General features: G+C 37.6%; 3 protein-coding genes, 1 non-coding gene and 1 pseudogene across 4 annotated transcripts; 3 read left to right on the top strand and 2 right to left on the bottom strand.

Annotated features, from left to right (window-relative positions):
- The window catches only part of LOC127798487 (proline--tRNA ligase, cytoplasmic-like), an 8,749-nt pseudogene extending 4,800 nt beyond the window's left edge, over positions 1-3,949 (bottom strand).
- Positions 3,950-16,557: 12,608 nt separating this feature from the next.
- Positions 16,558-50,808, top strand: LOC127798193 (mitochondrial import inner membrane translocase subunit TIM22-4-like). Its single transcript, XM_052331573.1, has 4 exons — positions 16,558-16,895; positions 33,669-33,859; positions 34,115-34,187; positions 50,173-50,808. Exons 1-4 carry the CDS (start codon positions 16,727-16,729, stop codon positions 50,256-50,258), a joined length of 519 nt encoding a protein of 172 aa, XP_052187533.1. The 5' UTR covers positions 16,558-16,726; the 3' UTR covers positions 50,259-50,808.
- A 727-nt stretch (positions 50,809-51,535) lies between these two features.
- On the top strand, positions 51,536-57,043 carry LOC127797972 (phenylacetaldehyde reductase). The gene is made up of 6 exons (XM_052331220.1): positions 51,536-51,753; positions 51,889-52,061; positions 52,141-52,326; positions 54,643-54,805; positions 55,684-55,870; positions 56,801-57,043. The coding sequence occupies exons 1-6, from the start codon at positions 51,633-51,635 to the stop codon at positions 56,940-56,942; spliced, it is 972 nt and encodes a 323-aa protein (XP_052187180.1). The 5' UTR covers positions 51,536-51,632; the 3' UTR covers positions 56,943-57,043.
- Positions 57,044-57,425: 382 nt separating this feature from the next.
- Positions 57,426-57,507, top strand: TRNAS-CGA (transfer RNA serine (anticodon CGA)). Its single transcript has one exon. It is a non-coding gene; the product is annotated as a tRNA-Ser (tRNA).
- A 4,272-nt stretch (positions 57,508-61,779) lies between these two features.
- On the bottom strand, positions 61,780-63,091 carry LOC127797974 (protein LIGHT-DEPENDENT SHORT HYPOCOTYLS 6). The gene has a single exon (XM_052331221.1). The coding sequence runs from the start codon at positions 62,699-62,701 to the stop codon at positions 62,042-62,044; it is 660 nt and encodes a 219-aa protein (XP_052187181.1). The 5' UTR covers positions 62,702-63,091; the 3' UTR covers positions 61,780-62,041.
- Between the last annotated feature and the right edge of the window lie 6,496 nt (positions 63,092-69,587).

The raw sequence follows: 69,587 nt of genomic DNA, 5'->3' as shown, positions 1-69,587 counted from the left end.
ACGTCATCAAAGCATTGCCAAAGCCATGCACTGGTCACTGGCCCAAAGTTCAAATGTCAACAGCTCATAAACACATATAAAGGATTGCACTGTAAATTGTTCAAATAAAATCCAACTGCAGCATAGGCATACAAATATTGGCATGCCTCTATTGATACTTGATTGCTATCCTCAACTCATCCAGCTCTGTATCTTATTTCACATCATTTTTTTTTTCCACAAGGAAAGAATGACAAAGGTTAGAATCAGTAACTTTTCAGAGTGTTATCCAATACCACATATTTAAATGGCCAGCTCTAAAAAACTGCTTGTAGCAGCCAAAAAGTATGGGACGGAAATATTATAATTAGAGCAACTAAAACCATCAACTGACTATAAATTAGTTATCAGTTATCAGAAATAACACTTATGTCATCGCTGACCTAATGCTGGGAAAATTTTATTCCCCTGTAGATCCTCTGGAATAAGCATACTGCTCAAAAGGGAATAAAAGATTTCTGCTCTGTGGGCTAACATTATCAAATATCCATTCCAAAATTTGCTCTAATTTGATTCTAATAGAAGAAGGCACCATGGCTCGGCATTTCTGTGCTCATAGTTCTTGTTAACGAGCATACTATGCCATGATGTTTAATTAAAGCCAATCCCAGCCCAAAAAGAAATTAATGGTGTAAAAACAAACAAAAATTTCAACAAGCTTCTGGAGAACTATTCGGATAAAGTTCAAATCTGTAGCTTGTTCCTCCAACCCTCAGACAAAGTCAAACTAAACTCAACCCTGCAAAGGCATTCAAGTTTTCATCTCAGGAGCAAAACCCTCGATGTGATCCTTTACCTTTTGTAGAACACCAGGAGAAACAAAAAGCAGAAAGTAGCAGTTTTTAATCTTCATCTTCTTAATTTCAGCATCAAAGAAATCCTGCACATGGACATTCATTAGTCCCCTACACAAACCATAATTTGAAAAAAAGGAACCAGCTAGAGAAAATATACATGCCCCAAAAAAAGAAGTGTAAAAACTCTATACAAGCCCAGAAAAAGATAATCTTAGAACTATCAATAACAAAGTATGAATGAGAAAAAGTAACATTTCACTTTACAACAGTGACACCATGTCAGCTTATCTTGGTAGATATCAATGAGCAATTAATCGTTCCTTTGCTAACAGCAAATAGAAAACACTGCAACATTAAACCGCATGCTTGTGGTAAAAGAAGACTCATTCAAAAGTTCATCACTTACTTGCATGGTCTCCCAAATGGACATTGTCCATGGGCGCAGGATATAGCAACCAACCATATATATCATAATACTCAATCAGTTCACCACTGACAACAACCTGGTAAGAAAATTCAAGAATTGCCCTTAATCATGACATCTTGTCAATAAATTATCTAGAAGATAGACAAGAAACAACTGCATGAATGCGTGCTACTTAGGGCACCAAAACTATGCTGAGGGCAGAATCTTAGAAACCAGAAACCTATCAGCTTTCCAAATTTATTATAAAACAGCAACGAGTGTCTTTGAGCACATCAATTCATTTTTTTTTTTTCATCTACTAATGCTCCCAAAATTATTTCATGAAGAAAACTATCATCATAACCTAGAGCAAGTACTTCATAAAAGTCTTAGGGCTTACTCTATGCCATCTTCAATCACATAATGTGGTCCAAAAACTATAGATATGCAGCATCTTGATATAAATGATGTACAAAAGAAGTTTTTGTTCGAGCACTCAGTGTCATTAGCAATACAAAGCTCAGAAGTAATTCTTCCAAGCACATCAATGATCCAAATGGTATTTAATCTTTAGAGTTTGACATTTTGGCACATAACTTCATCTCCACCCCCATTGATTTTCTTATTTAGGAAGAGGACATCCCATGTTTAAAAACAGAGTCACCTAAATCATTCACATAAGATCTGAATCCATGTCAACATAATGTCCCCAATTCTGAATTTAGTCTATGGGATTAAAAATGGCAAATATACTTCATATTATTGAAGAATCAGCTAAAGGAACCATGCAAACATTGGCAGTCCTAAGTTGTGACCAATCTACTCATAGATGTAATTTCAAGTGAATCTATCAGAGATTTTAGTGATGGAATCCCTAAGAATTTTTATAGCAATGCATGTGGAAATTTTAAAAACTCAATTGATAATTATAAAAACAAACGAACAAATTAAAAGTTGACTTCTGTCATAGTAGAGGCCTTACAGGAAGCCAACACATACAAGGTCTAGCTTGTCAGGACTATGTCTCTCACAAAAACAAAAGAAGTTTTACACTGGGATATGAAGTCATTTGGCAAACAGCTGAGTTATGGATTCAATGCAATTTTTTGTTTAAGAGGTTGTTGTAGCTATGCCAAAAAGCTATTCAAATTATATACGTACATCTATATACTGTGTGTATATCCTTATCTTATGCATTATTTTTATATTAATAAATATTAAGAAAAGTATTTGTGAAACCATGAAAGTGTACACCAAGATGGATAGTTCAAAAGCCTCATAGTAACTATCACACGGCTTTTCTTTCTACAATAGCATATCAAAATTCCAAACAATGTTATCTTGACAAATAAACATGCACACTGCCATAAACCAGAAGGACACAATTATTTCCTTTGAACCACTTCAAAATTACCTATTTAACAAATTAACTCCAAATCAAACTCCTAACATGGGACAAGTAGAACTTTTGATATGTGCTTTATGAATAGTCTGAATCCAGAAAAATCCATTATAAATAGATTGCATCAATTGGAAAACCCATGTCATATAATACAATAATTGGCAAACCCTCAAATATTTTCATTTGAATGTAAAATAATCTAAATAAAAGTTACCAACATAGGCAAACAAAACATGAGACTAGCAATTGACATCATAACATAATCAGGTCCATGCACATCGATTTGGCAGCAAATATGGTCAACAATTAACTAATTATATCAGCACCAAGGCGGCAAGGCCTCAACAGAAAGCCACTGTATTCTAAGCTTTTCCATCACTTTCACTATAGTAAATAGATTTACCTAGATGATTGAACATTGCCCTTCAGTACGGCCATTCAACATTTGCCCCATCCATTCTGGTTTTGGTTAACTTTTACAGACTGACAGCATGTGGACAGAACAAAATTCTGTAGTAAGTCCTGGTTTCCAAGCGTTCAATTTTTAGATAACTTTATTTTCTACTCAATAATCGTCCTTACCTGGACTAAAATAATGTTGCCAACTAAAGCCTGATGTAACTAGCTGCACCTCATATGAACTAAGCAAAAAACAGTCAAATGGGTAACAAGAAGAAAGGAGAAATGCTGACAACAGAATAGTCACACCTGATCAGACATTAATGCATACCTCAGAATACCACTCCCCAAAGTTTTCGTCCTTCTTACCAGAGAGGCCTAGACCGGTCTATTTCTTCTCTTCCTTATTTTTTGCTTTTTCTTCCAACAAATAAAATTTAGTGATACGATAAAGAGAATATAAGCACATAAATAAACGTGCGGGATCGAGAGTGAGAGTGACAAAGAAAGATAGCGGTAAACAAAAAGATTGAAACAAAGCATCAATACTCGCTGCTTCTCGCATTGGAACTAGATTGTGCATTGGAACTAGACGGTACAAATTCAGGCTTCTAGAACTGAAGCTAAAATTCAGCGGAAACACATTCCCAACTACATCCAACAGATGAAACAGACCTAAAACCCGCAACAAAACACGCAGCCACGGTTCCAACAACGAGCCTGTTCACAGCAAAAATCACAAATCTGAAAAGTCTAGAGCAGAGAGGCCACGGCGACGACGGAGATGACAGTGCGAATGAACGACGAGATAGAGGAAGGAGATGAGAAAGGAACAGCGAGACCAGAGCACCGACTGCGGACAGGGTCACCGGAGATGATAGAGCGAACGACGAGACGGAGGACGGAATGAACGACGAGATAGAGGAAGGAAATGAGAAAGGAACAGCGAGGCCGGAGCACCGACTGCGGACAGGGACACCGGAGATGATGGGGCGAACGACAAGACGGAGGACGGAGATGAGAGAAATAAAGAAGTGAGTAGTACGATTGATTTATGGGACAATATGGTCGAATCCATGAAGAAAAATGCAGTCCACGTTGTTCATAGAGTTGGGAACAGCGGCTTCTCTCGCTGATCTTTGCACGAATTGAAAACACTGACCATAGATGATGCCGGTGGCAACCGTTGGGAATAACTCATCCCAGCTCCACTACTGAGCCAGAGCGAGTTATACAAAAGGGGTAAAAAGACAAAATTGCCTGCTAATCTTCCATGGAAACCCCCAACCCCTACTTCTCTCCTCTCCCTCCCATGGCCGCTGCACTAGTCTCGTCGTCGCCCTCGCTTTGCCTCGCTGCTACGCCTCCGTCGTCTCGTCGCCTCGTGTAACGTCCCACATCGAGCGATAGGAAGAATCGGAACAACTTACCTTGATGGGCCTATACGAACTTTCCAGGGGGGTCACTCATCCCTAGATTACCCCAGGTCAAGCACGCTTAACTTGGGAGTTCTTTGCCTACATTCAGCCCAAAAGATATCCAACTAGTATTGTTTTCTTCTTTACTTATCCTCGATATATACTATTCTCCTCTAGGCTTCGGGGTATTACATTTTCCCCCTTTGAGCACATAACGTTCTCGTCATGTGACCTTACAACTGGTCTCAGACCTTCTCCTCTTTGGAGTCTGCCATCCTAGAAGCCTGTCAAGAGCCGCTCCTTGATCAAGCCTCGCGCCCGGCGCCACTCCCGGCCCTCATCGAACCGTCTTCTCTAAGGGTCGGCTCTGATACCACTTGTAACGTCCCGCATCGAGTGATAGAAAGGACCGGAACAACTTACCCTGATGGGCCTACGTGAACTCCTCAAGGGGTCACCCATCCCTTGATTACCCCAGGTCAAGCACGCTTAACTTGGGAGTTCTTTGCCTACATTCAGCCCAAAAGGTATCCAGCTGGTATTGTTTCATTTCTTACTTATTCTCGATATATACTATTCTTCTCTAGGCTCCCGGGGTATTACACCTCGCCTCGTTGATCGTCGCTGCAGCAGATCGACGAGACGAGGCAGCAAGGCACAGCGACGAGGCGAGAGTAGTGAGGCAACGGAGGCATAGCAACGAGGCAAGACGAGGGCGGCAGAAATGCTAGGGCAACGGCCATGGGAGGGAGAGGAGAGAAGCAGGGGCGGGGGGTTTCCATGGGAGAAGAGATGAGACAGCAAGACGGGGGCAAAATCATCTTTTTGCCCCATTTCTGTAAACCCGTCGGGCCTTCTAGCATTTATACATATTGCCTTTTTTATTTTTAAGAAAATGCTATTGGTAAACCTTTGTATATACCTTGGACTACATAAAGGTGTACAAATGACAAAAAGTCCCTCATGGGGCACATGTGAGGTGAAGGGTATTTTGGCCATAATACCCTCTTATGTAGTTCAAGATGTACAAAAGATTGTACATCTAGCATGATTCTTATTTTTATTATGTGTTAATTGTTTAATTTATTTTTTGAACTATTGTTTAATGTTAATTCTTGTTTAATTAATTCATAAAAAGTTAAAACCTATTGCAGTGCTATTTTTAAAATAAAACATTTCAGAATACGACATTTTGGGAAGTTAAAGATTTTTCGATATATCAAAATGAGTGTTCTTTTGAATAATAATAGATATAATGGATTTAGTATATAAATTTTACTTGAGAAATATACACATGTATATAATTTATATAAATATATTTAAGTCAACATGACAAAAACTACTAAAGTGGGAGCCATCTCATCAAAACTTTGGAGACTACATCATCATTTAACAATTCTTGTCAATAGAAGAGTTAAGATGGTATAACATTCAAATTATTATTATTTTTTGTTATTATTATTAAAATAAAATTAAAAATTAATCAAAATTTGAAAACGTGCTGTTTTTTGGTATAATTTACCATTTAACAAAAGTACTGACGCCAAAATAAGGTAATTAATGATTTCATTAAATCACACCAACTGTTCTTCTATTTTCAAAAATATCACTTACCTTTATTGTTATTAAAAAAAATACTTAAAATAATATTTTACCTTTATCTCTATACTCACTGTAAACTCTCTCTTATTTGTTATCTTTTTTCTCTCTTATATCCCATCCTTTTTTCTTTTTCTTTTTCTCTCATTCTTGTGTTAGCAATTATTAAGTGCTATTACTTACTTTGTCTCTCTTATCTCCATTATTTTTTTCTTATTATCTCCTTATTTTCTTCACTCATTTTCTTATTTAATATCCTGTTATTTATTTATTTTATATTTAACGATGAATATCTATTAAACAAATATTACGATATTCCAATAGGATTTATAGTAAATTCATTGGAAATGACTATAAAAACAATTGTTCAACCATAAATATCTATTCAATTATTTATTTAGACAAGTGTATTTATTTATCTTGTCCTCTCAACACACACACATATATGTATTTTTTTATCAATCTCTTGATTTATATTTATAACATCTAATTTGAGTTTCAATTGAAATCAATACCTAATCGGTTCCATCACACAATGATTAGTGATGATGAAGAAACGTTATTTTTCTCTTTCTCTATATATTTTATTTATCTTTATGAGTTTTGACAATATAGTATTTTTTTTTGTCACAAATAAGAGAAATCCCATCTCATTATTTGTTTATATTTATTCTTATCTATATTTGACCATATGAGTTATAGCATATAATTCATCTAATTTAGTTTTGATCAAAATTTTTGAATTTTGAGGGGAACCTAAGGACTTGTTCTCTTTGCTATTTTCAGTCCGTTTTGAGTTTTCAATTTCTCAAAATACTGAAAACGCGTTCATTTTGTTATTTTCAAAAATGCATTTTCGAAAACAAGGAAAATTTTTGTAAAGGAAACCCAAAATGTTATTTTGGGTGTTTTCAGTGAAAACCCACCCAAAACACTAAAATGCGAAAAATGCGTCCCCCCTCCCCACTGTGCAAACCCACTTCAGAGACCACATCTATCTTCTCTTCTCCTCTATTCTTTTATGGTCGTCGACTTCCTCTCCTCTCTTTTCTTCTACCCATCAACCGCCACCGTCATCGCCATCACCGCCGTCGACCGCCACCGCCACCCCTTGCATCGTATCCCCCGTCGACCGCCCATAGTCTCATTTCTCTTATCTTCTGGCCCGCCATCGCCATCACCGCCGTATACGTAGTTTTGATGATGAAAAATAATATTTTATTTAATCCTTAATTTATGAATCAAGGTTGTGGTTTTCAACATAAATCAATTTCAATATTAAGTATTATTTTGTAAGAATGAAAACCAAATGAATTTCAAGTATCGAGAATTCAAAGTCATATTTTTCTAAGTCTGGAAGGTTAAAGCACCTTATAAGGAGACATATATGAAAATGTTTTAGTTTTAGAAAACTAACTCCCGATAATTCAATAGTTAACATTCATTAGTGATAAAATGATTTTTAACGAATTTTTCAAAGAATAAAAAGTGTATATCTTAGAGGTGGTAAAATCGCAAAATCCTAAGTTCCTACTAAAACCCAAATTCTACTTTTTTATTCTTATGGATTTTGACTTTTTAGATATTTTTATTGAATCCAAATGGGGGGTACTTTCTTATTTACATTTATGTATTAAAGTAAATGGAAGGTAAAATATAAATTAAACAAAATGAGGACATTTACTTTATGTATTAAAGTAAATGGAAGGTAAAATATAAATTAAACAAAATGAGGACATTTACTTAAACTAAAGAAATGTAAATATGTGGTGATGTTTTGTATTAATCAAGTGTGCTTTTACATGTTATCTATTAAGTTTCCAGATTTTTCAAGAAGATAGTCAACTATATTGTTTAGTGCTGTCGACTATGCATAAGGATAGTCGACTATGCCTGTTTAATCTGTCGACTATATATGGCCTCTGTCGACTATATTTCATTCTGTCGACTATTGTGTAAGGATAGTCGACTATGCTATTTCATTTGTTGACTATATTTGTTCATGAATTTCAACATTTTCCTTGTATTTTTTATCTATCAACTATGTAAAATGATCTGTCGACTATGAGAAGTTTTGATTGAAAAATAGTCGACTATGCTTTCTTATCTGTCGACTATGCCTAGTTTTATTTGAAGAAATAGTCGACTAACCCATTTGATCTGTCGACTATGTGTTTCACAGAAACTTACAACGGCTAATTTTTCAATCTCCAACGGCTAGTTTCTCATTCTCCAACGGCTAGTTTTGTGCAAGACTCTTGGGATGCTTATATATACATATCAAGGAGATCAAGAGACGGCTAATGGACGAGAATGAAATAATTTGAGCTTACTATTACTTTCGTTTGTACTTACAATGATTGGGCTTCAATCTTTTATCTCTTCAAGGCTTTGATTTTAACTTGTATTAATTCATTCAAGCCTTATTTTTTTTGTGAGAGAACTTGTAACTAAGAGTGCCAACTCTTAGCATCTCGTTTATATTTGTATCACTTTTATTTTTTTAGTTTTGTGCTAGAAGACTTGCTCGTTAAAGTAATGGGCTGTATTTCCTAGCTAGGTGCTAGAGGGCTTGCTTGTATAAGCAAGAGGTTGTAATTCCTAGTCTTGGATTAGAGGACCTACTTGGTTTAAGTAGGGGGTTTTAGTGGATTATTTGTAAAATCCTTAATGATGAGCTAAGGTAGTGGATTAGGCTTAGGTTAAGCCGAACCACTATAAATCCTTGTGTTTCTTATGCTTGTGCTTCTTGATTTATTTATTTTTTCAAGCATTTCATTTTTCCTCACTTGGTTTACATATTTTTCTTTGTAAACTTACATCTGTCATTTTATATGTTTCACGTTATTAAGTCCTTAAACCTCAATTTGTATCAAAAGGTTTTTCAAATTCAAATAAAATTTTAAAATAACCAATTCACCCCGTCTCTTGGTGTGTGTTATAGCACCTCTCGTTCTAACAATTGTTATCAGAGCCTAACTCCTTATTTGAAGGTTTAACAACCTGAGGAGAGATCCATGGCTCTTAAATAAGGTTATCCTATAAATGTGGCACCGTATTTTGATAGCTCTTATTATGATTTTTGGAGAAAAAGAATTTGTGTATTCATGACATCCATTGATTGTTATCTGTGGTATATTGTGGAAAAGGATTTTGTTTTAAAACCAAAGATGGAATGAGATGATCGTGATAAAATTAAATTTTCTTTAAATATTAGAGCTATGCATATTTTACAGCATGCCCTAAGTGATGATATTTATGTTAAAGTTTCTAAATGCTCCAATGCTAAAGATATTCTAAACACTCTTGATTCATTACATCTTTCTAACAAATGTTGTGAGCAAATTGATGAAAATTCACAGGTTGAAAATTCATTGAATCATCAACAAATAGAGGAGAAATGAAGTTCCTGTGCCTCTAATGAATAAAGCTCAAACATGTGTTTCATGGTAAATGAATAAGAGGAGGTAACCTCTACTTCTACTCTTGTTATTGATATTGATCATGAGTCTAGTTCTTCGTATGCTTATAATGATAACAGTGAGAATGATTTTTCAAATGAAGAGTTATTGAATGCTTTGAATGATTTATATGGAAATTTTGAAAAGCTATGTTTGAAAAATAAAACTGTTCAAAAGAAATTAGACTTATTGTCAAAAGAATTAGAAGTTTTAAAATCTAAAAATGAATATTTGATTACTTCTAATAAAGAATTGTTAAAGGAAAATGTTTTGGAAGAATCCGAATTGAAATCTTCAAATAGTGCATTAAATGAGAAATTCAGTTTAAAAGAGGAGATTACAAATTCATGTGATCATGAACTAGGTGTTCAAAATTTTAATAGTCAAAGAGCAAAAGTCAAGAGCTCACATTTACACACCTATCATGAAATTAAATGCTTTTATTGTGGTAAATTAGGTCACATTGCATACAAATGTCCTTTAAAAGGAAATCATATTATGGACCTAAAATGAAATGGATTCCTAAGGAAACCAAGCCTTTAAATGTTTCTCATGTAAATCCTCAAGAATCTAAGCATGTTTTGATACCTAAAAACTCTCATTTTAAGAGGAATGTGCATAAGGATAAGAAGCAAACAATTTTCATAAAGAGGAAACGTAAGTCCTTTGCTTCACATCCTAACTATTGGTATCATGTTTTTAACAAATATTTTATAAGGAACTATCCCAAGGTTCTTAAACAAGTATGGGTTCCAGAGGGAACCTTCTATGCTAACAGTGGTGATCCCAAGGTAGTTTTGGCACCAAATACTTGTAGATAGTTATTTGTGCAAGTTGCTTGATATCCAAATGAACTTTAAAGAGAAATTCTTGTGGATAAGTCAAGCATAAAGGAAAAGGGGATGAAAAGAGATTCAACCCCAAAATATGTATTGTCATCCAAGAGTAAGATTTTATTAAACAAAATCTTGGTGGTATGTTTCTATCCCTAACCTCCCTATGCTTATTAGTTTTTTGTGATAATGAATTATGAGTTTTCACTTTATAATATTGTTGAAAACTTGTACTTATTTCTAAAAATTAAAGGAGAATTGTAATGTTTTGATATATGCTTATGAGTAAAAGAAAAATAAAGTTTATTGATATATGTTAGAAATGCTTTCTTGATAGATGTTCCTAGCTAACATAAGTCAATTATGTGATAAGAGATATAAATATGCTTTAATGCTAATTCATGTGAAGTATCTTGTCTCAAAGCAAATGAAATGAAGATCATAGAAAATAGGATGGAAATTGTGCATAGATTTATTCTCATCTAGTATAAGAGAAATGCCTAGTATCATTCATCTCTCATCTATTTATCTATGGCATAATGAACTAAGTCATGCAAATATGAATATGCTTCTATAATCTATCCAAACATGATCTTGTTGAGAAGGATTGCCTATGCTTAAATATGAAAAAGACCACAGTTGTGGTGTATGAATGAAAGGCAAATAAATAGATATATTATTTAAGCCTAAAAATTAAGTAACAACCCCTAGGTCTCTAACTTCACTTTATTTGGATATTTTTGGTCCTATGAGAACACTAAACTCAGGTGAAAAATAATATGTGCTAGTTATTATGAATGATTACTCTAGGTTCACTTGATAATATTTCTTACATCTAAGAGTGAAACATTTAGCCCATTTGAAATATTTTCAAAAGATAAAAGTATGTGTATTTCAAAAAATTAGAAAGTGAACATGAGGATATTTTGAAATGAACAATTCAAGCACTATTGTAAGGAAAATGACATTGATCATAATTTTTTTTTAGTGCTAGAACAAAATGAGATAGTTGAAAAGAAAGATAGATCTTTACAGTAAATTGTTAGAATTGTACTATGTGACAAAATTCCTTTTTAGTCTAAGCCATTAACACCTCATGCTATATGTTGAATAGGATTTCTATAAATTCTATCTTAAAGAAAACCCCTATGAGTTATAAACCAAATATTCCATATTTTCATGTTTTTGATAGTACATGTTTTATCCTTAATAGTGGTAAAAAATCTTTAGGAAAGATTTGATGTTTAGAGTGATGAAATAATTTTCTTAAAATATCATACTCAAAGTTAAGCATATAGAGTATTTAATAATAGAATTATAATAGTAGAATAATCTATTATACTTATAGTTAATTATGTGAGGGTTGAAGTTCCAAAACCCAATAAAGGTGGTGATAAATAATTAGGATAAAGATTTGAAAATTTCTCATTAGATTAAAAGAATCAAATTTATCAAATGATATTATGAAGAAAATGTAGCTCGTTAAAAGAGAAAATCATCATTTTCAAGAGAGAAAATATGTAGCTTGTCATTTCTCAAATAGAACCTAAAAATATTAAGGAAGCTCTAATGAATGAAAATTGGTTTATGGCTATGCAAGAAGGGCTAAATAAATTTGAAAGAAGTGGCGTATGCACTTGGTTCCAAGACCTAAAGATCACCCAACCATATGAACCAAATGATTGTTTAGAATCAAAATGGATAAAAGAGGAATAGAGCTAGATTAGTAGCTTAAGGGTATAATCAAGAAAAAGGAAAAGATAATGATGAAACCTAGGCTCCCGTAGCAAGTCTAGAATCCATAAGAATGTTGTTGGCATTAGCATGCCACAAATCCTTTAAGCTCATCAAGAGAATGTCAAGAGTGTCTTTAAGTGGTTATAAATAAGGAAGTGTATGTGGAACAAACTCCCAATCTTAAGAATCCTCAATATGAGAATTATGTGCTCAAACTCTCCAAGGCACTATATTGTTGAAAACAAGCCCCTAATTCATGACATGAAAGTACTAACAAGTTTATTCTAGATAAAGAATCTAAAAGAGGTCAAATAGATATAACATTATTCTAAACCTCATAGCAATGACATTTTATGAATCTACAAATAATCTATGTAGATAACATTTTTTTTTTTAAAATCCTCAAATAAATCCCTATGGAATCAAAGTTGCTAATCTAATGCAAAGGGAACTTGAGATAAGTATAGTATAAAGAAGTTTAGATCCTTCGTGTCTCTCAAATCTATTATTGGTAAAATCAAAGGTCTTCGCCGTCAATTTCTTATATCTAAAAAAATTGATGAATAATATATTCTTGATGGCATATAGTATTCATGTCTTGAATCATTTATAATGCTATTTTTCTTGTATGAAATAGCTTGATTATCTTTGTGTGACAAATGAATACTTGAGTATGAAATCATGCTTTATTTGTTAAATGATTATATTGCTTCTTGAAGTTATCTATATGTAATGATCCTATGTGATTACAAGTATGGCTAAGATTATCAAAAGACAAATGCATGTTCTTAAAGCCTATCCTTAATATGTCTTGCATTAAATTTGCCATAACTTGTTTAGATTTATGTTTTTGGATGACCACTTATTCTTTGAACATATATATATATATATATATATATATATGAGTGCATGTGGTTCATTCCTCAAATTTATGATCATTGTCATATTTTACTCTCGCGAAAATCAATTGAATTGAAACAAATTGCTATTCTATTTTTATATGAAAAATGTCTCTATATCTTAAAACCTCCCGTATAAGTTTAAGAATGAGTCTTTTTTTCAAAGAGAGTCTTTCTATTTGCTTGAAATGATTTTTTTTTTTTCACTCCTATATTGATCATTTGATGTATATGCCTATAATATGATGTATGGCTATGCAATTGATCTTGCGCTTTGACTGTTTAAATGTGAGTGATTATATGGAAAGATCTAGATTGGCTCTAATATGATCATGAGTATGCAATATGGTATGAAATTTTATCAATTTTTGGCATCTCATGAATAAGGCTTTTGTATATGGCATGTGCTAAAAAATCTTCTATGATGCTAATTATGCCATCTTAAGGGGGAGTTATCTTTAATGTTTTAAAAGAAACATTGAAAAAGTCTTGTGATTTGTAAAATCGTGTGAAATGTTTTTATTTAAAAATGAAGTTTTTCAAACTATTGTTGGGGGAGAGTTAAGAAGGGGAAGAGATATTATCTTTTGGTTTGAGGAGGATTCTATTATTTTTTTAAGTATTATCTTTTTTATTTATGACAAAAAGGGGGAGAGATTTGTTGAAATTGATTTTAAGTTTTATCATCCTCAAAAAGGGAGAGAATGTTGTTTTACTTTTATATACTTAGTTTTGATGATGAAAAATAATATTTTATTTAATCCCTAAGTTATGAATCAAGGTTGTGGTTTTCAACATAAATCATTTTCAATATCAAGTATTATTTTGTGAGAATGAAAATAAAATGAATTTCAAGTATCGAGAATTCAAAGTCATATTTTTCTAAGTCTGGAAGGTTAGAACACCTTACAAGGAGACATATATGAAAATGTTTTAGTTTTAGAAAACTAACTCCCGGTAATTCAATAGTTAACATTCATTAGTGATAAAATGATTTTTAACGAATTTTTCAAAGAATAGAAAGTGTATATCTTAGAGGTGGTAAAATCGCAAAATCTTAAGTTCCTACTAAAACCCAAATTCTACTTTTTTATTCTTATGGATTTTGATTTTTTAAATATCTTTATTGAATCCAAATGTGGGTACTTTCTTATTTACATTTATGTATTAAAGTAAATGAAAGGTAAAATATAAATTAAACAAAATGAGGACATTTACTCATGTAAATATGTGGTGATGTTTTGTATTAATCAAGTGTGCTTCTACATGTTATCTGTTAAGTTTTCATATTTTCCAATAAGATAGTCGACTATGTTATTTAGTGCTGTCGACTATGCATAAGAATAGTCGACTATGTTTGTTTAATCTGTCGACTATATTTCATTCTGTCAACTATTGTGTAAGGATAGTCGACTATGGTATTTCATCTGTCGACTATGTTTGTTCTTGAATTTCAAAATTTTCCTTGTATTTTTTATCTATCGACAATGTAAAATGATCTATCGACTATGAGAAGTTTTGGTTGAAAAATAGTCGACTATACTTTCTTATCTGTCGACTATGCCTAGTTTTATTTGAAGAAATAGTCGACTAACCCATTTGATCTGTCGACTATGTGTTTCACAAAAACTTACAACGATTAATTTTTCAATCTCCAACGACTAGTTTCTCATTCTCCAAAGGCTAGTTTTGTGCAAGACTCTTGGGATGCTTATATATGCTTATATATACATATCAAGGAGATCAAGAGACGGCTAATGGACGGGAATGAAATAATTTGACCTTACTGTTACTTTCGTTTGTACTTACAGTGATTGGGCTTCAATCTTTTATCACTTCAAGGTTTTGATTTTAACTTGTATTAATTCATTCAAGCCTTGTTTTCTTTGTGAGATAACTTGTAACTAAGAGTGCCAACTCTTAGCATCTCGTTTACATTTGTATCACTTTTATTTTCCTAGCTTTGTGCTAGAGGATTTGCTCATTAAAGCAAGAGGCTGTATTTCCTAGCTAGGTGCTAGAGGGCTTGCTTGTACAAGCAAGATGTTGTAATTTCTAGTCTTGCACTAGAGGACCTACTTGGTTTAAGTAGGGGGTTTTAGTGGATTGTTTGCAAAATCCTTAGTGAGGAGTTAAGGTAGTGGATTAGGCTTGGGTTAAGCCGAACCACTATAAATCCTTGTGTTTCTTGTGCTTGTGCTTCTTTATTTATTTATCTTTCCAAACATTTCATTTTTCCTCACTTGGTTTACATATTTTTCTTTGTAAACTTACATCTGTCATTTTATATGCTTCATGTTATTAAGTCCTTAAACCTCAATTTGTATCAAAAGGTTTTTCAAGTTCAAATAAAATTTTAAAATAACCAATTCACTCTCCTCTTGGGATATATTTGCCATTATTAGGAACCAACACTCATTTCTTATCTCTTATTTTCTGGCCCGCCATCACCGCCGTCGACTGCCTCCCATCGCAAACCCTTGCACGCCGTCAGACTTCACCACCCCCCGCCGTCCGATATCACCGCTCCCCATTGCAAACCCTTATGCGATTTGATTTTATGTATTTTATTTTATTCGAATGTTAAACTAAAAATATAATATGATTTTTTTTGTATTAATTTTTTTAAAGATATTTTTAAGATTTTGGATTATACCTATGATAAATGAATGTTATATTATTTTGTAATTTTAGTGATTTATTAATAAATGTTTAAAATCTGTTATTAGATTTTAATGTTTAAAGTTTGATATTTTTAAAGATTTTTTTTTATTTTGTTATTAGTTATCAATTGTATTATAGTTTAAAGTCTTTTGAATTAAATTTATAATTTATTAATAAATATTTATAATTTATTTTGAATCAAATTTATTAAATAAAATATTATAAAAATAAATTTTCAAAATTATATAATAAACGTGTTTTCTAGTTTTCTATTTTGAGAAACAGTTTTTCAGAATGATAGAAATAACGCGTTTTCAAAAATCTCAAAACACAAAACTGAAAATAAATTCAAAACTCAAAATTAAAATACAAAAGGAACACCACATAACTCTCTCTCATTTTCATTTTGTATAGAGGGGGTGAGTGGCAATAGTATTGATGATCTAGATATTATATTTTTGGGTAATGTTAAGAGTCCTTATTGATGATTTACGTCTTCTTATTTTATTATAAGAGATTAAGAAAATTATGTGTAATTATCTCATCTATTTAATACTTATTCCAATAAAGATATAACATACCGTCATAAGTCATGACTTTTATTATTACTCTATATTTTTTTAATATAATTATAGTAGATTTTTTTTAAATAAGTAATATATAAAATTACAAATAAATCTATGATAAATTTTAAAAAATGAAAGTAGTAAATAATAAATTTTAAAATATGAAAATAGTAAATATAATTTCACCAAATCAGAGGCTGTGCGTAGAATTTATTATCCTTAAAAATAACATGCATTTTACTAAAGTACACAACAGTGAGTAACCGACGGCTAGTAGGACGCGGGTGACGAATCTTGTAAACCAAGTTTCCCTGCCCCCGCCCAATTAGGTATTTCCTTGACAGAGCTGAAAAAAACATGAGTTCACGAAAAGCCACTCCAACGGCGGCGAATCCCCAAATCGCCTCCGGAAGAGTATTCTTCACCACAACCGCCGACGGGGCCTCACAGTCACCGGCGAGACAATACACTCGCATTTACAGCAAGCGATTCGCTTCGGAGTCTCCATGAGCGCCAATCCAGAAAACGAACCGAGCAACGGTTCAATGCCTTCGGCCTTGAACGAAGCACAGAAGCCGCCGATTGAGCCCCTCCGGTTGCCGACGGTCGAGGAGATGCGAGGTCAGGACATCTGGAATAACTGCTTTGTTCGTAGCGTCGTTAGCGGAGTAATGGGTAAGTACGGATTTGCTCTGTTTTATCGATGTTTCTATTGTTCATTGTGAATTTACTACCTGCTTGATGGCCAAAAAATACGTAAGGAAACTCGGCGGGGAGGAAAAAAATTTGTCAAATTCACATGCACGAGCTCAAGTATATTTGTTCGCGTTATTATCCTTTTTTGGCGCGTTTAATGTATATTTCGAGCCTTGCTTTATGCTTTGCAATTCTTTTCGATTATTTTTGTATCCATCTCGATTGATGCGATTGATTCAATTGCAAATTCTCGCTGGGGTAAATGGGTTTTTCTTTCGTGTTATATATATATATATATATATATACTATTTTATTTGTTCTATGGCACTTTCCAGTTTTTATTTGAAGATGGTTGCTGGTTTAATCATAACAGGGTGTTAGTATTTACGCATACCGTGGAAACATTTATTATTTAGCAGTCTATGCTGGCACTGGGCTTACCGCACACAATGTTTCACACGACTGCTTTGAATGGGTGATTGTTCGTTGTTTGGCGTGTATTTGGGGTAGTGAAGCTAAAAAGAAGAGAAGTACCGGTGTGTCACGCGGTGAAATTGGCCTTAGAATTTTTAACTTTCTTTTACTACTGTAACTTTCGTTTACTGCTATTATTTCTATTCTCTTGTAATCCCAGTCTTCCACCTCACACAATCAATCTCTCAATCCGCAAGAACAGTAGGAAACACTCCACACACCAAAGAGAAAACACAGAATATAGAAAAGAATAGAAACAGAACAAACACACACAAGAAATCGGGATTTTATCCTAGTTTAATTCTCTAAATGAAGAATCTACGTCCAAACTGCCTTTGGCCTTTCTTCCACTATCTTGAAAACACAGTAGATGATTACATGCATTGCTCGTAGTTCTCTCACAGCCCTATATACGCAGGTTGTATAGAAATTTAACATTACAAAGCCAGACTACTTTTCTCTCACAGACAGAGTGTTGGGAAAATTGGGCAATTTTTCCCCAAATCAAAAGTACAAAAAATAATATCCGACAAAAACTATTGAATATAAAAATAAACAGAACACCAGAAAATTAACGAGATTCGACCAATATGGCCTATGTTCTCGGACACTACCAAAACTTTCACTAATATCAAAGAGAGAAAATATAAGGGAGAAAGTGCAATAAATGCCAACTTGTGGGATAAAGAATACAAAAGGGGGGCATGTGCATTTATAGCACAAAAGGGAACCCTCCCTCCCACTACTCAGCCGATGTAGGATGGGAGAGAGCCAAAATCCAACAAATCTCCACCTTGACGAATTTCCCAAATCCCAACCAAATTCCTCAACATTCTCTCCAAAGAATCAATCATCAGGGGTGTCTTCAAATGCGCTATGAAGTGCCAACTTCAAATACTAAGCCAACATCTACGGTGTTCAGAATATACCGTAGAATCCAATTCATAGCTTGCCAATGCTCTTTTCTAAGATCATGCATATACTTGCACACAACTCCAATTGCTTGTGAAATATCAGGCCTTGTACACACCATATCATACATCAAGCTACCATCAACTTTTGCATATAGAACTTTTGACATATACTCTTGTTCTGCAGCACTCTTCGGAGATAAAGATGCACTAAATCTGAAATGAGAAACTAACGAGGTACTCACAGGTTTTGACTTTTCATTCGTGCTGAAACGTTATAGTACTTTCTTCAGATATGTTCTCTGAGTCAAAGAAAACCTTCCTCTTTTCCTAACTCTGATTATCTCCATGCCGAGAATCTTCTTGGCTTCACCTAAATCTTGTAACTTGCACAAATACACACAGTGATCATATTTGCCTTTTGTGTACCTCTACCGCAACATAAACTTGTCAAATCGCTTGTACCACTGCCTCGGAGATTGCTTCAATCCGTACAACAATTGTTTAGTTTGCAACCCAACTTTCTTTACCAGCAACTCTGAATGCTTCTGGCTGAGTCATATAGATTTCATCCTCCAAGTTACCGTGTAGAAACGCGATTTTCACATCCATCTGAACCAATTCCAAATTCAATTTCGCTACCAAGGCCAACAAAATGAAAATACAGGAATGCTTCACAACTGAAGAAAAAAATTCATCAATACCTTCCGTCTGATCGTAGCCTTTAGCCACCAACATTGCCTTGTAGCGAACATCATTCTTATCAGGAAATCTATCTTTCTTTACATATACCCATTTGCCTCCAATTGCCTTCTTTCCCTTCGGTAAGCTGGCCAGCCTCCATGTCACATTCTTCTTAAGGGATTGAATTTCTTCGTTCATAGCTTTCCTCCACTTTTCATTTTCTGAACTTTGGACAGCTTCATTGTAAGTGGCAAGAACTTCATCATTTACAATTGGAGATGCATAGGCCACCAAATCGACAAATCGAGCAGGTTTTCGAATCTTTCGTCGTGGCCTTCTTCTCGCTATTGATTCTTGTTGCTGTGGAGGTTCTTGGGTTGGAACCTCTTCTTCATCTGACGACTCCTCTGTCACATGAGTGTCTCCACCTGATTTGATATTCATTGCTGGGTCAATTCTTCTTTCAAACTCCACCTTCTTTGGAGTATTCTCCACCTACTGTGGAGCATCATCAAGCCGCTGCACAACTTCATTTGTTACCTTTTTTAACATGACAAATTCATCAAAAGTAACATCCCTACTAAAGATTATCTTCTTCGATTCCGGATACCAGAGCCGATAGCCCTTTATTCCAGAAGTGATGCCCATGAACAGTGCTTTCTTTGCTCTTGGATCTAACTTGGATTCCTTAACATGATAGTATACAGTGGAACCAAATACGTGTAAGGAATTATAATCATTAGCAGGTTTTCCAGACCATACCTTGAAAGGTGTTTTTCCCCAAATAGCAGTTGATGGCAACCGGTTAATGAGATGACTCGCATATGTCATAGCGTCAGCCGAAAATTTTTGCCCAACCAAACATTGGACAATATACACCGAACTTTCTCCAACAACGTTCGGTTCATGCGCTCTGCCACCCCATTCTGTTGTGGTGTATCTCTAACTGTAAAGTGTCGAACAATACCTTCATCTTGACAGACCTTGTCAAATGGATCATTTCTATACTCACCTCCATTATCTGTTCTGAGTCGTTTGATCCTTCTGCTAGACTGAGTTTCCACCATATTTTTTCATTTAAGGAAACATCCCAACACTTCATCATTTTTCTTTAAAGAATACACTCATACTCTTCGGGAATAATTATCAACAAATGTTACATAATAGTATTTACCTCTCATACTCTTCTCCCACTGCAAATTTGTGTTTGGTACGATGTCGATCAGCCATCTGCTTCATTCGATTTTGGGCTTTAGCTAATTCCGTCTTGACCATCTGTATAATTTCCTGTCGCTGTTGCAAGTAATTATCAACGGCTGCCACGGTAGTGTGGTTGGCTAAGGCCGGTAGTAATCTCGGTTTGTAGCCATAGAGAGCCTCAAATGGAGTCATGCAGATGGAACTGTGGAACGTTGAGTTGTACCACCATTAGGCAATGGCCAACCACTTATGCCAGCCTTTATGTTGTAGGAAACTGAAACATCTCAAATATAGCTCCAGCGATTGGTTTACTTGTTCGGTCTGGCCATTTGTTTCTGGGTGATAGGCGGTTGACATTAAGAGTTCTGTGCCTAGCAATTTCATGAGTTCTTTCCAGAATAGACTAGTGAAGATGCGGTCTCTGTTGGACACAATAGACTGCGGTATACCATGCAGCTTCACTATATTATCCATGAATGTTCGAGCAACGCCTTGAGCCGTGTAGAGATGGGATAACCCAAGAAAGTGGCTGAATTTGGAGAACCTATCCACCACTACCATGATGCAGTCTCTTCCTTCGGAACGAGGGAGTCCTTCTATAAAGTCCATCGTGATATTAGTCCAGGCTTGGTCCGATAAAGGCAGGGGTTGGAGAAGGTCGGGATGGGCTAAAGTCTCATGCTTACACCTTCTGCACACATCACACTGCATCACATAGTTCCAGATATATATTTTTGGCTGAGGCCAAAAGAATACCCGTTGGACTCTTCGGTATGTATTCTGGATACCCGAATGGCCACCGAGAGGGGACTCATGGAGTGCTTGTAGGATGTTCTTCTTCAATACTTCATTGTTTTCGATCACCAGGCGTCCTTTGTAGCACAGTATCCCATTGTTTAGTGAATAGCCAGGTCTGCTGTGCGCAGCCACACTTAATTGCTCCAGTAAGCCTTTGGTCCAGTCATCCTGTGGGTAACTGGCAGTCACTTCTTATAACCAATCGGGAACAACTGCGGAGATAGCGTCACATGTCCCTTCTTCCTAACAGCGAGATAAGGTTCTGCTGCAACATTCTCATTCCCTTTTCTAAATTGGATTACATAATCCAATCCGATAAGCTTGGCCATGCCCTTCTTTTGTAATTGAGTGTGCAGTCGTTGTTGGAGCAAAAATTTAAGACTTTCATGGTCCGTTTTTATCACAAATTTGTTTCCTTCCAAGTAGTGCTGCCATTTTTCTACTGCCATGAGAACTGCCAGCAACTCCTTCTCATATATGCTAAGTCCTTGATGGCGGGAAACCAGAGAGTGGCTTAGGAAAGCCAACGGTCTGCCCTCCTGAGATAGAACGACCCCTATCCCATGGTTGCTAGCATCGGTTTCCAACACAAAAGGTTTGCAGAAGTCTGGTAAGCCAAGAACTAGAACTTCACTCAGTGCTTTTTTAAGCTGCTCAAAAGTTGCTTCGCCCGGAGGACTCCATCTGAAGCTGTCTTTCTTAAGCATCTCTGTTAAGGGCTTACTTATTATTCCATAATTTCTTACAAATTTTCTGTAGTAGCCCGTGAGCCCAAGGAACCCCTTTAAGGCTTTGATGCTTGTAGGTTTCGGCCAAGATACAACATCTGCAATTTTCTTGGGGTCTGTCCCCACTCCTTTCCCTGAAATGATATGTCCAAGATACTCCACTTGATGTTGTGCAAAAGCACACTTTGACCTTTTGATGTACAATTGATTGTATCTCAAGATGTTGAATGTAGCCCTAAGATGGTCTAAATGTTGGTCAAAAGAGGGGCCGTAAACCAGGATATCATCAAAGAAAACTAATACAAATTTTCTAAGATGAGGTTCAAAAATTTGATTCATGAGAGCTTGGAATGTGGCTGGTGCGTTAGTTAGGCCGAACGGCATAATGGTGAATTCAAAATGGCCATGATGTGTTTTGAAGGCTGTTTTGGGGATATCACTAGGATCCATTATGATTTGGTGGTACTCCGACCTTAGGTCCAATTTGGAGAAAACAATGGCGTACTTAAGTTCATCTAAAAGATCTTCAATAATAGGGATGGGAAATTTGTCTTTGATGGTAATGGCGTTAAGTTGTCTGTAGTCAATACAGAACCGCCATGTTCCATCTTTTTTTTGACTAATAGGACGGGAGAGGCGAATGGGCTGTGGCTGGGTCGAATCACAGATTGAATTAGCATCTCTTTGACTAATTTCTCAATTTCAGATTTGAGTTTTGGGAAATACCAGTAGGATCTAATGTTTACTGGTGCAGCATTAGGTAGGAGGGGTATGGTATGATCTAGGGACCTTTGAGGAGGAAGGGTTTTAGGTTCTACAAACAAATCTTGATATTCAATTAAAAGTCCATCAAGAAGAGTCAAATCATGTACCTGCCAAGTGGATGTGGTCGCTGAAACTGTTTCACTTCCCCATTCATGCTGTTCGTTGGCCTTAATTGAGAAGAGTTGGGCTACTTGTGAGATCTTCTTTTTGAATAGCCGCTGAAGTGTTTTTCCTTTAATCATTTTGCAAGTGCCCACCTCGACTTTTCCTTGTAACACCACCCTTCTTCCTTCTTTCTCCAATGTAACCTCCATTTTATTAAAATCAAAGCTGATTGGACTCACCTCCTTCATCCAATCCACCCCAAGGATAATATGACATCCTCCTAGCTTGAGCAGCCTCAAGTCGGCCTGGTAATCTTCTTCTTGCATTTCCCAGCAAAATCCCACACAAGCGGATTTGCTGATTACTCGGTTTCCGTTGGCCACAGTAACCAAGAGTGGCTGGGTGTTGGCTAGCGGCCACTTCATTTGTTTAGCTGTTCCCTCATCTATGAAGCTGTGGGTACTCTCACTATCTATTAAAACCATGAGAGTACTCTCCTGAACCTTCCCCTCTACCATTATAATCTTGCTACTGGCCATTCCTTTTATAGCGTGTAAAGAGATGGCCCCTCCTCCTTCATCTTCGTCTTCTTCCTTGCCAATGATCTCTTCCTCATTCGTTCCTTCTGCCCCATCTAGTAAGAGCAGCTGTTTTTTGCATTGGTGTCCAGGAGAGTACCTATCCCCACACTTGTAGCACAATCCCGCCATCCTTCTTTGTTCAAAAATCTTATCTCTGGAAGGCAAATTCGAATCATAAGGGGAAGAATTATTTAGATACCTTACTCTTGTTCCGCCTTTGAAATTGTCCTTGTTCTGTATTCGTCCTCTTGGTGGTAACATTCCCGAGTTCGTTCCACTTGCTTTGCGCCCTTTGCTTTTTCATTAGGGCCTCCACAGTAAGTTCTTGTAGTAGTGCATCTTCGGTCGCTTCCTGTACCGTTCTAGGTCTCATCATCTTCACCATAGATCTGAGGTCATCGCTCAATCCACTAATGAAACTTGATACAAAATAATCCTCAGTTAAGTAAGGATTTATGTGGAGCATGAGCGACTTCAGCTCTTCGAACTTGAGCTAATAATCCTGGACCGTTCCTAGTTGTTTTAATTTGTTGAATTCTTCTACAATGTCTACCGTTCTTCGTTCGCCAAATCGTTCGCACAATCCTCTAACAAATTTTGCCCACGAGTATCTCTCCCTGCCTCCTGACCATCCTTGGAACCATATATCGCCCACATCATTTAAGTATGTGGCGGCTAGATTAACTCTTTGCTCTTCGGTCACCTGGTGGATATTGAACAATTTTTCACAACGTCGAGTCCACCACCTTGGTTTGGTCTTGTCAAACACCGGTAATTCTAATTTAGGGACTGGAAAATTAGAGTGCCCCGCATGAACCATCGCTCCTTGCCGTCGGTTCATGCCTCTGTCTTCCATTTCTCCCGGTTCACCTTCCAGTTCTGGCGATCCCATCGCTCGATGGCTAGGGCCAATACCTGGAAGTATAGGATCCAATTGTTCACGTGATGGAAAATCTGGAGATATCCTTACCTGCGTCTGACTCAAGAACATCAGCATGAATTGTTGCATCTGATCTCGTACCATATTGCTCTGCTCCCGCATTTCTTCTCGAATCTGAATGCGCATATCTCCCCTCAAACGATCCGCCACTGCTTCCAACTTCTTATCCACGGCTCCGATCGCGTCTTCCATATTACCAACCCGTTGTTGCATCTCAGTCACCGTCGCAGTGACTTGTTGTATCTGCATTTCCATTTGCTTCATGCGAGTTCCGTCAGCCATTGCGTTTGAAGCTCAGAAGCGCCGGTCAGGAAAGCTTCTCTGATACTAATTTGTCAGGTTCCTAGCCTGACAAGTGAAATCGAGAATGGCAAAGGAAGGGAGAGAGGGAATTGGAGAGAAATTTTAGAGGGAAGAGGAGCGAAATTTAGGAGGGAGAAAGATTGAGAAGGAAACTAATTTCCTGATTTCATTCAACATATGGGAAAAGGCATAGATCAGCTTCTTTATACTGATCTTTGGCTCAGTTGGCGTCAAAAACGGTTAAGCCTTCTCCCACTTGCCTTACAACTTGCTCGGCACATGCTGGAACATTCCTCCAGCTGTGATTTAATCGAAGCAATTATTTATATGGGCTCAGCCCAACAGACTTAGGCCTATTGCCGGATACATTGACCTAAGTATCTAACATAGATCAATTAGGGTTAAAATACCAAGTGTAATTACTTAGTATTTCGGGAGGCCTAATTGTAATATCTCAATAGTAGTTAGTTATATTGGGATGTTCACCCTTTCTATAAATAAGAGGACAGGGAAGGCAGTCGATATTTCATTCCATGGAGAGTTTCTATTTCGTCTATGATCGAGTGCTGATTTTCATTCTTGAGAAAAGGAAGGCTGAGTGTTTAGTCTTGTGTATTCTCGGGAGAATGTGTGTATATACTCGAGGATATAGATGAGGGTTAGAAGCTTGATGTACTAATCATTTTCATCCTAATAAAAGGCTGCTTTGTGTGGGTGTTGGACTGCTGGATGTAGGTTTGCCAAAGGCATTCAACCAGGATAACTACCGTCTCTTTGTTGGTTTGTTTTATCTTTTTACAATTCAAGTTTTCATTTTGTTTTATCTATTTTCTTAAATTGGTTTCTAAGTTCTGTGAGTGTGCACGAATTCAAGTGGGAATTCTCTTCAGTTTGGTCATGTTTTGGTAGTCCTAATATCAACAAGCCCAAGATGTGGCTACAGTTTTTTTGGATCGGGTGGTTAAAATACATGGGGTCCCTAAGACCATAATCTTAGATCATGACAAGATCTTCACCAATCTTTTGTGATAGGAGCTTATGAAGGCTTTGGGGACCAAGTTAAACATGTCTAGAGACTATCACTCCCAAACCGATGGCCAGACTGAGAAAGTAAATCAGAGCCTGGAAACTTACTTGAGGTGTGCGAGTTTTTTGCATCCTAAAAGTTGGCATATGTGGCTGTCATTGGTACAGTGGTGGTATAACTCTAACCACCACACTTCCCTTAAAATGTCCCCATTTGAGGCCTTATTTGGGTACAAGCCACCTATCTTGCTAGTTGTGGGGTAGCATACTATAGTAGTCACTGTTGAAGACTACCTGCAGTAGAGGAAAAGGGTTTTACAACAATTGAAGAGAGAGTTGGCTTCAGCTCAAAATAGAATGAAGCAGTTTGTAGACCGCAGGAGAAGTGAGAGAGAATTTACCGTGGGGGAGGAGGTATACTTGAGGCTGAGGTATCCTCATTTGAAATCTATCTCTCCAGGTCTGGTATCCAAGCTTAGTCCCAAGTATTATGGACTGTTGAAACCGAGACTATAATCTCTTAAGAATCACTCAAGAACCTTACTGAATTCAAACAATATTGAAGACTGAAAGTAGATAATGAAAAACAGAATTAAAAGTAGAGAAAACCAAACCAGATTGCTGCACACAAGATATACCCTGGTTCATGCCATTTACATGGCACTACATTCAGCAATCCAAGAAGCAACCAATCCACTAGAAACGAATGAGAAACCAGTACAAGAATACCCCTCTTTCACCCCATCTTGCCTCTCGAATACAATACTCTAACGAAGACAACAAGAACTATAACTGCACAGCTCTTACTCTCGCCTCTCACTGTATCCGAACACAAGGAATGAAAGATATGAATGTTTTGATGATCTTGGCTAACCCTCGCACTCTTCTATTTATAGACTAGAGGGGCAGAACTGCCAAAGGGAAAATAACTAACTCATAAAAGTCAAATCTACCCTTAATAAAACAATTAGTTACATTTATGTCCTATTAACTAACTGCTGCCAAATCATCTTTATTTCTTCCTGATTTCTTCATTAAATACAACATTCAATTACTTTAGGCAAAACAGTAACAAATCTCCACCATTTTGCTTTAAGTAATCCTGGAATTTCAACCTTCTAGCTCTGCTCACTTCTTGAATAACCTAAAAACACATCAATCAAAACACATCAAACTGTAACAACATTAAGCAATGAAGTTACTTAGACAATGGGACAGCCTTAGTGAAAATATCTGCAGCATTTTCACTTCCAGCAACTTTTATAAGCTCTACCTCCTTCTTCTCAAGGACTTCTCTTATAAAATGATATCTAATGTCAATGTGTTTTGTTCTTTCATGATGACTCTGATTTTTGGCCAAATGGATGGCACTTTGACTATCACACTTTAAAATAACCCTCACATCATATCCTAGGAGTTCACTAATCAAACCTTTCAGCCACAAAGATTCTTTAACAGCCTCTGTTACAACTATGTACTCAGATTCTGTAGTTGAAAGTGCTACAACTGATTGAAGGTTAGATTTCCAGCTAATTGTAGACTTCCACAATTGGAAAACAAAACCAGTTGTAGATCTTCTTCTATCTAAATCTGAAGCATAATTTACATCATAATATCCTATAATGTTTGGCTTTTTAAAGTCATCAGCTCAACCATAAATCAGAACCTTGTCAATTGATCCCTTTAGATATCTAAATACCCATTTAACTGCTGTCCAATGTTCTTTTTCTGGATTTGCCATAAATCTACTTGTCACACTCATGGCATGAACTAAATCAGGCTTAGAACACAGCATTGCATACATAATGTTGCCAACAACATTAGATTAGGGAATTCTCTTTATCTCTGATAAATTCTTTTCATCTGTTGGAGATTAAGCATGAGAAAGTTTAAAATGTTGAGCAAATGGTCTATTTACTACTTTTGCATCTAACATATGAAATTTTCTCATAATTTTCTGTAAATAGGCTTTCTGGGATAGCTGAAAAGTTTTATTCTTCCTATCTCTATATATTTCCATTCCTAAAATCTTCTTGGCTTCACCAAGTTCTTTCTTCTCAAAAATTGACTTGAGTTTAAGTTTTAAACTTTGAATTTCAGCTGCTGAGTGACTTGCTATAAGCATGTCATCTACATATAACAAGAGATAAATTGCTATTTTAGTGGAAATATGCCTAAGATAAACACAACAATCAAAATAACTTCTTATAAACCCTAGACTTATCATAAAAGAATCGAATTTCTTGTACCACTGCCTAGGGGACTGTTGTAGTCCATATAAGGACTTTCTCAACAAGCAAACCTTGTCTTCTTTTCCCCTAACTTCAAAACCTCTAGGCTGATCCATTAGAATTTCTTCCTCTAATTCGCCATGAAGGAATGCTGTGATAACATCCATTTGCTCTAGGTAAAGGTCTAGATGGGCTGTCATAGCTAGCAGAATTCTTATAGAAGTGTGCCTTACAACTGGTGAAAACACTTTATTAAAATCAATTCCTGCTACTTGGGTGAAACCCCTAGCTACTAACCTAGCTTTATATCTAGGTTTGAAGCTATCTCCAACTCCTTCTTTTACTTTAAACAACCACCTACAGCTTACAATTCTTTTTCCCAAAGGTCTATCCACTAACACCCATGTTCCATTTTTTCTTAAGGATTCCATCTCAGCTTCCATGGCTTCCTGCCACTTCTGAGCTTCCTTAGAACTTACAACTTCTTCATAGGTTTGTGGTTCTTCTCCTGCTATTTCTTCTGCACTTAAGAGAGCATATGCTACCAGATCTGAGAATCCATATCTCACTGGAGGCCTACTTATTCTTCTCTGTCTATCCCTGCCTACATTATATCTATCTCCAATAGGATCTCCTATTGTACTAGATGAACCAACACTGTCCATGTGTTGATTTTCATCATAACTTGATGAATCCCTAACTTCTATAGATCTATCAAGACTATATTGGCTTGAGGATTCTTCACTAGCACTTGGCTGGTCCTGGAAAGGTTCTAATGGAGAATTTTGAATAGTAACAGCATCCTGTTGCTACTGTTCAAAATTTACAGCTTTGTCTTTCCCTTCCCTATCCTCATTTTTATTTTCTAGATCGATAAATGAATTTTCATTAAAGGTTACATCTCTACTTATCATGGTTCTAGACATGTCTTTTTCTAAATTCCACAACTTATACCCCTTAACTCCTAAAGGATACCAATAAACACACACTTCTTAGCCCTAGGCTCTAATTTTCCTTGTTTTATATGTGCATTAGCTATACACCCAAATACCCTAAGGTGATCTAGGTTTGGCTTATGATTATACCACATTTCATAAGGAGTCTTAAACTCTAAGGCTGATGAAGGTGACATGTTTATTAAATAGGCTGCTGAAACAACAGCCTCTCCCCAAAATGTTTGTGAAAGCCTAGCATGGAATAACATACATCTTACCCTCTCAAGGAGGGTCCTATTCATGCGCTCGGCCAGGCCATTTTGCTTAGGATTTTCGGGGGCAGTAAGATGTCTTAAGATGCCATTTTCATTACACAATTGGATGAATTCCTTATTACAAAATTCTAAACCATTATCAGTCCTAATGACTTTTAATTTCCCACCCTTTTGATTTTCAATAATGATTTTCCAGGTTTTAAAAGTATCAAAAGTGTTATCTTTTGTTTTTAAAACAGAAACCCAAACCATTCTTGAATAGTCATCTATAATAGAAAGAAAATACCTAGCTCCACCATGAGTTGGAGTTTGACTAGGGCCCCATAAGTCCGAATGGACATATTCTAAAGGACCTTTAGTGATATGCAATGCTTTCTTAGGGGATTTTGTTTTCACAGATTTTTCATAGATGCAAGTTTCACATGTATCTAAATCTGTCATTTTTTCAGAACCTAAGATCCCTTGGTTAGCTAATTCTTTAAGTCCTTGGATACTTATATGAGCCATCTTAAAATGCCATAGTTTTGATAGTTCATAGGTCTTTTCTTCCCCTATGGCTGCATTTCCACATACTGTGGAAGCTATCATAACAAACATTCCATTTTTAAGGACTGCCTTCATACATATAAGTAGAGATGGCAAACGGGCCGGGCTGGGCCAACCCGACCCGCCACCAAGTGGCCTGCGGGCCGGGCCAAATCGGCTCGCTTAAAAACGGGCCAGCAAATTGTTGGCCCTAGCTCGGCCTTACACGGGCCCGCCCAATTTTTTTTTTTTTTTTGATACCATTTTTGGCCCAGAGGCAGGCGGCGTGAGCGAGAGAGGGCGAGGGGCGAGACTGAGAGCAAGGGGCGTGGGTGACAGAGGGCGAGCGAGGGCGACTGAGGGGCGAGGGCGGCGAGCGAGGGCGAGAGCGAGGGGCACGGGTGAGGCGAGGGCGAGGGCGAGGGCGAGGGCGAGGGCGACGGCGAGCGAGGGGTGCGGGCGAGGGCGAGACAGAGGGCGAGCGAGGGCGAGAGGGAGGGGCGCGGGCGAGGGCGAGGGTGAGGGCGAGGGCGAGGGCGAGGCCGAGCGAGGGCGAGACGAGGGCGAGGGCGAGGGCGAGGGCGAGGTAGAGGGCGAGGGCGAGGGCGAGGGCGAGGACGAGGGCGAGGGCGAGGGCGAGGGCGAGGGCGAGGTAGAGGGTGAGGGCGAGGGCGAGAGGCGAGGTGAGGCTGAGGGGGGGGGGGGTTTGTGGCCGATTAGCGGGCCAAGCAGGCCGGGCCAAATCGGCCCGGTGTTAAATGGGTCAGCAAAATGCTGGCCCTAGCCCGGTCCCGGGCCGGGCCCCAACGGGCCAGCCCGTCGGGCCGGGCCCATTTTGCCATCTCTACATATAAGTGATCCTTTAGATACTTTAAGAATATCCCCACAGCCACTATAACTGTAGCCATTCTTAGCTAGTTCTCCTAGGGAAATCAGATTTCTTTTAAGTTCTGGGACATACCTTACAAATGTTAAAGTTCTGATTGATCCATCAAACATCTTTAGCTTAATATCCCCAATCCCCTTTATCCCACACTCTTGGTTGTTACCGAGTAAAACCTTCCCCCCACTCATGTCTTTATAATTCAAGAACCATTCTATGTGAGGTGACATATGGAAGGAGCATTCGGAATCTAAAACCCATATCACTTCATCCGAATGTCTTGAAACCACAAGAACATCCGAACTATCATAGTCTAACTCACGAATTGAGTTTGAAAACTCTGATTTACCTTTATCAGAAAAATCTTGCTTCCTTTTAGGACAATTTTTCTTTATATGTCCTTCCTCATGGCAATAAAAACATCTAAATGTTTTCTTGCCATTTCTGGACTTTGATCTAGACTTTTCTTTAGTCTTAGGGTTTTTCTTTTCAGATCTATACCTAGTTGAAAGGGCATCACCAGCAGTTTTCTTTGATTCTACTTTCTGTTGTAAATCTTTAGAATTAAGGGCACCTATAATATCTTCTAAAGATATGGTATCTCTTCCATGCTTTAAAATGTCTACAAAATGCTCATATGACTTAGGCAGTGAATGCAACAGAATTAGAGCCTTATCTTTTTCTTCATATGATATACTTAAGTTTTCCAAATGTCTACAAAATTTGTTAAATTCATCAATATGATTTTGATGCTTCTGCCCTTCTTGCATTTTGAAAGTAAAAAATTTTGCTTTCAGATACAGCCTACTTGAAAGGGATTTAGTCATATATAGGCTTTTTAGTTTGGCCCACAAATCCTCGGCAGTTTCCATTTTAGACACTTCTCTTAGGACTTTATCTCCTAAACTCAAGATTAGGGTGTTGAAAGCTCTTTCACTGATTTCTTATCTACGATTATTGGCTTCTAATCTTTGTTCGGTAGTAGTAGTTTCTGGGAAAGGTTTTTGGGGTGCTAAAGCTTCTTTTAATCCTAAATTTCCCATCAAGGCTTTTATTTTAATCCTCCAAAGTCCAAAATCATTTGTGCCATCAAATTTTTCAATATCATACTGGGCAGCTGGGGTCGCAGAAGCCATAGTAGACAACTCGTCTATAGGTTTCTAAAGATTCTATAGGTTTCTTGATGTTTCTTGATTAAATGACCTAAAGCTCTAATGCAAATTGTTGAAACCGAGACTATAATCTCTCAAGAATCACTCAAGAACCTTACCGAATTCAAACAATATTGAAGACTGAAAGTAGATAATGAAAAATAGAATTAAAAGTAGAGAAAACCAAACCAGATTGCAGCACACAAGATATACCCTGGTTCATGCCATTTACATGGCACTACATCCAGCAATCCAAGAAGCAACCAATCCACTAGAAATGAATGAGAAACCAGTACAAGAATACCCCTCTTTCACCCCACCTTGCCTCTCTAATACAATACTTAACGAAGACAACAAGAACTATAACTGCACAGCTCTTACTCTCGCCTCTCACTGTATCCGAACACAAGGAATGAAAGATATGAATGTTTTGATGATCTTGGCTAACCCTCGCACTCTTCTATTTATAGACTAGAGGGGCGGAACTGCCAAAGGGAAAATAACTAACTCATAAAAGTCAAATCTACCCTTAATAAAACAATTAGTTACATTTATGTCCTGTTAACTGACTGCTGCCAAATCATCTTTATTTCTTCCTGATTTCTTCATTAAATACAACATTCAATTACTTTAGGCAAAACAGTAACATGGACCATTCCCCATAATTGCTAAGATTGGGAAGGTAGCTTACCGACTATAGGTTCCAGAAGAATCCCACATTGCTAGACTGAGAGAGTAAATCAAAGCTTGGAAACTTACTTGAGGTGTGTGAGTTTTTTCCTCCTAAAAGTTGGCATAGGTGGCTGTCGTTGGCACAATGGTGGTACAACTCTAACCACCACACTTCCCTTAAAATGTCCCCATTTGAGGCCTTGATTGGGTACAAGCCACCTATCTTGCTAGCTGTGGGGTAGCATACTATAGTATCCACTGTTGAAGACTATCTGCAGTAGAGGAAAAGGGTTTTACAATAGTTGAAGAGGGAGTTGGCTTCAGCTCAAAATAGAATAAAGCAATTTGCAAACCGCATGAGAAGTGAGAGAGAATTTACTGTGGGGGAGGAGGTATACTTGAGGCTGAGGTATTCTCATTTGAAGTCTATCTCTCAAGGTTTGGTATCCAAGCTTAGTCTTAAGTATTATGGACCATTCCCCATAATTGCTAAGATTGGGAAGGTAGCTTACTGACTATAGGTTCCAGAAGAATCCTACATTCATCCGGTGTTCCACGCTTATCTCTTGAAGAAGTCTGTAGGGACACAACGGGTGAGTTCTACATTACCTATATTGCCTAAGGAGATCAACAAAGTAGTGTAACCTGAAGCCATAATAGATAGACGGGTCATGTACAAGCATGGGGCGCCACTTATCCAGGTTCTGGTCAAATGGCAAATTGTTTAGTGGATAGCAACACTTAGGAGTATCTTCCAGACTTGCTCAAGCAATTTCCCAGGTCTGCCAGCCTCCTTAGTATTTCTTGAAGACAAGAAATTTTAAGAGGGGAGGAAGTGTCACGTGGTAACTTTCTTTTACTATTGTAACTTTCATTTACTACTGTTATTTCTATTCTCTGTTATAGAGTTGGGTAGCCTAGGGGAATCCACATGCAAGTGGTTATAGGAGGCAGCAGGTGGTTATAACCACAGCCCCTGTAAGAATCTGCCCTTAGCAGATTGTATATATTCTCCCCCTAACTCTCTCTCTCTTTCTTTCTGTTCTACGTTCTGTTCATCTGAGAACGCCTTCCAATTCAAATCGGATTAGGAAGGTAAACATTGTCAGGCTTAGGCCGTGACACGGTGCCTAGCAGTGCATGGGGGATGACATGTCAATGAAACAGACCAACTCTACGTTTTTGGTTATATATCCTCTTAACTTAGTCTACCTTAATGATGGGGATTAGTCAAATCAGGGTCAATCGATGGTTTTAGTAGGTGAAAGTGGAATTTCCAAGATGATCACATTTTGGATTTTTGTTTCCCAATGTTTTATAAACAACCAAATGAATTATTTGTGTTTTTTCTGTCTCATTGTATGGTGTCATTGCGTGGCCTGACAGATGGGGAGTGGTTCTGGATTTTGTAACCCTGTTTCACCAAGTTCGATAGACAACTAAATCAAGTGCTCTATCATTTTGGGTTTCCTTTGTGTCATTGTACACAATGTCACTTGGTGACTTGGGGGGGTTTTGTAACTGACAGATTTTCTTATTATGTTATGCTGTGTTAATATTTGCAGGAGGTGGCTTGGGACTCTGCATGGGTCTCTTTATGGGGGCATTGGACAGACCCCTAATGCAAGAGGAAATGACTGGTAGGCAGCAATTTGTTTACACAGCTAAGCAAATGGGACAAAGGAGTTGGAGTTCTTGTAAAACTTTTGCTGTTATGGGCTTGATCTTTTCAGCAGCTGAATGTGTCATTGAGAAGGTATAACAAGGTTTCTAATTTCTAAATGAGAGTATGCAATTTTTTCAGCAGCTGAATAATTTGGATTTAATCTTTGCCTTCAGTTTTTCAGCAGCTGAATAATTTGAATTTAATCTTTGCCTCCTGTTTTTCAGCAGCTGAATAATTTGGATTTAATCTTTGTCTCCAGTTTATGTGATTTCTCCACAATTAATATATGTATCTCTATTTTTCTTTCTTTGCCAAACATGCTAACCATTGAGCCCTTCTTTAAAGGCTCGGGCAAAACACGACGCCACAAATACAGTTGTTGCTGGATGTGTGACTGGAGGTACAATATCAGCTAAAGGTAACTTTCTCTATCTGTTGTCTTAGCTTATTCTAATTGGATAATTGCTTGTAAAGTTTTGGAATGGCCAAACGTGACATTGCATATTTGTTGAAATATTCCACTCTGAAGATTATATTTCAGGTGCTTTCCAAAATATTTTTGTACTAGTATGCATTTTTGGATGGTTAAAGTGAATATGTGGTTGCCACACATGTATTGAACAAGGCAACCAATAAATGTATAAAATATGACAAGTGAATGTAACGGCCTTGGAAGTCTAACAAATTTTTGTGCTTAAGGTTGGGGTAACACAAATGGTAGCCTTGGAGTATTAGTAAATGTTATCTTGTGACTTAGAGTTGCAGTTTTTGACTAGAAAAAGAGACAACACATCTAGCAGCACCACCAAACTTTATCCCACTAGGTGGAGTTGGTCACATGAAGTCTAACTTGCCAAACATTTTTTCCAAATCTATAATTCTATTTCTTTTGTAAGGTTATTATATTTTATATCATGTTGAAGAGTGTCCTACTGAATTTTCTTTGGTTTTCTCTTTTGTCTTTTGTTGCAAACTTTTCTATTCCATTCAGTCTCTTTACAAGTGTGTCTATTGATCTTCTCATATATGCAAAGTAGTTTTAACTAGAAAAGGATATTGGAGAATGTTGTGCACCTCTATTTTGTCCTTGTTCCATATTTTCCGGATTGCCATTTCCGCAAACATTCTTCTTAGGCCAGTAGTTCTATAGTTTGTTGACATGATGCACCAATGCCTATTGTGGCTCCAACCTGGTCAAAACAAACCAATCATCCTCCCGTCCTACTTGCTAATGCCATTAGCAATCACCACACCACTACTCATGTGTCATGTACCTAGGGTTTAGCTTAGGATTGGATTGACAATCAAAAGGATCTGATGGAATAGAATCAAGAACAGAACATTGGAGAGGAAATAATGGACAATAATGGGGAAAAGAATGTAGAGAGAAATGAGGGGGAGAATGGAGAGAATTGTAGAGAGAGAATCAGAGTTTCATTCAAACAATTCAAGCATAACCTCTCATCCTCAGCTGAGGCTTATATATAGCCTACAGCCTCCCACATGCACCCATGTGCAATACAAAAACAGCCTAACTGCCTATTAGCTAAGGATAAAACTTTATAACAGAAAACAAGAAAAGGAAATTACAATTATTGTATAATGCATGTAAACTCCTCCTATTATATTTACTAATCTATCCTTGGGGTCATGACATCATGCTCCCTTGGGTGTACCATTTTCCATCCCTGCCAATCATGTTGGGATGAACCCATCATCACTGCTGCCCCATGTGGCGTGGCATTACAGACCTAATCAAACAGCTCAAATTCCCTCTATTACAATGGTGACGGTATACTTTACTAAATTCAAACACGGAAATGAATGACTGTCCATTGTGCAGCTTTAAATATTAGACTGTTCATTTAATTTCATATAAATTGCATTCAATTGATTTTGATGATTAGGGTAAAGGAGGGGTAGCTGGTGTTCAATTGATGTTGATGACTATTTGTTGCTTTCTTTATAGCTTATAGCTGCAACAATGGGGAATGAAATGGTTGGGAAGGGGACCTCATGGTGGTGGCATTGCCAATGATGGAGATTATGGCAGAGGGGGAAATTGATAGAAGGGGGCTGATTGTCTGTAACTAATATTTCGACAATGCCATGATTGTCTTTATGGGAAATCTGGATGTGGGGTTAGGGGCACTTGCACATCATATTTGCCAATTCTGCCAACTTTAATTTATAGATGGTCAAGGCATTCCCATGATTGTCTTTATGGGAAATCTGGATGTGGGGTTAGGGGCACTTGCACATCATATTTGCCAATTCTGCCAACTTTAATTTATAGATGGTCAAGGCATTCAAAACATTTGATAATTCCCTTGTTGGTATAATTTTTTAAATAAGCATAATTTTCCCCTTTCATTTTCATGAGTTTATATCAAGTCTTGCTTTTAGTGGGATTAAGGCTTGATATGTCGTCGTTGTTCTTTATGCCAAGTCTCTCTTTCTCATAGTTGTTAGGTCTTTTGGACATCTCAATATGATAGAAACTGTCTTTTGGACATCTCAATATGATAGAAACTCACTCTTTGAACAATAGAAAAATAGCTAGAACAATAGAAAAATAGAAAAATTCAGTGTTTACAAGGATTACAGCAATGGCTAGAACGTGTATAAGCAAGAAGAAAAACAAAATCGGCCTATTTGAGAGGGCCTTCTCTCTCCCACAACTATTGTCCAGATTTTTCCTATCCTCTCTCTCTCTCTTTTCTCATCCCCTTTTATACCTCCTCATTCTGTTGCTGCAGCCACGTGAATGAATATTCTTTCTCTAACCAACTTTGAACTATTTTGCCCCTAAGTCAATTTCCTTGGCTGCCCCTGATTGCCCTCCCTCCTTTTACGCCTTTGATAGGTATGAATAACGGGGTCCTAACATTACCCCCACCCAAAAGACACACCTTGTCATCAAGGTGGAATTTAGGGAATTGTTGCTGCATCTGATGGTAGGGCTCCCAAGTTGCTTCCAGGGGTGGCAACCCCTTCCATTGGATAAGAATATCAAGGCTCCTCAAATTCTTCCGTGCCCGGCCTTACTCCTAATAGAAATTTCGACTCCACCTTCATCTCCAGCTCGACAGTGAGCTAGTCTAGAATTTCTATCGTCTCCTGCATTGCTCCTTTCACCTTGCAAAGCTGGGAGACATGGAATATGGGGTGGATAGTGCAGGAAGGTTGTAGGGACAACTTGTATTCCACCTTCCTGAACTTCTTCTCCACAGCAAAGGGCCCATAAAATTTTAGTGACAATTTCTCATTCACCCTAGTAGCCAACGTCTTCTGTTTGTAGGGGCGGATTTTCACATAAACCAATTCGTCGATCTCAAAGTGCACATCTCGTCGCCTTTTATCTGTTATATCTTTCATCCTTGCCTATGCTCGTCGCAATTGGGCCTGCAAATCCTCCAAAACTGAATCCCGCTCCAGCAACTGTTGCTCAATTATTGAAACAACCGTGGTTCCCTTCTCATATTGTAGCAAGGGGGGAGATTCACACCCATATACTATTTGAAACGGAGTTAGTTTCAAGGAGACATGATTAAAGGTATTATACCAATATTTTGCCCAAGGAAGCCAACTGCACCACGCCTTGGGTTTGGAGGAGGAAAAGCATTGGAGGTACGTCTCCAAAGTGCAATTTAGGACCTTCGTTTGGCCATCAAACTGAGGGTGGTAGGAGGTGCTTCTGTTCAATTGAGCGTCTTGCAACTTGACTAGTTTCTCCCAAAAATGGATGACAAAATTTTTATCTTTATTGGAAACGATAGAGTTTGGAACTCCATGTAACTGGACAATCTCCTTCACATAAACAAACCCCTGCTATGTTGGTTGCTGTAAATGGGTGCCTTAGAGCAATAAAATATCTATATTTACTGAGTCAATCCACCACCATCAAGATAAAATCCATCCCCGTTGATTTGGGCAACCCTTTGATGAAATCCATGGATACATCTTTCCAAATTTGACGAGGGATCGGAAGTGGCTGTAGCAAACCTCCCGGTGATAGTGCCACATATTTATTTTGCTGGCACACAGGGCAATGTTTAACATATTGCTGAATATCCAACTTCATCCCCACCCAATACACGTTGGTTGATATTCTCTTATAAGTCTTGAGAAACCCGAAGTGGTCCCCAATCTATCCATCATGTCCTTCCTTTAACATCAAAGGCAGTGTTCGAAAATGCGGCCTAGGCAGTCGCCTAGGCATTCGGCGGCCACTGGTCGCCCTAATTAAGGGCTACTTGGCATCCCTAGGCGCCGGCCCGATTAATCGGGCCACGGCGATGCCTAGCTGCCTGGGTCGCTGCCTAGGTCGCACGCGGCCTTTCTCTTTTTTGTTTCCCCTTTCCCTTCTCTATTTCCCTTTACCCTTTCTCTCTCTGGTTGTTCGTCTTGGGTTGTTTCTCTCTCTCTCTCTCTCTCGTCGTCGCCGATCTCATCTCTTGGCCGTTCTCTCTCGTCGCCGCCGATCTCATCTGTTGGTCGTCCTCTCTTGTCACCGATCTTGTCTTCCTCCGGTATGTATCCATCTTCCTCCACCTCCACCAGTAGCAGCAAGCAGCAACACAAGCTTGCGTGCTTGCTGTTGCATCAAGCATCAAGCGGCAGGTTGCTGCTCCTTGCTGCAGCACTGAGCCTCGTCAGTTTAATATTTGCTCACACCCCAATCATCTCCTTATTGCTGCCTTTGTTATTAAAGCAACAAGTGTTGTTACATCATTTATTTTAATATTTGTTAATGTATTAATAAAAAATAAAAAAAATTCTAGGCGACGCCTACCTGCCTAGGCGCTAGGCGCCAGTCTACCACCCGATTAACGCCTAGCGCCTTTTAGAACATTGATCAAAGGAATTAGAGTGGAGCCCTTAGGAAGATACAATTTCCCTTTGTACAACAACTGTCCATCCATCCATGCAAACTCGGGTCTGCTAGTAGGATCTGCCAGCACTTCCCTAATAATTTCCTGAAGTGTCTCATCTTCCTCAACCTCCTTTTTGAGCTGGTCCAGCTACAATACTCAAGGAATTATGAGGGTCATAAGTGTGACAGGGGAATGGAGGCGAGAGAAGGCATTTGCAGCTCGATTCTCTAATAACCTGGGGCGATATTGAATCTCAAAGTCGTATCCCATCAGTGTCACAACCCATTTTTGGCACTCTGGACTAACCACTCGCGCTACTTCATCAAGAATTTAAGGCTTCGCTGATTTATTTGTATAATGAACCTTCGCGCCAATAAATAATGTCTCCGCTTCCTCATCGCGAAGACTATTGCCATCAACTCCCTCTCATACACCGACTTGTTTCAACCATTGGGATTTAGGGCGTGACTGAAGAAAGCAATAGGCCACTGCTCCTACATTAGGACTGCCCCCAATCCATGCCCCGACGCATTTGTCTCCATGATGAATTCCTTTGAAAAGTCCGGTAAAGACAACACTAGCAATTTTGTCATCTCATTTTTAAGAGATTGAAAAGCCTGCTCTGTTACCTTATCCTTAGAGAAATTATTTGTGAGAAGTTAGAGGTAGAACTCCAACTTGAAAAGCTAGCTTAACAGGTGGAGGGATCCTCCTCCTTATATATAGTCCAGGTCTCCCTTGTGGAGGCGATGTGGGATTCTCAACGCTCCCCCCCCCCCCCCCCCCAATGCCAAAGCTTCTCCAGTAATTAATACATGCCTAGGTGATCAGTCAGGGTACTGGTCCATGACCACGGTAGCCAAATGTTAGCTCTGATACCATATGAGAAGTTAGAGGTAGAACTCCAACCTAAAAAGCTAGTTTAACAGGTGAAGGGATCCTCCTCCTTATATATAGCCCAGGTCTCCCTTGTGAAGGCGATGTGAGATTCTCAACATTATCCTTCCTGATGCAATTTGTCATTGGCCATGCAAGCTTGCTGTAATTCCTTGCAAATCTTCAATAATACCCAGTAAGGCCCAAAAATGCTCGGAGTTCTCGCAATGATTTGGGGCTGGGCCACTCCATAACCGTCTTAACTTTAGCACTATCGGCAACGACACTTTCTTGTGAGATGACGTGCCCTAAATATTCAATCTCTCGCTGCTCGAACTTACATTTCTTTGCATTAGCATACAATTGGTGAGCGGTTAAGACCCCTAATACACACCTCAGATGCTCCTCGTGTTCATCCATATTCTTACTATAAACCAAAATGTCATAAAAAAACATCAAAATGAACCGTCTCAAGTGCTCCTTAAAAATCTCATTCATTAGGGATTGGAATGTGGCGGGTGCACTTGTTAATCCAAATGGCATGACTAAAAATTCATAATGACCCTCATGGGTGCGAAAATCAGTCTTTAGGATGTCATTAGGTGCGATTTGTATCTAATGATATCTCGATTTCAAGTCTAGGTTAGAAAAAAACAGTAGCCCATTTAATTTGTCCAATAACTCTTCAATGACGGGAATGAAAAATCTATCGGGGATTGTTACATTATTTAAAGCCTTGTAGTCCACACAAAATGTCTAGCCACTATCCTTCTTCTTGATTAGCAACACATGGCTGGACAATGGGCTAATACTCGGCCTGATAAGACTTGTTGCCAACATTTCTCGAACCAACTTCTCGATCTCATTTTTCTAGAGATGGGGGTAACAATAAGGTCATGTGCTTACCGGAGGGACTCCCGATTGCAATGTAATCATGTGATCCCTCCTCCGGTGCGGGGGCAACCCACACAGCTCCTCAAAAACCTCCTTGAATTCTGTCAGCAGCTCCTACAAACCTCCAGGAATCGACTCTTCCACCACTTTGTCTTTTGCTGTCAAGCTCCCCAACTCCCACAACACTCCATTTTCTCGGAACGCCTTCATCATCAACTTCAAAGTTACCAATGTTTTGCTGAGGCTAGGGTCCCCTTGTAGTGTTACAATCATAACCCCCGATCTAAACTTCATAACTAATGAGCCCCAATCTACTTGTGTCTCTCCAAGCGTGGCTAACCACTTCATTCCAAAGATTACATCTGAGTTTCCCAGCTCTAATGGTAGGAAATCCTCGACTACCTCAACATTTTGCAGTGTTAAGAGTAACCCCTTTACACACTCCAACCCCTTGTACAACCATGCCTAACCTCATGATCACTCCATAACCTCTCGTTTGAGTCCGAAGCAGCCCCAACTTCTGCACCAATTCCAGAGCTATAAAGTTGTGGGAAGCCCCACTATCAATTAAGACCATCACTTATTGGCCTTCAATTTCTCCCTTGATCTTCATGGTTTGTGGAGGTGTTAACCCCACTACAAAATTTAGGGATAGCTTCACCACTTCCCCCGTTTAGACTGTCTCCTAATTCCCCTGAATTCTCCCCTGCTTCAGCCCTCTCTATTTCTTCTTCTTCCTCTTCCCTTTCCTCCTCATAGATTACCATCACCTGTAGCTTTTTGTTTTTGCACTTGTGCCCCACTGAGTACTTCTCATCACAACGAAAACACAGACCCTTCGCCCTTTTGGTTTGCAACTCACTCTCACTCAACCGTTTAAAAGGAGGGTTGCTCCACTTATCGACGCCGGTGGCCAGTGCAAGGAAGTTGGGCTGGGCATCGTCGACTTCTGTGGTGCTGACAAAGGGGGTCGAGTCATCGCCGGTTGGGGGTTTGTTGTTGAGGTGGAAGGGGCCGGTACTTGAGTTGGGCCTGATTCAAAATAACCTCCACGGATCACCTGATTCCTCTCCTCAATCCGCTGGGCTGGTCCATCATCTGTACTAGTCTTGTTGGCCGCAACACCCTCATCTTCAACCGAATATTCGGCCTCAGCCCATTTATAAAATGGCCCTCCAGAAACGCTTCCAGCAACTCTTCGAGTGATGAGGCTAGGGTCTCGAAACAGAGACGGAAGTCCTTGATAGATCCCCACTGCCTAAGTGTGAGGAACCTCTGATCCACGGTGCCTTCTTGCGTTGATTGGAAGCAACTTACCAGCATCTTCTTGAGCTCTTCCCAACTCCTCACACATCGTCGCTGTTTCTCCCATTGAAACTAGGCAAGAGCAACCCCTTCAAAGCAGAGCGCTGCAGAATCCAACTTCTCTACATCGGTCAATCGATTCACAGCAAAGTAATGCTCTACCCTAAAGACCCAACCATCATGGTTGTCTCTCTCAAATATGGGCATCTCCAAGCGTCAACTTCTCACCTCCAGTCTTCCGAAGCCCTCGATCACACTGCCTTTGCCCCTCACCCTTTCTCCTAGCATTGACGTCTCCTCCACAATATAAGAGGAACCCATGGGTATGTTCTCCTCACCTCGTTTCCCCTTCCTATCCTTCTCTTGCGCCTCCCACTTCTCTATCAGTAAGTTGAATTGGTCCAACATCATAGTCATGTTCTTCTCTATGTTTTGCACCCTCTAGAACTCATTTCTCATGGAATCCAACCCGACCTGCAATCCCTCCATTCGTCCTTCTATCTGCTGTTGATAAGTCTCCAATTTTCCCTCCAACTCTCCACTTTCTCAGAAACAGTTACTCCCATGGATCAATGCTCTGATACCAAAATGATAGAAACTCACTCTTTTGATTGAATTCAGTACTAGAACAGTAGAAAAATTCAGTGTTTACAAGCATTACAGCAATAGCTAGAACATGTAGAAGCAAGAAGAAAAATAAGATCGGCTTATTCGAGAGGGCCTTTTCCCTCCCACAACTGTTGTCCAGATTTTTCTTAACCTCTCTCTCTCTCTTTTCCTCCCCTTTTACGCCTCCTCCTCATTCTGTTGTAGCCACGTGAATGAATATTCTTTCCCTAACCAACTTTGGACTCTTTTGCCCCTGAGTCAATTTCCTTGGTCGCCCCTAATTCCCCCCCTCCTTTTACACCTCTGATAGGTATGAATAACGGGGGTCCTAACACAATACTGCTTAAAATATTTGTTTGAGAAATTCACATTTTTGCTGATGCATATCCTACCGTTCTGCTTAAATACTTGACTTCCAAATGTCTTAGATATAGATTACTTCCTGACCAGCTTACCTGCTTGGCTAAATGCTTTGATGTAAATTTGCTAGTTAGTTACTGTGGTGTACCTAGGGGAACTTACTATAATAAATACATAGTAAAGGAAGCGGGTGTAATTACTAGAATCCTATACAGAATTGAATGTGGTAACAGTGGCCATTCTGTTGGCGCCAATCGCCGGGAACCGAGTATATAAAGCTCGGCCCAATTCATTTGTAACCATCAAACATTTTGAATTGATTCCTATTCAAATTCTCCCCTTAATTCTACAATTCTCTCCCTCTCAATTCTTCTCTATTTCCCTTCCCTTACTCTCTTAATTCCTGCCAAACTCTCTTACTAGAAGAAACCCTGTTGGATCCAAGGGGATACGACAATTGGTATTAGAGCCTTTGTTCTTGGCTCCCAAGGAATTGAAGAAAATAGCAATGGCGGATGGAATTCATATGAAGCAGATGGAACTACAGTTTCAGCAAGTGTCAACTACGGTGATGGATGTCCAGGCTCGAGTCGGATCAATGGAGGAGTCATTAGGCTCGATGATCTATCAGAGATTGGCGGAGGTAACAGATCGGTTGCGTGGGGATATGCGCAACCAAATCAGAGAGGAGATGAGAGAGCAAAGCAATATGCTGCTTGATTAGATGCAGCAATTTATGCTTATGTTCTCGAGTTAGGCTCAAGTGAGACTAGCTCTAGATTTTCCTCCAAGAGAAAGATCGGATCCGATCTTGCCAGAAGTCGGTACAGGCCAGAGAATGGTTGGCTCGTCGGAGGCGGAGGGTGATCCAGCAATATTGGAAGACAGTGAAATGGGAAGGAGATCGGAAACTCATGTGAATTCTAATTTTCCCCTTCCAAAATTAGAATTACTAGCGTTTGATGAGGCGAAGCCTCGCTGGTGGTTATGCTAATGTGAAAAACTATTTGGGATACACTGGGTGGTTGAAGACCAGAAGATTAGCCTGGTAGTGGCATATTTGAATGACATAGGGGATGTGTGGTACCAAGGTTGGTCACGAGTGAGGGAAGATTGTAATTGGGGAGGAGTTTGCCAAGGGAATATGTGAACGGTTCAGGGAGAAGAGAACCATGGACATTGTGGAGGAATTTAACAAGATGAAACAGAATGGATTGGTGCAAGAGTACCAGCCTCGATTCAAGGAGTTGAAGTCCCAGATGTTGAGCCGCAATCCCTATTTGACTGAAGATTACTTTGTGTCAAGTTTTCTGAGTGGTTTGAACGAGGAGTTAAGGTCAACAGTGAAGATGACCGGGCCTTGAACGATACAAGAAGCAATAGAGAATGCTCTGCTTTAGGAAATGAATGTAGAAGCAATAATGAAGGTGCAGAGGACCCAAGCAAGGGGACATGGATTTGTTCCAACACCAACGGTGGGAAGAGGTCTGATAAGAGAAATGTATAGAACAGGGTCGATACCAAAGCTACCTGCATTGCCACCACCAACTAACGCGATGCAGGAAGGGGGAAGAGTGATGGAGCCAAAGAGGCCTCCGGGATTGTGTTACAGATGCGGAGATAAGTACTACCCCGGGCATCGCTGTGGCAGACGATTGCTACTGTTGGAAGGAGGTGAAATGGAGGATGATACAGGGGAGGAAAATTTCGTGGCCGGAGAAGAAGGAGAAGAGGAGGACAATGGCGCCATTTCTCTCCATGCTATAAAAGGGGTGGCTAACAGTAAAATAATCAAGGTGGAAAGGAAGGTACTAGAGGGGTCACTCATGGTGTTGATCGATAGTGGGAGCACACATAGCTTTATTAATGAGGGAACCACAAGGAAGATGAAGTGTGAGTTATTCAACACTCAACCATTAGCGGTGACAGTAGCTAACAGAAGTCGAGTGTTGAGTAAGTCGGCATGTCTGGGGTTTTGTTGGACAATGCAAGGGGAATCCTTCGAAGCTGATCTTAGATTACTAAAATTGGGAGGCTGCCAAGTAGTGTTGGGAGTAGACTGGATGAGAGAGATCAGTCCCATCAGCTTTGACTTTAACAAAATGGAGGTTACATTGGCTAGGGGAGACAGGAGAATTACGTTGCAAGGAAATATGGAGACGGGGGTGTGCAAGTTGATCAGAGGAAGAAGGTTGCACAAGTTACTGAAGTGCAATATGTCCCAAGTGGCACAACTCTTTACCATTGAGGCCTATGTTGATCAGGAAGAACAAGGAGGCCAATGTTTGATGGGCGACAGTATCCTAGCTACCAACCAATGGCAGGTACATGAATTGTCTTCTCTTGATGCACTACTTATTGAGTTTGGGGACTTATTTGCAGAACCTAATAGCCTACCCCCTAAAAGACCCTTTGATCACACAATCTCCCTATAGCCAAATAAAGAACCCATCAATATTCGATCATATAGGTACCCTCCTAAACTGAAAACTAAGATTGAAACCGCGGTCAAAGAAATGCTTGATCAATCCTTGATCCGACCTAGCATAAGCCCTTTTGCATCTCCCGTCTTTTTAGTTAAGAAAAAAGATGGAACCTGGCACTTTTGCATTGATTACCACCAACTCAACAATATCACCATTAAAAATAAATTCCCTATCCCTATCATTGAAGACCTACTCGATGAACTAGCTAATGCCTCAGTATTTTCTAAACTTGACCTTAAGGTCCGGATATCTCCAAATTTGGATGAACCCCATTGACATTCATAAGATCGCTTTTAAAACTCACCATGGGCATTATGAATTCATCGTAATGCCTTTCGGTTTAATCAATGCTCCCGCAACCTTCCAAGCCCTTATGAATCATATCTTTGAACCCTACCTTCGCAAATTTGTTTTGGTATTATTTGATGATATCCTAATCTATAGCCCCTCCTTCACTAAACACCTAGAACACCTTAGAATTGCATTTCAAGTCTTTAGACTCAATCGGCTATGCATCAAAAAGTCCAAATGTGCCTTTGCGCAGATGCAGGTGGAGTACTTGGGCTATGTGATCTCTAGTGCTGGAGTTAGCACTGATCCTAAGAAGATATCGACAATGTTATCATGGCCTAAACCAGGGAATGTTAGATCACTAAGGGGATTCTTGGGATTAATCGACTATTATAGGCGGTTCGTAAGGAATTATGGAGTAATAAGCAAGCCATTATCCTTCCTATTGAAGAAGGACGGCTTTAAGTGGGGTGAAAGGGCAGAAGCTGCATTTGGGAATCTTAAACAGGCCATGAGTGAGGTGCCTATACTTGGTATTCCTGACTTCAACAAACCATTTACCTTAGAGATGGATGTGAGTGGCACAGGTGTGGGGGTTGTTCTATCTCAAGATGGGCGACCTTTTGCTTTTGTGAGCCAAGCCTTGGCCCCAAGGCATCAAGGGCTAAGCACATATGATAAGGAACTATTGGCAGTCCTTATGGCAATCGAAAAATGGAGGCATTACTTGGAGGTTAGACAGTTTATCATAAGAACTGATCACGAAAGTCTCAAGTTTCTAACTCACCAGAAGTTGAACACTAATTTGCAAGGAATGACAAAGTTGATGGGGTTGGAGTTTGTGATTCAATACAGAAAAGGAAAAGAGAATGTGGCAACCGACGCGTTATCCCGGTGCCATGAGGAAGGGCAATGTGTAGCCACATCTGTGTTGATACTCGATTGGTACCAAAAAGTAACAGGTAGTTATGACAAGGGATTGTGGACAAAGGAATTAATGGAACAACTGAGCATAGACAACAACAACAAGCAAGGTTACACCCTTAATAACGACCTCATTCGATATTGGGGACGACTATTGATAGGAGACTATGAGGCATTGAAGGGAAGGATGCTACAAACTACGCATGACTCACCCTTAGGGGGACATTCCGGGGTTCAAAATACATATAGAAAAGTGAAGCAGGTGGTATTCTTCTGACCAAGATTAAAGAAATTGGTGATGGAATACATACTCAAGTGTGATGTTCGCAAAAGGTGCAAGCATGAATCAGTGGCTAAACCAAGTCCTTTACAACCACTGGAAGTACTTGATCGGGCTTGGGCTAACATTACAATGGATTTTGTAGAAGGGCTACCACGCTCAGAAGGGAAGAATTGTGTATTGGTCGTGGTGGATAGGTTGACTAAATACAACCACTTCCCTAGTCTTGCCCATCCATTCATAGCACAAGAAGTAGCCAGAGAATTCTTGGATCATGTAGTGAAGTTGCATGGGGTACCTCAGACTATAATCTTCGATAGAGATAAAGTGTTTACCAGTTTATTTTGGCGGGAGTTGTTAAAAGCATTGGGTTCTAAGCTTCTTATGTCAACAACTTATCATCTCGAGACCGATAGCCAATTAGAGAGAGTCAACCAATACTTGGAGGCCAACCTTAGATGTTTTTGTTTTGCACAGCCTAAAGGATGGAACAAATGGTTGTCCCTAGCACAATGGTGGTATAATTCTAAACACCATCGCTCCATAGGGATGATGCCATTTGAGGCCTTATACGGGTACAAGCCCAACTTAGTATGGATGGGTGGAGAGCCAACTTCGGTGACAGATGTGGACTCCTACCTATAACACTGGCAAAATGTCTTACAAATTCTAAAAATAGAATTAGCTAAGGCACAAAATCGAACAAAGCAAATGGCAAATAAGAAGAGGAGTGAAAAGAGAGTTTGAGGCAGGAGAAGAAGTGTACCTCAAACTCAGCCAGCCCCAACTCAAGTCCATCTCAAAGCAAAAGGTGACTAAGCTCAATCCAATATTCTACGGACCTTACTCCATCACAGAACGGGTGGGACCAGCAGCTTACAGATTACAGCTACCTGAAGGAACCCAAGTCCATCCCGTGTTCCATGTGTCCCTTCTCAGGAAAGCTACTGGAACTCAAACTGCTAGCCAGCCCCTACCAGTACCTCTCCGAGAACAAGATCCAGCAGTCCACCCAGTCGCCATTATAGACAAGAGGGTAATCTTTCAACAAGGGGCCCCTATCACTCAAGTGCTAGTACAATGGTCTACACTACACCCGAACAATAGTACGTGAGAATACCTCCAAGAATTTCTCCATCAGTTTCCCAACGCAACCAGCCTGCTTTCCATTCTTGGGGACAAGAATTAATTCAAGGGGAGGGGAGTTGTCGTGTACCTAAGGGAACTTACTGTAATAAATACATAGTAGGGGAGGTGGGTGTAATTACTAGAATCCTATACAAGATTGAATGCGGTAACAATGGTCATTGTGTTGGCGCCAACCGCCGGGAACCGAGTATATAAAGCTCGGCCCAATGCATTTGTAACGATCGAACATTTTGAATTGATTCTTATTCAAATTCTCCCCCTAATTCTACAATTCTCTCCTTCTCAATTCTTCTCTATTTCCCTTCCCCTACTCTCTTAATTCCAGGCTAAACTCTCTTACTAGAAGAAACCCTGTTGGATCCAACGGGATACGACAGTTACCTTGTACCTGGAATGCTGAATGCTTTTTCCTTCACTAATGAAGTGATGTGATGGAGATTTGTATTTCTTGGAATATGCCCTATTCTAGCTTTGCAGGTTGTTAGTGTCCAAAGGTAGTTCCTCCTTGTTTATTATTATTTTCACATACGGAATCCGTAATTTTATATTTAAAGTTACAATGTTTCTTGCATATCAAATTATAATTGTATTTCTCACTGGAAAAGGAAGGGTCAATAATTGCATCATGATTTTTCTCCGAAAGGGATTCAGACTTTTGTGCCTTATGGTGTTGGGTTCAAAAATGAAATAGAGTTTTGGAGATTGGACTCTTTGGTAGTAGTTGAACTACTGTTCTGCATTATCAATAAAGATACCTGCATGTGTGAGCTTATATGTTATTTTCTTGGCTCTTCCTTTTACACTCCAGAGGTTCTCAACAGAATGAATTGGGAAAAAGAGTTTGTGGACTTTCTGATTGGTTATCCTGGGAAAAAGACTAAGCACCATGTTGGTTATGGATCTCCCCATAATAGGCCTGACCACGGTTTGGTTCGAACCGTGAACCGAACTAAAACCATCTTTTCGATTTTGATTCAAAAATTGGAATGGGAACCAAAGACTTACGGTTCATTTTGGATTTCTAAAAATAAGGAACTAGAACCTGAACCGGTTCAAATCATTAAAAAATAAATTAAATAAATATAAAATATATAATACAATGCACAATAACTGATACTTAAGAAAATAATTCTGATTATGGTAAGGGGGTTACAAATTCTAATTGTAAGTGAACTACGTGAGCTTTGATTCTTTTAAACCCCCCAAAATAAGTAGGCAACTTGATTTATATAAATTAAGTTCAAGCTTTTTTTTTTCTTTTTATTAAATTAGTTCGAACTGGAACTAGAATCGTTGGGAACTGGACTGTTCGGTTTGGTTCCACCAGAAAGTGGAATCGGAACTGCTGGTTTCAGAATTGTAGTCAGGCCTACCCCATAAGCCTCATTTATTCATCATTATTATCCCCACCAAAAAAAAAAAGGGAGAAAATTGACCATTTTACCCCCCTCTCTTACAGAAAATATATTTTCTAAATTATTAAAAATACGTTTTTAGTTACAATAAACATATTTTAATTAGAAAAATATTTCCTTTCTCTTTATATTTAAAAAAAGAAGGATTTGAGGGTTTAGCTTCGGCTATAGTTGACCTGGGCTTGCTCGTCCATGGCCAAAGCCAAATTTGGGTTGGTGAGAGCGAGAGGGAGGGAGGGGGAGATCACTGGGTTCCAGGTTCCAACCCAGCACAAAGGAGGCCAATGATGCTGGGTTCCAGTAAACCCAGCAGCATTATTGGGTTGGAGGGTGAGAGGGAGACACAGTAGAGAGAAAAAGAGAGAGAAGGTAAAGAGGGAGGAACGTGGTTGCTGTTGCTGTTGATGAAGAAGGGGAGAGGGGAAGATTTCAGTCACCAAAAAAGAGAGGGAGGCAGGGAGAAAAAGATGGGGGGAGAGTGCATTTTCAAAATTTTATTTCTGCTATCAAATTGGTAAGGAGGAAAGTGATACGAGTTTAATAAAATCCAGGGAGGTCCCTGTCATTTCTAGAACATGGTGATGCCATCTGTATTTTTGCTAAATCTCAGGTGTCCGAGCTGTAAATTCCCCCTCCCCCTCCACCCACCAACCCTGCGCGGCACACGCGCGCGCGCGCGCGCGCGCACACACACAGGGCTTTTATAAATTTTGCCAAGTGCTTTTTTGTGATAGAGCTACTAGTCTTTGCAAGGATGGAATCATTGGGAAAAATAAATGGCAATACTGTTGTATGCTGTTATGTGTAGAATCTTGGTAGTTTCTAATATTCATTTATTTTTCTTTTTGCAATGTTCTGATATTCAATTTACTCAAATTTGCTTTCAATCTTCCTGCAAATATATTGCTCAGAATAGTGTTACTTTGGTTTCTTTCAGGTGGTCCGAAAGCAGCTTGTGCTGGTTGTGCAGGCTTTGCTGCATTTTCAGTTTTGATAGAGAAATTTTTGGATAGACATGATTGAGGAAACACACTCTGGTTCCAGTTTTGCACATTCAGTATGGAAAAAGAGAACTAATGGTAATAGTCTGGCTCCATAATTTATTGAAATTCCCCCCCATAAATGTTAACTGTCGCCAGAGTTTGTTTTTGATCCCTTGTATGTTGGGATGTACAATTCTTATAACCTAGTACCACCACGATTTTGATTTGGTTCTATCCTCAGAAGAATTGAGCGCATTCACGTAGAAGACAGTTTTGTTATGATGTACCTCTACCTCAAATGAACATTCAAATATATTGTTTCATTTTGAGTGGTGTTACTGTTTATTGATATTCTTGCTTTGTCTTTACATTCAAAAGATGCTCAATTATGGAGGATAACATATATAGGAAGGGTATTAAGCCAGTCTAGTGGGTAGTGGCATTTTCCCACCCATCAGGACCGCCGACCGGCTGTGTTGCCCTGTATGGCATCGTAGAATTGCTTGTATGCTGTACTTTTTAACTCCTCTCCTCTAAGATACTGGGTTGGCCTAATAGTTTGGACACGAGAGGCTGCAAATTTTTCTTTTCTTGCTTTTGTCGCCATCTATACCGTACAGAATGATGCTTAGGTCTCAATTGAGTCAGGCTGCTCGCGGGGGACAATTTTATTTTATTTTAATTTTATCAAAAAATCACATAGTGCAACAGTTAAAGTGAATATTCTCTCGGTAGCTATAAGAAATGACTTAAGAAATCACATATCAAATATGCATTTTTGAAAAGCAATTAAACAAAAATAATATTTTCCAAACATTCAGATACAATGACGTGAGTTATTTAAAATAATTCTTAAAATTAGTCCAATTATTCTCTTTCGAGTTTATTTAGTTTGTTATAGTTAAACATGTTCTCAAATTAATTTATACTAGTGTATAAAGGGCTAATATATAAAGGGAGTGAATCATATATTGAAACGGTAATATACTAATATTAATCATTGCGATGGTTTAAAAGTATTAATTACATATAATAATGTGTATTTAGTATATTCTTATTGTTAGACTTAATTTTTTTTATTATAATAAGTATATTTGTTTTAACATCAATGAACAATAAAAAATGTTTAATTATAAAAAACATAATAACTATATTATTTAAAAATAAAAAATATTCAATGCTCCAAGAACAATGATTAACGTTAACTTCCTTATTAGAGTTGTTTATGTATGAAAGTACTTTCTTTTTATAATTGCATCAAATTATAACTTTATTTTCAATATTATGTTTAGATTTCCCTACAAATTGGAAAATATTTTATTTCGGCACTTGGCGACGGACAGTGAACCCTGAAGACTGAGAGAGTGAGCGGAGAAACAGAAACCGTGAAAACGAAGAAGAGAAGAAGGGAAATATGTCTAGGAAGGACGGTGAGGTAGTGTGCGTCACCGGCGGAAGTGGCTACATCGGATCGTGGCTGGTCCGCCTCCTCCTCCACCGCGGCTACACCGTTCATGCCACCGTCAAAGATCTCAGTACTTACACCTCCTCTCTGGCTCCCATGCTCTCTCCAAAATCTTCCACAGTTCAGTTGAATTCTAGCTGAGTAAGAGAATTGCTAGTTTCGTCATCTATTTTTGATTTTCGTGATTGTTTTTCTTTTAACACAGAGGATGAAAAGGAAACGAAGCATCTGGAAGCCCTAGAAGGAGCAGAATCGCGCCTCCGTCTCTTCCAGATTGACCTCCTCGACACCGGCTCCATTATCGCCGCCGTCTCCGGCGTCTCCGGTGTGTTCCACCTTGCCTCCCCCTGCATTGTCGATCAAGTCACCGACCCCGAGGTCCTTATTTGCATTCAGTTTCGTTTAATTATCCATTATGCTTAAGATGTGTGTAATTGAGCGTGAATGTGAATGGCAGATGGAGCTATTGGCACCGGCAGTTCAGGGGACGCTCAATGTGCTCACTGCAGCTAAGGAGATGGGAGTTCGGCGCGTGGTCGTGACCTCGTCTATATCAGCCATCACACCGAGCCGTTACTGGCCGGCCGATAAGGTCAAGAACGAGGATTGCTGGACCGACGTTGACTACTGCAAGCAGAATGGAGTGAGGAGCCTCCTCCTTTTTTCCTACTTGCTTCTTTCTTTTTTTTTCATGATTTTGATGGACCTTTTTGTGCAATATTTTTCTTCCTTTTGTATATTATTGTCAGTTGACTCTATTGAACTGTTTTTACACAAGCATGGAACTGAAATTTGTCGTATTGAAACTGATAAATTTAGGTAAGGTGAAAAAAAGACTTACAGCGACACGCCACATTTTAGTGACTGCATCAATGCAAGCGTACGCAGTGTGTAGCAATTGAACTCTTTGTTTGTTATTTTTGCCTCTTGTTTTCTACTTAGGCTCTTGTCTTATTGTCTTCATGAAGCTCTTATATAAATGGCCTGTTTGTTTTGTTCTCTTGTATAAATGGAATTCCTAGGCAATAATCATTTTTTAGCTGCAACAGCATTGATGAGATTTTCACATTTCAGGCAATGAATGACGCTTTCACTTGAAACACTTAATTTCATATGATAGTAGGATCAAAGGCTTGCCAAATCTTATTACAGTGTACCAGACAACAGTCATTCAAATTGTGAAGGCTTCTATACTTGTTAAGGCACTCAGACTTGATACAAAGTGTGGTTTCCAGGCGTGTATTTCTTTCCTTCAGACTTAATTCCTTCCCCCCCCCCCCCCCCAAAAAAAAAAAAAAAACATTAATTGATGTGCACTAAGGTATCTTGAAATAGACTTTAGGATATAAATAAGCAAATGTTTGAATGCATTCTGCATAAGAAATGTTCAAACCTTTGAGTTTTCACCAGTGCAACAAAACTATGTAAGGTTTAAAGTCCGTTTTGCAGCAAACAAACTTAAGGATGATTTAGAGGTATGAAACTTTCTTTGTAAATGTTGAACTAAATACCTTTTCTGAAAAGTTGTGACTTATAGTCGCAACATTAACTACTTTGAGTAATTAATTACCTACCTTGATGTCTTTTATGAATAGTTATGATTATTGGAATACTCGCCAATTTAACTACCTCTTCATTGATGGGTTGTGACTATTCGAATGGTCACCAATTTAATTACCTTGGGTAGTTAGTAGTTATTAACTACCATTGATATCTTTTCATTAATAGAGGCGATGCTTTGGCTACCTTGAGTAGTTAATAGTTAATTAACTACTATTAGTATCTTTTTATTAGTAGAGGGGACTCTTCAGAGATTGCTAGGAATTTTTCATTAATTTTGAAAATTGTTCTAACACAAGTTTGATTCGCTGTTGTATATTACAACAGTTTCCTAGTCTGTAATCCATTTTTGGTTACAACATTGATTGGATTTGCATTTTTCAGGCTATGAATGACACATTCACTTCAAACATATAATTTGATTCATGTGAGAATGGGATCAGAAGCACACAAAATCTCATTACAGTGTACCAGACAACCGTCACTTAAATTGTGAAGGCTTATGTACTTGTAAGGCACACCGAGTCTGATACAGTGTATGTTAAAGCAGTCACCAAAATTATGAAGGCTTCAATAATTTTCTTTGTAACAAGATCTTAAATTATGCTACAACAAATTACATTTTCAGGTTGAAAATATAATATCTCCTACTGTATACTAACCCTGCAGGATTCAGTAAAAATTGCATAGTTGGAAGTATGTCAGAAAACAAAGCATCAACCTCTTGAGGATACTTATATGACCCTGAAGTGCTTCAAGGAAAAATAATATCAAACCGCGCCCCCCCTCCAAAAAAAGAAAAAAAGAAAAACCATATCTCACTCTTTTACCAAATATCAGTCTTGGAAACTCTGAAATCATTGTAAGTTTGTGCAGCACCAGCATTTTTGGAGCCTGTACATGATTTGTAATAGGAGTATGTAAATTTTTATGTTTGTACTTTATTTTGGTATTAAGGCTTGTGATCGTTGTTGTTGTTGTACTTCACTTTGGGGGTATAAGTGTGTTTGTGCACCTCGAGAATGGTCATGCAGTTTACAAGCACATTCTTGCTAGAATGCTTAGATTGAATAAATTTTCCTATTAACTAGGAGTTTATTACTTTGAGCATGGTTTGAGCTTCCCAACTTGTGATTTGTCATATTTCCTTCATCCCTCCCAAATACATAAGATCTCTTTTAACTTAAAAATTGGTTAAAATCTACCTTGATAAGATTCTTTGTTGGTTGTGGTCGTGCATTATTGTGTTATCGAAATTTACTCGAGAATTCTGTTTTCTTGCAAGATAATGATTATGTTGTTCTGACCTTTTCTTTTTATTTATGCTACAATGATGGACTCCTTTTCTTTTGTTGGTTTCCTAGTTCTGAATTGTAATTTGTACTATTTTATTGGCTAGTTATGGTATCCTGTTTCCAAGACACTTGCTGAGAAGGCAGCTTGGGAATTTGCTAAGGAAAAAGGTCTAGATGTCGTTGTAGTGAATCCTGGAACTGTTATGGGCCCTATTCTGCCCCCAGGTCTTAATGCAAGCATGTTAATGCTTCTTCGCCTTATTCAAGGTAATTTGTGCAAAAAATTATTGAGAATTCATGGAAACATGCATTGGCTTTGATTTTATGGACCTGTTGATGTTCTTTCTCTAAATAGTTGATATAGGGCTATCACAAATTCTTGTGAAAATTTAGGTCTTTCTTTGCCCCTTTTTGGGTGCAGGGGAAGGAGAGGGTAGATATTCTAAAACCCCTTAACAGAAACACACAAAAGAGATAAATTTTTGGCTTTTGTAATTTGTTTTCCACTTAACTGATAAGTTGATATTGTTTTTACCTTTTAATCAGTAACTTGTTTATTCATTTCCCAACTTATAAATAATGCTTTAAGCTGACACCAGACTTGATGCACCCAAAAATTTGGCCTCAAATTGTGGAGCTGTGCAAGTTTGGTAGTTCTATCCCTTTTTGGCACATTGCATCAACTCAATGTGAGATGTTTTTATCTTTTTTCTACATGATTCCTGAGACTAGAAATAGGAAAATCAGCTGGCCCTGAAAACATTTTTTTGGGATAAGTAATGATGTGTATGCTACAAAATATGCCTTAAGAGGGTGAACCCCATACATAATGGTGGTAGAGAAAGGAGTGTCCAACCTCAATCAAGTGGAAAGGAAGAACCAAAAAATAGCTCTCAACACCCTCAAGCACATGTGGATACAAATTCCGTCTTGTTTCATGCTTCTCATGTTTTGTGTAACAAGAACTCATGTTCCAGTAGTTAACTATGAGGGCTTTCCACAGGTTCTCATTCTAAAACTAACATGGTGTTTTCACTTTTCTCCAAGTGGTAAAAGGATTCATTGCATGGATGACAGGTGCAGAAATAATTTCCTCAGTGTGGAAAGTGGTATAGAGACTAATATGGCATTTTATCTTTGCCCAGGCTGCACTGAAATATATGAGGACTTCTTTATGGGGTCTGTTCATGTTAAAGATGTGGCACTAGCACATCTATTGGTTTACGAAAATACGTCAACAACTGGAAGGCACTTGTGTGTTGAAGCCATATCACATTATGGTGACTTCGCAGCTATGGTTGCAGAACTTTGTCCTGAATATAATATCCCCAGGTAACAATTTCTCGCTCGCAAACTTGCTAGAATGTTTTAAGGCCGGAGACTGGTTTGATAGCTCTTACATGCTTCTGAACCTTGTTTTGGCCCGAGGAATAGAATTTGTGGATACATTATAATCTTTGGTAGTGTTTGTTAAAATGAGTAAGATAAGATTATAATATTTTCCGATCTAAGATATAGAATAATCAAGATAAGATTGAGAAGTATTTTAAAATTTTTATCAAATTGTTAGTTAAATTTTTTAAAATGTACTAGAGGATATATGCGTTATTTTTTTTTATTTATAAGAACTAAGATTAATTTATTTGGAGGGAGAAGAGATAAATTTAATTAAAAAAACTCAAATAAAAAGTTACGTAATTTTTTTTTTAAGAGTTAATTAGATAAATTTAACAAATATAATAAAAAATATTTTTATCTAAAATACTTTTTATATTTTACTTTTTTTTATTTATATTTTGATTGATTAACACTATCTTAAATTAGAAAAGAAGATTTCTAAAAGAGTTATTGCACTTTGGGTCATTATGCCCATGGAAAAAGGGAGGAGTAGTTGGCCGGTGGAATCTACCATAGATTCTCTCATCGATGGGGAACTGGCATTGGTCAGTCCCACTGCTCTTTTTCACTTGATGTTTCACAGATAGAATCCATTGAACTCTTGTTGTAGCCCATTACAAATGGACTAACTTAAAAGGGTTTTGGAGTGGGTTAAGCATCATTTTATCCTTTCTTGATGGTGCAGTTCAAAGCTCGGGATTTTATGTAGCTCCCTCACCAGCGATGCTCTAATTGCTGGCTTCTAAGAATTTTACGTTGCCTAGTAGCTCTCCTTTTATTTATTTTTTTATCTCTTGCTTGAATCGAACCTTAATTAATATAATGGCAGCATTTACTAACGTCCTATTTATCCCTTTTCTGAAGGCTGCCAAAGGATACTCAACCTGGATTGCTGAGGACCAAAGATGGAGCCAAGAAGATGATGGACTTGGGCTTACAATTCATTCCCATGGAGGAAATTATCAAGGATTCTATCGAGAGTTTAAAGAGCAAAGGATTTATTTAATAAACATAAATTTGTAGCTCAGCTGTTCAACCTGGCTTTCGTGTTGTGCTATTGGCAAACAGTACCATTTTCATGAACTAAATGGCGTTATTTCTGGTTAATCCTAATTCCACGTGAGGACTAAGTATAAAATGATTAAGGACACTCAAACCCAAGTTTTGGGCGGGGGTGTGGTGGTTGGGAAATCAAGTTCTTACTCATGGAATTGATCAATTAGCGGTAGCAGTAGATATAAAGTATGTAATCTTTCAGAAGCATTACTTCGTTAAACCTGCAATAAGAATTTAGGTCCAATGTTTTGAATTCAAAAATCTAAAATACTCTACACAATTTTGTATGTAATTTTTGCGTTTGACGAGTTGTGGTTCAAAACTCACCTTTAGCACAGGTCTGTTTTTTTCTGTCTGCAATTTCGTGTGGAAGCTGTAAGCTGGTATCCAGGTGCCGTTTTCAATTAATTTCAGAAGTCACTCGTTTGCAATCGTCGATATGTCCGAGTGGTTAAGGAGACAGACTCGAAATCTGTTGGGCTTTGCCTGCGCAGGTTCGAATCCTGCTGTCGACGACTTTTATATTTTTTTCCCTCACTACAAGGTTTGAAATTTTTGACTTCTGGGTATGAACAAGTTTGGCTTTTACCATCTCCTCATCAAATAAATTTTAGCTGATACGGTCTGTAGATGATGATGGTAGCATACATATATATTTGATGACACAGACGACGTTGATGTAGACAAAATTAAATGTATTGTATGCTAATCCAAATCTGACGACTGTAGTAATCCCATCACAAATGGGGGCCCCTTCTTTCCTGAATTTTGTCAGTTCCGCTGGTTGGTTGGTGGGTGGGTGGGTCCAATCCGAACCACGCCCATCTCAATTAGAATCAATAAATATGGGTTTCCATCGCCATATATATAATGTAACCACTTCAGTGGAATTCAGTAACTTAAAATTTTATCATAAGTTCCGTTGCATCATCTTGGTTTGAGGAGAAAATGATGAAAGAAAGAATTATTTAAGGTGGGTTAAAAGCGGCAGGAAGAGGGTGAGTGAACCAGCAAAGTAAGTAGGTTTGAATTTTGAAAGTGAAAGGACACTAGCAAGAAGGCTCCATATCCGGGCCTGAATCCAAGCTCCACATATCTTGTCGGCGACCTTAACTACAGTTCGTCAAAAGCATAAATGTCCATTTTTTTCTCTCTCGCAGCTGCACCCCTTGTCCTTGCTCTTCGTGATCAAATATTTCTTCCTATCTATTAATTTTTTCTAAAAAAAAAAAAATGATTCCCGTACTCGTTTGATTCATAATTATCGTAATATCTCCATGTCCAAAAAACCCAGAAAAAGAAAAAAAAGCAAAACCATAACTTTACTTACAGATAGATATATCCTCTCTTCTCTCGTTTGATTGGAATAAAATGGGGATGCACGAAGGTCATGGGTGCTTATTATTATAATAATAATAATAATTGCCATGTAATATAATGTAATGTAATGTAACGTGTTACTTCCTTCTAGAACAGATACGTGGTTAAGCTACCCGTGGTAGGTCGGAATCACCATACAACCTAATTATATATAATATTGCTGACAAAACATTCTCCATCTCGCCTTTCCATTTTTCCAGAAGCACAAGCACTGGCTGCTGCTACTGCAATATATTGGGCAATGAAAATTAATTATAAGAGTTAAAAGAACCGAGTTATATAATTTGTTCTTAATTAATATTATACAACCTACTTATTTGTTTATTATCTGCCTTTATTTTTAGTGTTCTTTTTATCCTTTGGTCCAAATTAAGGAAGGATTTAATATCCATTATTATAGTTTTGTTTTTTTTTTTTCATTTAATAACGAAGCAAGTGTGATTTGCATGCAGGGAAACATTAATTTACTTAAAATATTTTGAAAAATCATTTGCTCCAATGAGTTAATTATCGTTTGCACGTCAATATTGCATCGATAAAAAGTAATTAATAAAATATATTAAATACTTGTTAGTTTAATTATATGTCTTACTTCTATTATTAATTTTTATACAAATGATATAATTATTCAGGTAGACAACCAACTGCTGGTTAAAGGAACACTGTGCATGGTTAGAGAAGAGAACAAAAAGGAGTCACATTCTCCCTTGAATTCCTAGCAAATGGATCCACCATATATACATGAAAGATTTCCCATTTCTTTCTTTAAACTCAGCCCTGACTGCTCCTACCCCACATATCACACACACCACACAGATATATATATATATATATATAACCAAAAATGCAGGAAAACTACAGAAGACCTGTATAACCAAACCCTGGGCAGTTTAATTAATTTAATATATATATATTAACTTGGAGATTAGAAGTTCCAAAATATGATTATTTTATTTTTTCGCTTTCGTGTAATGTTGGGTAATTAAGTTCAATAACTAAGGAACATAGAAAACCTAGGCTATACCTAGCCAGTTAGTTTTCATATATTTAATTAATAAATATACAAGAATTAGATTAATTTTGCCAAGAAAAAGGTGAGAAAATTGAGGACTACGTACGAAATGAAATTAAATTCACTGGACGTAGTAGTGCAGCCAGAAGGCAAGAAAGTGATGGAAAAATATCTGGTCTTGATGGGAGGGAGATCCATTTCCGTTTGCTTAAAATAAACAAAGTCAGCAACAGCAGCAGAAGAAGCAAACAATAGCGAACCACAACCAGAAAAACGATGATCAAAGACGAGAATACTATATATATACAACAAATGTGGGCTGATTTCATTGGAAATGGGTTCGATCAAATCGCTGTACTCAATTATATTGGCAGGGTTTGTTTGCAAGTGATTGGTGGTGGGTCTATACATGTTATCTTAAAAAAGATTCACAATGATATATAATATTGAAAGCAATTCATATATAATTAAATTAATGAAGAAAGATAGAATAGAACAGAATGCAAGAAAGGGTTTGCTACTGGGTCCTTTTCACACACTGAGGTGGGGCTAATTAATTGCCCTAAAAATAAATTAAATGGCAGCAGATCAGCAGGCCAATATCGTTTGATTCTTGCATCCAATCCATTGTTGTATTATTATATATACCCAGAAAGAAACGTACGTACGTTAGTTTCATAATGAACTTTTACATGAAATTTTTTGTAGATGACAGTTAACGTTTTATATAATAATTATAAACTGTTTTGACAAGTTTATTTCATCCAGATACAAATTTTACAGACATTGTAAGCGTTCGTGTGTGTGTGTATATATAAATTCAAAGCATAATTAAGTACACATCGATAATATGTATACACAAGAACTGAATTCTTATACATAAGATAGGCAAGATTAGAGGGAAGAACTAAAGAAGTAATGAGAAATAAACTGAAGAATTAACACAAAGCATCATTATTCAACTTTTTTAATCCTCTCACTATCACTTCCTATTTCTCAAGCGGGTACAGCTAGCTAGTTACAAACAAGTGGGAAATGCAGCTACATGAAAGTGCATTTTTATATTTAGTTTTTTTGTGAAGATATATATACCCAACACTCAAAACTTGAAAAGGTACATACTTAATTGAATTATTGTAAGAAAAAACACTTTATCATATTTAAGATGTAATGTAAGTTTCAAAATTTTATGAAATTATCTCCATTAATCTCTCTATATATCTTTATATATATATACACAAACCCAGAACTGGGAACACAAAAGGAGAGTTAGGGAGGGCATGCAACATCAAAATCCAAGTTGACCCAGAATCCGAAAAACATGAAAATCTGAAAGTTAGAAGACATAGGATATAAAGAGGCGCCTGAAACTGGGAGTTGGCAGTGTGCTAAATAGAGGCCCCTAGCCTGCACGTGTGTATACACAGTATCATTGATAAAAACAGATCAAAGATCGCTCTCTCCAGGTGGTAGCCCGCCCCAACTTCCTAAAACACACCACAAGGCAAGGGACCAGCAGTTCATCACCCAAACAGCTAAACCACACAAAAGTAGGTTTTTACACTGTCCATTTCAGTGAACTCACACTGCTTATAAACTAATTTAATATATATATATATGTGTGTGTGTGTGTGTGTGTCTGTGTGTGTGTATCAAAAACAGATATTAATTAAAGTAATGTATTATTACAAGAAGAATAATATCACACCATTCTATTTTTTTCCTTCCATTGGTAGCTCTCCTTGGCTTGGACTAACAATTAAGCGCCAAGTTTCCAAAACTCTTTATTTCAAAACGCCGGGCTGATGCAGAATACAAATTTAGGCAACAGACATTAGCATAAACGGGGAAGCAAGCTGCTTTCCTGTTTCCCACCTATTATTCCTTTAAGAAGAAATGAAAAGGAATTTTGGTTAAAGAAAGACGACTGAGTACCTTACTGTATTTTTTAACGCTTTTGAAGAATCAAATGGTGGATCTTTCCTAATTTAATTATGTAAGTCGGGTTAAATATTGATGATAAAAATCATAACAGAAGGATCGAATGTGTGTGCGCGCGCACGTGCGTGTGCGTGTGCATTCTTTGTTTTCCTGTATGAATGATGAGTTTGATGCATGTAATTCCAAAGGCGAGTTTCTACAAAGTAGAGAAACTAAACAGAAGCTATATAAGAGGAGTAGAACGAATGAATATCAGTGAAACATATAAGAAAGAGAACTTCTTGATTCTGTGGTAGTGAGATATAGGTGGTTTGAAGAAGATGATGCCGCTAGCTAGTTGCTTTTGCTTATATAACAGTCGTGCCTAGCTATAATATATATATATATATATATATATCAGGTGAGTTGCTTGAAGAAACAAGAACAAGAAAAAACCAACATTAGAGAAAAGAGAGGAAGAAAGTTGTCCTCAAGATTTCAACTTGTTTCAAATATTCTTAATCTTCTTCTTCTTCTTCTTCTTCTTCATCTTCTACAGAGGTTAATGTTGAAACCTGATTTACCTTTCTAAGAGAGAAGAGAACTGCAACTAAAATTTTGTTCTTGGGGTCGACCCAGTTATATATGCTGATTCATAATCACATTAATTAAAGAGCAGCTACTTAAAAGCTTCGGAGAAGAAAAGAAGTAGAAAATGAAACAAAAATTAGTGGAAACTATACTGTTGTAGTTGCTGTAGCAGTAGCGGTGGCCACAGTGGCAGCAACACTGGCGCCGCTGCCCTCACCGCCGCCGCCGCCATCACCACCACCACCACCACTACTACTACCGGCGCCACCCTCGACCGGAACATTCGCAGCCACTGAAACCCTTTTCCGCTTCTTCTTCTCGTAAGGCATCCCTCTCGCTTTGGCCTGGCTTTCCCTGACTTCCCTGAGATAAATCCTCACGGGTCTGGTACCAAAGGGGTTGGACTCCGGCCGGCCGCCGTTCTCCTCGTAGGCAGCGCGGAGGCGGCCGATGAGGGCGTCGAGGCTGCCCCACGCCTGCCTCAGCGGACATTGGCACGGCGCCGGGGGGTTCGGGTGCCCGAAGTAAGGGCAGCCGGCGATGTGGACCTTGGTCTTCCCGAACTGGTCGAGGTACTTGAGGAATTCGATGACGTGAGCGCCGCTGCACCGAGCCAGTGTCAGCGGCGGCTTGTGGTTCTTGAGGTACTGCAAAAAAGTGTTCCAGTCGCGGCGCTTTTGGGACTCGTAGCGGCTTGGCGCCGGCGGTGGAGGTCCCGTTGACCCGACCTCTCCCGATCCTCCTGCCGGACCCTCTGTACCATTCGGGTCAGACGCTCCCGCGCCTCCTCCTGAAGCTGAATCCATCAAAAACAAATTGCCTTTTTCTATCAACTCTATCTCTATCTCAGTCCTCTGACCGGTTACAGAACCTGTGGGGTTTGCTTTACATGGAACAACTGGGTCATCTTCTTAATTCTTCTGTGAAAAATACAATCAACGGACCGAGTTCGGGCTGTTGTTGGTTCTAGTTGCAGGTTCGAGGATCTTTCACGGGAAAGAAAGGATTAATTGGATTTTGGATGCAGTATTATCGTGAGAAGCAGAGCGTTTTCGGTGAAGGAGAGAGAAAGAGAGAGGCAGAGTTGATGGGACGTAAAAAGGAAAATGTCTATGGATGGATGAACGAATGAAGTCTTTAGTCTCAGAGAGAGAGAGAGAGAGTAGCGAGTCTGAATTTGGTAGAGAATCCTAGATGTAGAGAGAAAGAGAGAGAAAGAGAGAGTAGTAGTAGTATAAGTATTCACGTGGTGGCCCCCCTTGAGAAGGGATATGTTTGCAATTCACCCATGGCGGCCCCCTCCACTCCCCCCAAAAACTCTCTGCTACGTCAACAGTATATATATATATATTTCTATTAATATTTATATTGTTTTGAGTGATAAATATTGCTTTTGACGTCAAATAATTAATTTTCTGTATGCATTCGCTGCGTTTATTACAACTTTTAATAAATAAATAAATAAAGATGCGTACGTCTTTTTATATTTTAAGCAAAACCACATTACACAAAAAAATGATCGTTTTAAAATTTAATTATGAAAAAAGAGATCAAAATTAATTAATTATTTCTTTATAATAATATAATTAAGATCAGTCTCATGACTCTTAAATATGTAAAATTTTAAAAGTAAGAAATTAATTATTAATATGACCAAATTAATAAAGTTTTGTCTCCTAATTAAGAAAAGGGCATGAGACAGACAGACAGTCACACACATAATTAAGTTGAAGCCAATTAGCCATCCATCCAATGCTCTCTCCAAACACAATTTTAGAGACCTTAATTAATTCCCAGCACGGCAGCAATCAACTCGATCGGACGGACAATGCAAGCCAATGTCATCGATCGTCCCAACTCATTAGAATATATATATATATATATATGTTCCTCCACAACACTACTCCCGGCCGAACCCCGGCCGTCGTACGTAAAATCTTCTAATTAACTGCCGATAATACAATTTCCATCCACGTACCTTCAATTCAACAAATCACTCGATCTGTGTCTAGTAGAGGCTGCAGGATCGAGGAGGAGACTCACACTCACTCCCCACCCAAGCTTGTTCTGATCGATCGGCTGAAGCAAAGCCAATGGGCTCCTGCTCCTTAATTGGAATTAATAAAACGCTTCTTAATTAGCCCAAGTTATATATATATATATATATATATATATTAGAGTCGCACATTTGGAATTTGGGATTCATGGTTTCACATAATCCTAGCTAATACACATTTGGAATTTGGGATTCATGATTTCACATAATCCTAGCTAATACATATATATATATATAGGATGGCAGAGTCCAAAATGGCATCCTAAATTAATTAGCAAGCTAAAGTAATCTTTGCAATGATTGTTCATCCAGACCCACTGTAAAATAATTAGTCTCAATTATTATTTCTTGATTGATTTAATTAATATTAAAATTTATTAAATTCTGACATTAAAATTGTCAAACTTTTTCGCAAATCACCCATCCCCTTGAGATGACTACTTAAGCCAATTAATAGCCATTATGGGTCTTCTCAGACTCAGAGTTTGTGCTTTAATAATAAATAATTAAATAGGAGAAATTAAGCATTCGGTCCATTTTAGAAAAAAAAAAACAAAACAATTAGTTTTTTAAATTTAATTTTATATTAAAAAAATCATAGCACTTTATGTTTCAAAAAAGTCATATCATTTATTTTTTTTTAAAATAAAAATATTATAAAGGGTATTTTCCAGTTCATAATATAAATTTAAAAAAAATTAGAAAACTAATTCTTCTATTTTCTAATACAAAATTTATTTTTCAATAATTGAACGGTCGGTAAGATTTGGAGTTTTAATTTTATAAATTTTAATTATTATTCTATTAAATTTTAAATGGTATGATTTTACTTACTGAAACTAAAAAAAAAAAAAAATTATTGTGATGTTGACAAAATATATATATATATAGTAATTGGTGAGCGTATTAATTTTCAAAATTTTTGAAAAAAACAAATTTCATTTAATTGTATCATGTTATAATAAAAACTTTATGTTTGATTATAAAGGGATGTTGACGTAATCCAATCAAAAGAAAAGAATTAAAAAGGGATGTTGACGTATATATATAGTTTACTAATTAATTTATGAGTCTAATGGTTCAATCAGAGTTGCTAGTAGCTAGATACAATATTTGCTTTCAATAAAAATACTATTACGATGTAATAATATAATTAATAAACAACATTGGCGATCCATTCCATCCGACATGCATTGAGGTGCCTGAAAATAAATATATATAGGTTCGAGAAACAAGCTCGATTTTCTTAAGCACCTGGACCCTACTAATTAATTAAATGATTAAGTATAGATATAGATGATCATCAACATATGTACTAATATATGACCATTGACTTCTGGGCTTAATCAACCTATGAGATGAGATGGCATGCAGTACTATTAATGGAGGATTATCGTATCGCATCTCATTAATTAAAGGTTTGTGCCATTAATTTAAATCATTAATTCGTCATGATCCAAGAGCAAGAGAAGCTCAATTACTTCTATGTAATCAAAGGTTTAAGATTCTCACAAGTTGAAGTTAGGGTATAATAATTATATGAGTAGAAATTTAAGGTTATAATTAATTAGCTGAGGAAATTAATAATAATACTATATGTATGTATATATGCTAAATTCCTGTCATCTGTCATCTATATATTTTGATGATGGGAAATTTTATCTTTAATATAAATGGGTATACATGCATGCATGCACCAAGAGATAAATTTTTTTATATAAAATTAAGCTTTATGCAAAGGGTTATTTGTTGGCATCCATATATTGCATGGATAAAGAATCTAAAACATAAATCGTTTTGGCGGTGCATTCTCAAGAAAATTGATGGGGGGATGAAGAATTTGCTTTTGAGTGAGTTGGAAACGCCAACTTTGATGTCTAATTAATTATTAGTAGATTATCAAAGTTTTTTAAATATTTATATATAGCTAAGAAATTAAAAGGTAATTGAAGATTTCATATAATTAATTAAAGTTTATTTTTTATATATAGTTTAGTTTCATAAGAAAATAAATCATCCCCAATTTCTTGTATATATATATATATAACATTTTATTCATTATTGACAGGTGATTGATATCTTCTTCTCTTAAATATAAGAAATATATAGTGACATAAAATCACATTAAATTTTAAAAATATATAAAAACCTACCTACGAGAGATTTAAAGTTCAAAATAATCTCGGACTCAAAAATAGACACTTTTTATCCATCACTAGATGGACACTCAAATCAATCTAAGATAAAGAGAGTTTTTATTATTATTATTATTATTATTATTATTATATATGAATGAATGAAAGATAAGAGATGGAGTTGTGGGGGCGGGGGCGGGGGCGGGGCCCTGGGGGTGGGCGCGGGGTCGGATGGATGGAGCTTTTGGCAGTGGGATTCCAATGCCAGTCAGTCACTGCTCAGTTGACTGACGAGACCCTTCTCTTCCCTTTCCTGTGAATCCCTTTAATGACAAATTTATTTCCGAGGAGGAGGAGGAGGACAACCAAACGTGAACGTACGTACCCTCGCCCCCTTCCCCCCCTTGTAATTCTTTCTTTTTTTTCCTATACTATATATTATGTAAACTAGTTTAATAATTAATTCCCAACACATATATATAATCAAAATCATCCAACAAAATGCTACACCCTTTATAGTCACATTGCATTGTCACAGCTTCCTTGCTTAATTATATATTTTGATGATCATAATAGATAGATAAATACATAATTAGAGAGGAGACAAGGTAACGGCTATCGAAGGTACATGAAAAGTCTGGGATAGATATATATATCATAGGGTATATGAAAAGTTTAGTATAAAAGCATATTTATGTCATTGAACTTTTAATTTTTTTTTTTTTTGTTATGAAATTTTAAATTTTTCATAATTTCAAATGTGTTTCTAATATTGGTCAAAAATATATTTATATTCTTGAATTTTTATATTTTTTTTGTGAAATTTTAAATTTTTTTATAATTTTAAATATGTCTTTAAACTGTGTAAAATCACTTATTTAAACGCTAAAAATGTGCCCATAGCTCATTTGTTGATTAAGTGTTTAAATAATGATTTTATAAAATTCAGAGCACATTTAAAACTACAAAATAATTAGAGTTTTATAAAAAAAATTAAATTTTCAGAAACATAAATATATTTTTAATCAAAATTTAAGGGTACATTTAAAATTACGATAAGTTTAAGATTTAAAAAAAAAAGTAAATATTTAGAGATATAAATATAATTTTTGCCAAAGTTTGAGAGCAAGCAATTTTGTAATTGGATTATTATTTAATTTATACAAAAGAAAGTGCATCGAGTGCCTTCTCCTCTCACAATTTCTTTTTAAAAACAAATCCCCAAAATGCAGACAAACTAAGTGTCAATCTCATAACCCCACAATTTATTTATTTAATCTACTTTAAACAAATAATTAAGATGCACCCATTATGTATGGATCCACAAGTAATGGATTCCTTTTAATCATTCATCAGCTGAAGACTGAAGCAATCAAACTTTGCTTGGAAAATGAAACCATCCCATGCACTCAAGTCACCTTTATCCTATACTCCATCTATGATGCCTCACCCTTTATATATATATATATATATATATATATATTCTGCTGTGAATTAATTCAGCTTTATCTTGGTATATTAAATATAATATCGATATTTTTATAAAAATAGCAATGTTAATTAAGGACAACAAGATCGGTTTGAACCCAACAAAAAAAAAAAAGGAAATTGATTTGATTGAAATAAGAAAAATCTATGGGAAAAACTGTCCAATTGATTGCTAAATCAATTTCCAATTCATCAGTGAAATGTAAACATGTCAAGTTTAATTAATTTTTTTTAAATGTTAAAGGAATTATAATTTGAAAAGTCTAAAAAAATTGATGTTTATTCTTTGGATTATTCTATAAAAAAAATTATTTGAAACTTTTAGGGAATGATTTGTAACTTTGGTAGTTTAAATCCTATTAAAAATAAAGAAGAGATCAACAGACTTACTTTAACCCTCTCTCATTAAGGTAATCAGCAACTAAATGATTGAGTCCACAGTAAGGTATTTTGTTACACTTATAAGTTGTGTATGTGACCAATAGTAGATGGTAGCCCAGTTAGTTTTTAATGACAGTACCATTAATCTTTTCACCAATTAAGTCTTTTTATTCACTCATTAATGAACAACCAATTATCAAAATTTAAAAAACAAAGCCAAGATTGTATCTTAACCACTAGACTATGATAATAGCAGTGGTGGTGGTACGAAATACATATAGTTTTGAAGACAGACAAAAAGAGTCCATCAATTGATGCTAACACAAGTCAGGTTCTATTTATTACCCCCCACCCACCATTCATTCATTCATGTTCCCATCTTGATGTTTTGTTTAATTTGTTGGGTCTATTTCCTACTGATGCTGACCCCAAATAAAGCCCCCAAAACAAAGTGTCACTCATTGGGTATGCAGTTGTAAATTGCAATTGGATAACCCCCCCACAAAACAACACATCAATTTTTTTTTTTAAAAAAAAAAAAGGAAAAATTGAATTAAATCATTACCATCTTTGTTGGGTGCATTTTATTAATATAATATTAAATCGATAAATATATAAATATTGTGTGTGTGTGTGTGTGTGTGTGTGTGTGGAAAAGGAAAAAGGCTTAAAGGTAAGGCTATGACCTCTCATGTTGGGAATTCAAAGATGCTACGCTAGGAAAGCTCAGCAACATATACACCAAGAGATGTTAATTTTATTATATTCTTCCACCGAGAATGCTTAATCAATCATTTACTAATACATTCAGTGTAGATGTAGATCCAGTACTAGCATATATTAATGGTAAGATATAATAATCCTTTAGCTTAGGGATTTGTGTTTGAATTTCGTTAGTCTGGTAAGTTATTTTTCTTTTATTCTGAGTTATCTCTGTTGTGTTATTTGGGCTTAACAAACTGAGAGACTTATAATCTTCTTATTATTAATCGTTAATTCACTTGTCTTTTGAAATTAAATTTTCTCATTTAGAACAAAAATGAAAAACTTTGGCAAGATTGAAAAACTAGAGCCTATAAATTATCGTTTTCCAGTACTCAAACATGTGTGCATACATGCATCTTTGTGAAGACCCCCATAGACTGTAGTTTGGGCACTTGTGTTTGTTTCTCGGGAAACTTCAAATTGTCCTGGAGCACTTGGCCGAGGAGCTAGCACTATAGGATTCATCACAATAACAGCTCCAAGGAAAATTCTTCAGAGCCAGAAACGCTTATTCAAGGGCCTTATCGAATGGAGTTCAAAAAGATCCAAATGTCTTCACTTAGTCTTGGCCTCTCACCTCTAGCCTCTCTCCCTTTCCAGGGTCGCGACGTGATTGTCGACTACCGACTGCTACTACCTTCACCTCGTCGCCGACCGTTGTTGCCATCGCTTTGTCCCCACGCCTCGTCTTGTCGCCTCACCAACCCTCGGAGAATGCAGTGACGGTCGACGAGGCAACGAAGCAAAGACAGCAACAGTCGACAATCGTGATCATGGAAAAAGAGAAAAGAGAAAGGCATAGGCAGTGGCATCCCGTGCAAATTTATATTGTGGACAAAAATATTTTAATCTATTTGTTCTCATTCA

This window comes from Diospyros lotus, chromosome 3, assembly GCF_014633365.1.
Source record: "Diospyros lotus cultivar Yz01 chromosome 3, ASM1463336v1, whole genome shotgun sequence".
Taxonomy (NCBI): Eukaryota; Viridiplantae; Streptophyta; class Magnoliopsida; order Ericales; family Ebenaceae; genus Diospyros; species Diospyros lotus.
This window is presented reverse-complemented; position numbering and strand designations above follow the sequence as displayed.

Excerpts from the sequence above, each read along its gene's own strand:
- LOC127797972 (XM_052331220.1), top strand. The coding sequence starts at position 51,633 with ATGTCTAGGAAGGACGGTGAGGTAGTGTGCGTCACCGGCGGAAGTGGC. Across the intron at positions 52,062-52,140 it reads ATCAAGTCACCGACCCCGAG|ATGGAGCTATTGGCACCGGC; the intron begins GTCCTTATTTGC and ends TGTGAATGGCAG. Across the intron at positions 54,806-55,683 it reads GCTTCTTCGCCTTATTCAAG|GCTGCACTGAAATATATGAG; the intron begins GTAATTTGTGCA and ends ATCTTTGCCCAG.
- LOC127798193 (XM_052331573.1), top strand. The coding sequence starts at position 16,727 with ATGAGCGCCAATCCAGAAAACGAACCGAGCAACGGTTCAATGCCTTCG. Across the intron at positions 33,860-34,114 it reads CTGAATGTGTCATTGAGAAG|GCTCGGGCAAAACACGACGC; the intron begins GTATAACAAGGT and ends CCTTCTTTAAAG. Across the intron at positions 34,188-50,172 it reads AGGTACAATATCAGCTAAAG|GTGGTCCGAAAGCAGCTTGT; the intron begins GTAACTTTCTCT and ends GGTTTCTTTCAG.
- LOC127797974 (XM_052331221.1), bottom strand. The coding sequence starts at position 62,701 with ATGGATTCAGCTTCAGGAGGAGGCGCGGGAGCGTCTGACCCGAATGGT.